Source organism: Carettochelys insculpta, chromosome 12 (assembly GCF_033958435.1).
Source record: "Carettochelys insculpta isolate YL-2023 chromosome 12, ASM3395843v1, whole genome shotgun sequence".
NCBI lineage: Eukaryota > Metazoa > Chordata > Testudines > Carettochelyidae > Carettochelys > Carettochelys insculpta.
Window position 1 is genome coordinate 37,370,049 of NC_134148.1, and position 65,958 is coordinate 37,436,006.

The 65,958-nt window shown below is 44.6% G+C and overlaps 1 protein-coding gene and 1 non-coding gene across 2 annotated transcripts; both read left to right on the plus strand.

The window, feature by feature from the left end:
• Positions 1-209: 209 nt before the first annotated feature.
• TRNAV-CAC (transfer RNA valine (anticodon CAC)) lies at positions 210-282 on the plus strand. Its single transcript has one exon. It is a non-coding gene; the product is annotated as a tRNA-Val (tRNA).
• A 4,365-nt stretch (positions 283-4,647) lies between these two features.
• On the plus strand, positions 4,648-33,467 carry SYNM (synemin). The gene is made up of 4 exons (XM_075007288.1): positions 4,648-5,968; positions 13,847-13,971; positions 22,256-22,329; positions 24,011-33,467. Exons 1-4 carry the CDS (start codon positions 5,183-5,185, stop codon positions 28,153-28,155), a joined length of 5,130 nt encoding a protein of 1,709 aa, XP_074863389.1. The 5' UTR covers positions 4,648-5,182; the 3' UTR covers positions 28,156-33,467.
• Positions 33,468-65,958: the final 32,491 nt, after the last annotated feature.

Here is a 65,958-nt window from a genome sequence, read left to right on the forward strand (position 1 = left end):
GTGCAAAGTTACTGCTTTCCTTCCCCTCCGCCTGGCTACCCGCTGCCTAGTCCGTCTCCACGCCCCCTTCCCCGTGCACGCTGCTCCCCCAGCTGCTGAGCTTTCCTCGGCCGCCTGTATCGCCTCGCTGCTGTCCCCGGTGGCCAAGAAAGGGATAAGTTAACTCACCCTTACTGCAAAGAGGCCGGGCGGGGTTTCAAAGTGAGCGGGTTTCCGTAGTGTAGTGGTTATCACGTTCGCCTCACACGCGAAAGGTCCCCGGTTCGATCCCGGGCGGAAACAAGTTCATGGGTTCTCTTTTCTCGCGTTTCTTTGTTAAAGTGAAAGGCTGAAGCAGTGAAGTGGATAGGGGCATTACTGCAGGAGGGAGACTTGCCAGTTGCCTATGCGCTTCACTGGCCTCCAGCTGCCCAGTTTTCTTTTTCCTTGCCTTTATATTCTGGCCCTTGCTCATTAAATAACCCTACACCAGATGATGACTGGCATTTGCAAAGTGAAATTGTGGTGCAAAACTTCCCCACTGACTTCAGTGGGCCCAAGATTTCATCCCTAGGGCCTGTTTCTGGTTGAGGAGGGCTGTTCAGATAGACTTGAAAAATCTGTAATAAAAATGTTAAAGAATCAGAAAGAAATGCACCCTTGGTCTGACTTTGCAGAGGGCAAACTGTTGTTGCATTTCCACCAGAGGAAGAAAAATGAGATGTCGATTACAGTATTTCATATGAGGGGCTGATTCTCAAGGACAGGTATTGGAGGGGTAGCCGTGTTAGTCTGGATCTGTAACAGCAATGAAGGGTCCTGTGGCACCTTATAGACTAACAGAAAAGTTTTGAGCATGAGCTTTCGTGAGCACAGACTCACTTCATCAGGGACAGTGACTGCATGGTGTGGGCTGAATTAAGCAGCTGATACTTATTGAAATAATTGTAATTGATATGTGCCTTATTTGAACTGGTATGTGAATAGCATAGGGCCACCCACTGCAGCCCCAGAGGAGAGAGCCAAAAAGGAATGTGCCAGTTCTGCCCTGGCCGACAGAAGGCCTCAATGTTTGGCTGCGATGTGACTGCACAGATCTCATTTTAGGACAGGGACCTTTGAAAAGGAATTACAGATGTCCAATCACCCTCCCCCACAATTAAAAGTGATGTGTAATATCTATATTATTTCAATAAAAGGTGCTCTTTCTATTTATGTTAAATATGTCAGGCTCCAAACTTTTCCCTAGCGTTACAGACATATCCATCTCATTGAAACTTAACAGATGAGGCATTATTAGAAGCATCTGCACTGAAACAGAACTAAGGTTTAGCAGTGATGTGAGGTTACAGTTTGGAAAACCACCTGCATGAAAACTACTATTGATACTGCAAAAAAGCACCTGGTCTTCCCTCTTGCAGTGGTGGCTGACAGGCACATACATAAGTTGTTTGTTATTGCAGTGGCAGACTGTAGATTGGGTTGTGAGTTGCCCTCCCTGGATATTGCTGTTGAAATCTGATGTCACTGATTTCATTTAACTTTACCACTGAATTCAGTGAAGACAGGACTGGGTCCCAGGAGTAGACTGAGCCTGGGTCTTTTAAGTGTGTCACACTGCGTTGGAAAGGGTGAGACTCCAAGCAGTGGCTTACTCACTTGGGCTTATGGTCAACCTCCTCATCTTTTCTGTTCTATTCCACATGTGCATCTGTAGCCATGTTAAATGTCAGGAGTGAATGCAAAGATATGGTTGCACCAAAGAATCTCTAGCATAGGGTTCTTATCCCATGAAAACTTGCTAAATGCTTTATCTCCACCCAAAAGGAAGAATAAGTGGGACATTATAAAGATATAGGTAGCCTTAATATTCAATTTATGGGTGTGTCCAATTACTGTTAAAGGGAGATGAGGCTACTTTTTCTGTGTTTAAATTACGTTAGTGAAGGCACTAGAGTACCATCCTGATTGTGTGTGGTGATTGTGCCATTGGGTTGTTGTTTTGCAATTCAGAAAATTAGGTATTGGCTCAGAGGGTACAGATCTTTTTGAGGTCACTATTTCTGCAGGGCTGCCACTACTGCATTTCAGCTATTGCTTTTGAATGAACCTCTGATCATTTTTGCTCTGATCTTATTTTACTTCTTGGTAGTTACAGACAATTATTTGTTTGCAAAAATTCCTAGAAGTCACCAGAAAAGTTTTGTGGCTACAGATCAAGGAGCACGTCATAATCTATTTAGCAAATGACCCTACAAAGTATAGAAAAAAATGAAAAGAGGAGAGGCGGAAAAAGTATGTTCATTAGGTATGGAAAGTTGCTTAACAATCAGAGCCAAGAACAAATAGTTCCTTGGTGTGGTAGCAAGAGAGACAGTGATCTTCTGTAGGCAATATTAATAGCAAAATATTAATATAGATACGGTAAATCATTAGAAATACTGTCAATACCGTGACACTGAGAAATTGCTGGGCATTGCATCTCACATCATAATTAAAGGAAAATCCAGAAAGCTCATCTCTTTAGCCCCCCTCCTCCAGCCAGTGCATGATTGCTCTCTGCAATATCTTTGCTATGTGTTATACTAAATGTTTCAGGTAATTGGCATAATAGAAATTAGAGGTGGGAAAATCCTATTAAACCACTGAAATCCATTCCCTTGTAAATGAAGGATGGTTTTTCTGATAGGTTTACTTAATCTTGTCTCAGCACTGAGTGCTGGGCTTGATGACTTCTAAAGATCACTGCCAGCCTTCCATTTCTCTCATTAGTACATTCCAACTTCGTTTTTGCTTCTGACAAAGCAAAGTGACAAAGCTGAATTGTTGACCTATTTTGGTCAGGGCTAAATCCCAGCGTCCTTACTCTCTGATTTTATTTAGTGCTTACTCAAGGAATAAAAAAAAAAAAAGGGTGAGAACTAAAGGGTGAATATGGACTGAGCAAAAGGGCAAGATTTGGCCCTGCTTGTTGGTGGGACACATGGGGGAGATGTGTTGGTGATTCACCATTTAGGGTTGCTAGAAGTGGGAAACAGAGAAGTAGCTCCATCATCCTAGAACTGGGTATCAGACCGTGTGCTTCCCACACCCGTGCTTCTAAGGAATTGTCTGAAAAGCAGTCACTTCTTCCTAGCTTGTCTTCTTCTGCTGGCTGTCTATGGTCTGCTGTAGTTCAGGGCAACTGCACCTCTATTCCCCCTTTCTGAAAGGGTACCTGCTCTATGCTCACAACTTCTCAGCCATCTCTACCTCCTGACCAGCATTTATCCAGGCTGCACAGTTTCCTGCCCACACTGTGATACTCCCAGCAAGCTAGACTTTCCGAACAGGTCAGTCTCTGCCCTGGGCTTTCCTCTCCAGAAGTTCTGAAGAGCATACCTGCCTGCACTTATAAGCCACTCCACAGGAAGCAGACCAACCCGGCCCCAGTCTGCTCTGCTTTGCTGGCTCCCGGCTGCATGTCTCTTTTCCACTGCAGTGGCAGGAAGCGGGGCCACCTCGCCCCAGCTCGCTGTGCTCCACCGTTTGCCACTGGGTTGCTCTGCTTCACCACAGTGGTGAGACGTGGAGTTGGGTGGCCCCAGCCTGCTCCCCTCTCCTGAGCTGGGGAAGGGGAGAGGGTTGGGGCCAGCTCACTCCACTTCCTGCTGTCATGGTGAATGCGAGGGTATGCTTCACCCTGGCTGCTGGTACCAGGCCCCACACTAAGCTCCCAGGTCATGTTGCTCAGGGGAAGGGGTGCAATGGGGGAGGGAGGAGCAGGGGCAGGAAAAGGCAGGGTGGGAGCTGTGGCAAAAATGGGGGGAGGGGGTGCTTTGGGACTGACACCCCTCTAGGAACAACCCTGCCAGAGGTAACCTCACCTCCAACCTCTTAGCTCCCCCAGTATCAATATTTTTTCCTATTTAGAATGAGAATCACCAGATCACATTTTGGGCCTTTGATGTTGGTCTCCTGTACCAGGTGAGCAGCTGACAATGATAGGGCAGAGTTGTAAAAGGTGGGGGCAGGGGGGCTTGTTTGCATACACCACCCCCAGATATTCCTCAGGAAAACCATTTAACAATGTCTGGCACATTGTACAGTGTAGTCTTGGCAGCCCCCCAAGTCTCACATCCCTAACTTTGCCCCCCATCCAGCAGTTAGGTACCATCATGGCCCACAGTATTACATAATACAATGCACCCCAACCATACTTAACCTGCCATACCATTACTGAATTAAGGTTATCTGTCACATGGTCCTAAAGATGCTTGAGTAGTTTACTGTATCAGTGCAAGGTCAATGTGTGTACAACTATGCTAGTGCTGCATGTAAAGGAAAATACCACCCTTCCATGATCACACTGCAGTTGTTTTCTCAAGCTTGTGTAGAGAAACAGTGGGCCTGAGTCTCCACTGCCTACACTTGGAGGGGTCAGTTTGGAGTCTGAGCCAACGCCCACTGAGATCAACGAGTCTACTTTTTCCAACCCTGGACCAAGCCCACAGGCTGTGCAAGGTGCTGTAGCTGGAAAAGGACAACCAGACCCAGCAGAAGCGGTGATTCAAGCTTAATTAAGGCTACCGGGACAGTCATTTGGGAGTGGTGGGCCACAAGCTCGATTTAAACTAACAAATGTTATTTCAAAAGGCTTTGAAAATGATTATTTATCTTTATTATTTAAATAAGCTAAGCCGAGTGCAGAGGCAGGGACAGTAACAGCTCATAAACTAAAGTATCCAAAGGCAGGAGAGAATTGGAGGTCTATGCAGAAGCGGAAAGGAGCTTCGCAGAAGAACCCGGGCTGGGGAACACTCGGGGTCCTACCGCGAGCCTGACCCTGGCATTCCAGTGTATCCATTTCTCAGCTGCTCGCTGGGTCCTGGGACCTTTCCCGAAGAGATCAGCTTTGGAAACCCAGTAGAAGCGGGGAGGGGAGAAAGCGTCTCTCCCAGAGCGGCTCCCGAAGGCGGCCAGGGCCGTGTGGACGGCTCCGGCAGGGGGCGTTGTTTTGCAGCATCTTAGAGGAGGCGGCTATTGGCTCCCCAGCCCCCGAGCCGCCTCCAGCCCATGCCCAGTGCGCGAGCCGGCGCAGTCCCGCCATGAGTCCGGCGGTGACCCAGGTAGGGGTAGCAGCGGCTGGTGGGAGCTGCTGCCTGCAGCCTGGGGACCCCGCCGCCAGGGCGAGCGCAGCGCTGTGAGCTCGCCGCCAGGCACCATGCTGCGCGCTTGGGAAGAGGAGTGGGATGAGAAGACCCAGCTGCGGGAGCTCAACTCCCGCCTGCGGCTCTACGTGGGGCGGGTGAGGCAGCTGGAGCAGGAGAACCGGCTGCTGGCCCGGGAGGTGGTCGAGCTGCAGAAGCAGGAGTCGGCCGGGCTGCGGGGCCCCCAGCAGGAGCTGGCCGAGCTGCGGCATTGCCTGGCCGAGCTGAGCCGGGCCAAGCTGGAAGCAGAGCTGGAGCGGGACGGTCTGCGTCAGGAGTTCGGGCAGCTGCAGCTGCTGGGCACCGAGGTGCTGGAGCTGCGGCGCCGCCTGGCGCCCGAGCTGGCCGGGCAGCGGGCGCTGCTGGAGCGGCTGTGGGGCGAGTGCGCCGCCCTGGAGGAGCTGCTGGAGGGGTTGCAGGCCGAGCACCGCCGGCTGCTGGAGCGGCAGCGACGGGAGGCGGGCGAGGTGCGGGCCCTGCGGCTGGATCTGGCCGCTCTGCCGCCGCCGCTGGCCGGGCTGAGCGTGGAGCAGCTGGAGGAGACCTACGAGGTGGTGCTGGGCCAGGCCTGTCGTGAGAGCCTGCTCCGCTACCAGAGCCAGCTCCGTGCGCTGCAGGAGCAGCAGGCGCGCCTGGGCCGGGAGAGCTTGGAGCAGCTGCGGGCCGAGGGGACTCGGTACCGCCAGCAGCTGGAGGAGCTGCACCGCCAGGGCGAGCAGCTGGGTGGCCTGGGCCAGCGGCTGGAGCAGGAGCTCCTGGCCCTGCAGGAGCAGCGCGCGGCTGAGCTGGACGAGTACCAGGTGAGTGGCGGCGGGGAAGGGAACGCGGGCTCTGCCCCTGCCCACCCGGGCGGCTCACTCTAGCCGCGGGGGCTGGTGGCGCGGTGCGCTGCAAACCCAAACTCGGCCTGACGCGAGCCTCCCGAGGGATCGCAGCCGCCCACGCTGGGGCGTGGCCCAGCGCGGAGTGGCTGCAGCTGCACTGGGGTCCCAGCTGCAGGGCCGGGCCGCGGGACGGTGATTGAGCGGTGTGTCTTCCTCTCCTTCCTTCTCCGGGATCGGGCATCTCTCCAGTTCTTTTCCTCCCGCCCTGGGGACACTGACCCCGCCCCTCGTCTCCTGTGCAGACCGCCCTCTTCCACCCCCATCAGTTCCCCTTCTATAGTCCTGTCCCCATCCCCTCTGCCCCCACTTATTCCCTCCTACTCTACTCTAATTATCCCCTTTCATCAGAGTCTCTCTCCCAGCTGCTTGAGGGGTCCCTCTCCCTCACTCCCCCTTCACTATCCCTTCTTCCAGAAGTCCCCTCCTCACTGGGTCACCCTTGTGCCTTTCTCTTGGATTCCTTCTGGTTGTGTGTCCTTAGCCCCTGCATCCCTCCTAATCCTTCATCCTCTCTGGGCTCCACTCTGTGGCTGTGTCTGCACTAGCCCAAATCTGTGAAATGGCCATGCAAATAGCCATTTTGAATATTACTAATGAGGCACTGAAATACATATTCAGTGACTCGTTAGTATGCTGCCAGCCATGGCACTTCAAAATTGCTGCAGCTCGTCCAGATGGGGTTCTTTCCAAAAGGACCCCACTAACACTGAAATCTCCTTATTCCTATCTGCTGATCTGTTAGTCTGTAAGGTGCCACAGAACTTCTTATTGTTTTTGACCATACGTACTTCCCTGCCTCTAGCTCGGCATCTGCTCCTGAAACCCTTCCCAACCTCTGCCTTTGCTTGCCCTTTCCCTGCGCCCTCCTGCTTGGCACCTTCTCGTAGGGTGCTTTTCTGCAGCATCACAGCGTTGGGGCTGGGGCTGTGCTCTGGTTGGGCGAGGCAGTAGCCTGCAAGCAGATGCCCAACAGGAGGGTGCAGAGAAAGGGCAAGCGAAGAGGAAGGGTTTTCAGGAGCAGGTGGGGAGTCAGAGGCAGGGAAGGATGTTTGGTCAGTGGCTGGGAGGGGAGGCAGCTGGAGTGAGGGTACGCTGTGAGCTAACAGGCCACAACATTAAAGGGTAGGCCTCAGAGTGGCTGCTTCTGGCAGATGGAGACAAACTCAAGCATTCCCTTTCAAGACCTTGGGCTGTGCTCAGAGCTCTGGTTGTGACGCGTGAAGGGTGAGAGGATCATCCTTAGCATAGAGCAGTGGTTCTCAACCTTTTCAAGACTGCAACCTGTTTTGACAATTCAGTAAAACTTAGTGACCAAAGGCAATTCAAAACCAGGAGCCGGGGTGGGGATTTTCCCCTGGGGATTTTTTTTTAATAAATCTTGATTTGCTTCCCACTGCCAGGCTTAAAATCCTTGCAGCCCCAAACCAGCCTCTTGCCCCCAGGCTTAAACCCCTCACAGCCCCAGACTACCCTCCACCTACTTAACATGAGCACCACTGTGGCCCCCACAGTTCCTTTGCTGGGCCATCACTGCCTCCTCCCCGCGGCTCCCCTCAGCCCTCCTATTCCCGTCCCCCACATACAGCTCAGGTGGTTCCCTGCTGCACTGAATGGGACTCAATTTAATTGGCTTAGTGGCCCAATCCTTCCTGTCAACCGTTAGACCAACTGAGTTCAATTTCAGCACCACAGGGCAATGACTGTGAACTGGATGAGTGAGCAGCGGCAGTGGTGGGAGCGCAAATGGCTCCTTAAAGAGCCACATGTGACTCGGAGCTGCCCAGCTGGTGACCCTTAGAAAAATCTAATGGTGACTCATGTCTGGGTCCAGGCCCATAGGTTGGGAATTCCTGGCATAGAGGGTGGGCTACCCTGAACAGGCACACTGAGCTGTAGAGTCAGCCCTGGGTGAGACTGCACCCGGCTAGCTAACATGAGACCCTTGGCCAACTCCCCACAGGCACTCTGTGACATGGAGGAAGCCCTGGGAATGGGAGAACTGAGCCATAGCATTCTGGGACATGGTTAGTGATACAGACAGCCACCACAGGGCCTGGAGCAAGGTGAGAAGTGGGCCTGGTTCTGTGTCTAGAAGGGGTGGGGCTTGGGGCATTTGGCCTTCAGTGCTGCCCAGACCATGGCGCTGGGTCACTTTCCTCCCTTGCAGCTGTGCGCAGCAGCACTGCTATGGTAATGAAAGGGGTGCAGAGCTCAAAAATGCCATGCTATTTTAAAATACAATGGCAGATTGCCCCAGAACTTCTGGCCCAGAGTTCTGACTGCCACTGTCACGAAGTCTGCCAGTAAAAACTGCATCATGTTCATGGATGGATCAGCATCTGCTGGGAGAGCAAAATAGCAAAGGTTAGGGGTTGGAAAGACACATTGGGTCATCCAGTCCATCAGTCCTCTATACGGATCAGAAAATAGTTTTGCCCTCAATTTCCTCAGGGCAGCATTTTTTTTGTTGTTCTTCATCAGACCTTTTATTAACGCTTGGCTAGATCTCTTTGTCTGTCTGCAGCTCTAGTATTAACGATCACATTGTGTGCAAGGGCATGTCTGCCAGGGGAGATTATGGAGATATTGCATATTGTGAGGCAACCAGTGTGTGGCTGCTTTCTATGTGGATTTTAAACTGCGAGCTCGTTGGCCAGTTGCCGTGAACAGAGACGGATCAGTTCCAAATAAACCAAAACACAGCTTTTACGCTTAGAAATAATCTGGTCTTTGAGGGTTGAGTCATCCCCTTTTAAACATACATGTAGGTATTTATCAAAGCAGTAGATTGAGATTTTTGTCTATGAATCTCGTGTTGATTTTAATAATAGCCTTGCAAGCAACACCAGACTTGACAGGTCTGAAGAAGTAGGTCTGTCCATAAAAGCTCATCACCTAATTATTTTTAGTCTTGAAAGTGCTACATGACTGCTTTTTTGTTTTGTGAACTAATGCCAGGTGAAAGTGTAGAGAATAACAGTGCTTTTACTTGGAGTTTCCTGTGGTTCAGGTGTTTTTATTTTGATTAGGGTGAAAATTATTCTATATATGCTTCTACTAGAATTTAAAAATGACTTAATTCCTAAGATACCTTTATAGCTGTGTTATAAAACAATGATGTTAGAAATTCATAGTGGAAAACTGATTGATTGATCTTGAACAATAATGGCTCAAATTGTTTTGCTGAAGGAGCACAATATCTAAAGAATCATTTTCCCTTTTCCCCCACCTTTTATCATGTACAGGTGTGTCCCAAAAGTTTTCTCCCTACTACAGGTACAGGAATGGCAACTTCTTTTCCCCTAACTCAACCAGAGGCCATTTTTCTCTATAAGTGTCCTCATCATATGGGTTTACATTTTGCTGAGGATTAGTGGGGAAGGGTGATTGCAGGTCTTTCGGAGAGTGAGTCAACTTTTAAAATGTTACAGGATTGACAGCACAGATGAGAAACAGGTTAAAAAAGCCAGTTAATAGAAAAATCAAAATTACTGTGTGTCTGCTAGTTGTTCTGTGGTTATGCTCAGAATGAAACTTTCCTAAATTTAAAATCAGCCTAGTTTGGGGTGTTTTAAGCACACGATCTTACTGGTACTTTAGAATGAGTTACGGTAAGCAACCCAAACTGCTGTAGCCCTCCCAAATGAAAACACCCCAGCTTCTGTTTTTGCACACATTTAGATTATATTATAGCCTTTGTAAAACGGGCACCTTGAGGGTGTGTGCATATTGCCTCTCCATGTGGTTAGGGTGGACTCACTGCTGGCGTGCCATCTTATGGCTAGGCATGGTGTAGCAGGCTTTCCTTTCCTGCTGATGTGACTCTGACTCTAGATCTACAGTGTTCTGCCTCGGCTCGTAGTTTGGTCCTCCATCTAAGCCATTTGCTGTGCCTAACCCTTTGGGTACCGGGGTTGGAGGGGAGGGAGGCGCTTTTTCCTACCTCAGTTCGTGGTCAGCAGATGTTTGCTACAGCCCCTTCCTGGGCCCACTGTGTTGTTCTTACCAGCCATCACAACATCTGTCTTCACGGGCTGCACAACGTAAATGTTCTCAGAGCAGGGGCGTGCAGTTCCCACCCCTGCTCTGTCTCTCCTGATAAGTCTCAAATGACAGTGTAAACAGACCATTTTTGTCTTTTTCACATCTGACCTTCCTTCCTTCTTAGCTTTCCCCTGTGTTCTGCTTGAACACCCCCTAGAGTTTCCTCCCTCAAGATCCAGATTCTCCCATGCATCAAGGAGCACCACTTGTGCCTATCCCACTGGCAGCTCCTGGCCAGTTGCTACAGTTCTTGGCTCAGACACATTTCAGGTCCAACTCTTTCCTTGGGCTTCTTCCTTCTATGCCCCTGGAGTCCTTTCCTTAACTCTGCTTTTTATAAACTACTGTACTGCTTGGGAGCATGGAGGGGTGGGAGTGGGGAAAGGACAGTGTAGAATTCTTCCTGTCTTTCTCTCCTGGCTTATCTTAGCTTCTTCCCAGCATCTTAAGCATCTTTAATGGGGATGCCATACCCTGTAGTTGCCACCACGTGCTCTAAATGAGTGCTCCAGCTTTCCTTACCCCTTACAGAGCCAGTGTGAGAGCTACACTCTGTCTGAATCATATTCAAACTCCTCCATTTACTCTTAGAGATTTTTCTAGTGACCAATTATTCAAACTCAACCTGGCTGTTCAGGCAATAAATGGGAAAGAGGTAAACTCTCGTAACTATATTTCAGGGGAGAATATAAGATGTCAGAACGCAAGTATTTTAGGCTTTCTATTCTTGCTCAGTACTTTTCTGATAATTTTTTACAGGAGAGAAGATATTTAGTTAGGCTTTTGAAGTCATGTCTAAAAACCAGTTTTAGATGTTTGTTTAAATATGATTTCACTTACCGATAGACATTTTTTGAAATGCATGGTTATGGTAGGATTTTCCTTTGCAGTTGCTGCAAGAGGATTTATTAATATTTTCCATATTTTATCCACCTTTTCTCTGACCATCCAGTTCTCCTTAGCCTCAGTAAAGCTTTGTCTGCTGATAGGTAATTCATTTTTCTGCAGTACAATCTAACTCATGGAGTCTCATCCTTTTTTTTTCTGAGCTCCCCAGCATGCTGTAAAACCCCCCAAGCCCACTTGTACTACAACAACTGTTTTTCTCCACATAAAAGCCAGGGCCTCTGTAAATGGGCTGGAACCAGAACAGTTGCCATGGGCCCCGCACCACAGAACTAAGTTGCTCAGCCCCAGGTGCTGGAGCTCAGGGACCCAGTCTGCACTCTTGTATGGAAGGGGCTTCAGCTTTCTGCCCTAGCGAGTCTGATGCCAGCCATGTTTGGCAGACTCCCTGAAACCTGCTTTTGGGTGCCCCAGGACCCTTGCTTGAGAACTGTTTATATAACTGGACTGGACAAGCATTAGCACAGAGCCTGTACTGGTGTGCCAATGGACTGGTCAGTAGGAGTCTCATATCTCAGGATTCTATGGCCCTGGTAGCATGCTGTGCTTATGTAGAAACTCCCATAGACTTCAATGCAGACTCACATACAGTGTGATAGCAGGAGAGGGCCCTATATTTTTAGGATTCAAAAAACACCCTGGCTCCCATCCTGCTCCACTGAAGCCAACTGGACATTTGCCACCAACTTCAATAGGCTTAGGATTGGCTCCTGTATCTGCTCCAGGGTGCTGCGGGCTCCAAAAGAGAGGAAAACAGCCTCTTGTTGAACTAACATTTAACATAAATCTGTCATGTTGCATTTCCGTGCCGATTCCAGCCAGCCAAGTGTTGAGTGCCCTCTTTCACCTTTTCTCCCATTAAGCTGCTGAGTGGCTGTGGAGTTGGTAAAAGATATGAGATGAAGGGTTCTGGGGAGACTGATGTCCTTTCTTTATTCACAGAACAAGTACGGTTTGGGCCGCACTGTTGCAGTCTCTCTCACTGCCCTGCTAATGTTCTGTGTCCCTGACTAGAAGAAACCACCTTTCAGGGGTGTGAGAATTAGTCCCTTTCAGTGCTTGAGTGGACCTCCTTGATTTTTCCTGTTTAAATAGTAATTTTTATTCTATCCATGAACAGAATATATTATATGCACCAAGGCATGTGCAAATAGAAACACATGATGCTCTCTGGGGGTGGCTGTAGGTGCTCTGCTAATCAGCTGGGCGACACCTGAATCTCTCCTGGGTGGCTGCCCACATGCTCAGCTTACAGAGAACACTGTACATAACTGAGCAGTGACCCTTTCCAAGTTAATCCCTTTGCTCAGACAGCTGAAGGGAGCCGATGTAGTGCAAGAACACAGGTCACCCACCTTCCAAGATAGGGAGGCTCTGTCTTTACCTGCAATATCCAGAAAGACTTGAGAGTGCTAGAGTATACCAAGTTACTGCAGCATATATAAAGGCCAAGAAAACACGAGACTGCTGTATTGGAACCAAGCCTTTGGATCACATGTGCATCCAAGTCTGCTGAGGGTACGTCTTCACTCCAGGGAAAATCGACTGTGCTGCAGTCGATCTTCTGGAGTTTGATTTAGTGCGGTAGTCGCGCCGCACTAAATCGAACTTACAGGGCACCTGCGTTGGCACTGATACTCCTGCTCCCTGTTGGGAGTAAGTGGACCTTCCTTAGCTGAGATAGCGTGGAAGCCTGAGTTAAGGTACATGGACTCTAGCTATGAAATTAACGTAGATAAACTTGCGTACCTTAATTCGACCTTCTGCTGTATTGTAGACCTGCCATCAGTTTGGGGAGAGTTCAGGAACTATCTCAAGTACAATCCCAGGGTATAGACCCCCTGCCTGGAGCCCCTTGGGACTGTATGGCCTAGCTGCCCTCAGCCCTACAACCAATGCTGGTCCTCAGTGAGTATTCAGAATGCTGCTCAGTTAAACTACTCGGGATGAAAGTGGGTGGCCATCCATATCCTGTTTCCTAATGAATGCTCAGGAGGACAGAACTTTGCCTGAACCATCTCCTATATGTCCAAACATCCCCAGACATTGGATCTCAAATCTCATGACTTGGGTCCATATATCTGGGGTCTCTAAATAGGTTAATAGACAGTTGCAGCCAAGTTGGGTTCTATTCAGGTTGTCATGTTGCATCATCCACCATTGTATGAGAGCATTTCATATGTTTTTAGATGGGAGGCATTTGTGTTTATTCGAGTTTTGAATCTGACTTGTAACGTGCAATATACATTTGTAAGAGGGTGCTTTTCACTTGCCTGCATAAAAGGTCGTTTTTGTGGCTATGTCTACACTAGAGTGTCTTGGGGTTTTGTAGACAAAATGTTGACAAAAAAGCCTTGTAGATGCTTGGGTGGGCCCTTTTGTTGACAGAGCGGATCGAAAGTTCTATCTGCTTTTATGTGTAGATGCAATCTGTCAACAGAAGTTTTGTTGGAACATCTCTTCTGACCATAACTTCTGTAGACAGATACTTCTAGTGTAGACGTAGCCTGTGTGAGGGGGGAGTGCTAAGCAGGGCAGTTGAATGGGGTTTTGTTTAGATTGATATTTGAAGACAGTTGAGCCAGGTGCAACACGCACACCCTAGCATGAATAATCTATTCCAGTAGTAGTATCTCATGAACCTTATGCCAGTAAAGTCCAAACTAGGTTTATGGCTTTTCTTTTCCCCCTCTTTGTTCCCTGTAAAGCTGAACTGCTGGTGCATGTTGCTTTAACATCTTTAAAGATTTTTGTCTTGGTGTTTTATAGTGAAATTATCATAAGTGCAAGTATAAAAGAGTAAAGTCAAATGGTTCAAAACTAACCAACAGTGTTTCTGTTTAGAGAATAGTTGATGCACTAGAAGAAGAAAAGCAATTCCTGACTCTGTCGATCATGGATTACCTGAAGGACTACAATGAACTAATGCAAGTGAAAGCAGGACTCAGCCTTGAAGTTGAAACTTACAGGTAAGATTATAACTGCAATGGGTAGCACCATCACGAGATGTTTTAAATAACTCCTTAGAAGTCAAATGTGAACTACATTGGCCTACTCCATCTTTAGGATGTCACGTGGTATCAGCTTTTTAAAGGAAGACTGTTATCCTTAAACTTTTTTTTTTTGTGTTTGCAGAGTATATATATAATTCCCATTAGAGCTGAGTCTTTGGACTTCTGGGGTCTCAGCTTGCTATTGGCTGGTTGTGTGACCTTGAGTCAAGTCTCTTAGGCTACGTGTACACTAGAAGCATCTGTTTACAAAGTTACTGTTGAAAGAGATGTTAACAACAAAACTTTTGTTGACAGATCGCATCTACACATGAAAGCAGATCAATCTTTTGATCTGCTTTGTTGACAAAAGGGCCCCCAGGAGAGTCTACAGAGCATATTTGTCAACATTTTCTGTTGACAATACACATTTTATGTGTAGAGGCTCCACAAGTTTCGCTGACAAAACCATGGTTTTGTCTACAAAACTCTCTGGTGTAGACATAGTCTTAACCTCCTTATGCCTGAGTTCTCTCATCTGCCAAGGAGAGAAAATACCTATGCCTCACAAATATTGGGGCTTAATGTTGTAAAGTCATTTAATATATTCAGATAGAAGATCATGTAGAATTGTAGAGATATTATGACTATTGCTACTCTTAATACTGTTAATAAGTATTACCCATTTGTAAAGAGAGATTGGAACCTTTGATGTAGTGCTTCAGTACAGCCATTTTACCATACAGTAATTATGTCTGTAATCTATAGAACAGGATCTTACTGAAGGCAGACAATCCTAGAATTCAAAGAGCTTTGCACTTATTTTTTAGTAAAGTTCTTTGTTCAAAAGCAGCGTGCTTGATTACTATGATGCTGAAAGTCAAGTGAACTGTTAATTGTTCTTACCATCTACTACTGTGTACTTGAGAGTGTCTGTCTGTTTGTCTGTCCGTTCAAGAACTCCCAAACACTACGAGTTAGGACACCACATTCAGTCGGCAGCTTCCGCTCATAACTTAAAGTGAGGTCAGGGTTTGGTTGTGCCAGTAAAATGGGATGTACTTGAAATGGGATTGCTTCTCTGAAAACCATACAGAAAAGAGACAGAGTTAACAGGCAGGTGAAAGGGACTCCTGCCTGCCCCCCCCGCGGCCCAGGACTGCCCCAACCCCGAGCTTCCTATCTCATAGGCAGCATTTAGGGAGGTTGGTGGGGGCTGAAGCTCTCCTCCTCCAGATTTTTCTGGAACATTGCTGCCTGTTCCTCTTCATCAGGGAGCAAGGGGCAAGTGCAGTCTACTGCATTCCTCGCTCTGGCTGGGGAGCAGACGAACCTGGACCTGCGTCAGCTGGGGGACATGCAGATGAAACTTACTCTTTACAAGTCGTATTGATTTTTAAATTGACGAGACATTCTTATGGAGTGGACCGAATAACTTGAAGTGTGTTATGTGTGGCTGCTGTTTTACCCTTGTGAATCCATAATTTGTTTATATTGTGTATTGATGTTTGACAAACAGTACATAGTTACACATACTTACAACATTGCTTGATTCTCAATACTGCTACTACTGTCTTCCCATATTGTGCAATGTTGCTATAAGCCAGGAAGCAGCTGAGTTGTCCAGAAAGTGGCGGGTGAAGTGATCCACATGTTGATTTAATTCAGAGCAGTTACTAAGCAGACAGTGCACAGAAGTCACTCTTTCTAAAAACAATTCGAACTCCTGAGTTCTAATCCCATCACTGGCACCAACTTCATCTGTTGCCTTGGGCTTGTGATATGATCTTTTTGCCTTGGTTTATGAATCTGGTAATTGGGGCAATAAAGCCTTGATCTCATTGTTGCTGCTCAGATATCTGGGTACTTACATGCTTAGTAAGTGAACAGACAATGTGGTGCAGCTCTGTAAAAGTCAGCTGTGAGCCCATTAAATCTTGGAGCCTCTCCAGGAGGCATATCACCACTATCTCCAGGGCTACTGGTTTTCATGCAAATTGGCAGCCCTCCTCAATGAGTGGGAAACGAGTTGGCATTGTCAGGAATGCATGTTTGTTGTCCATTGAGGTTTCTGCCTTAGCCTGTGGAAGAAACTTGTGAAATGTTCTTTATTAACTTGTCATTCTGTGTGCCTCCTGTCCAAATCTATCTCTGTCTTGCCAGGACAGACTTCAGCAGATAAACTTACAGCTTCCTGTTGAAAGAAACTTTGTTTGGTTGCAGTCAGAGATAGGGGGCTTATAGTTTATCAAACAGCAATTTTGTCATAGCCCTGTGGGTACTTATTATTTTGGCTACTCCAGATTTCACCCAAAAAAGCCCATTACCCTTCACTGGGAATTTAATTCTCTGCCCTAGTTGATTACCTTTATTCAGTTCATTGAGTAAGACAGAACCAACTGTTTGAATTAAGCTGCTCTAAACAAGTTCCTGTAGTGATCCTTTGTACTAGGATATGTGGTATCTGCTTCTTCTCATTCTCATATTGGAAATCAGCTCCTGTCCTTCATTAGGCATATCAAGCTCCAAAGGCTGTAAATAGCTATGCTTGTAATTCTGAGGCTTCTGTTCTGAAGTTTCAGTACTTGCCATGAGACATACTGTCCTCTGACCCTCATGGACAAAGTACGTGATGTTTGGTTTACTTCTCTCTCCTTCATGCTGCACTGCCCAGGGTTTCTCTGTGTCTCCTGCCTGGTATGTTCTTTGCTTTGTTTTATAACTCTTCAAGGTAGTGTCTCCAAGTAAGGATGAGGGGACTATTGTCTCTGGAGTTAGCCACTGCCACTCCTGAATTGTTTGGCTAAAATGGGTATGTTGCAAGGAACACCCTTCCCCAAGGACCAGTTATGCTTCCTTCACCATGCTGCCAGCCCTTCCTGTGCCAATGAATGGGATCGGTTCTGGAAATGGAACTTTCCTTAGGCTACGTTTACACTGCAGAGCTATTTTGGGATATTGAGGTATCCTGAAATAGTAAGTTCGCTTCTAGGAAACACCCAGAGTTTTGAAATATTTTTTGAAATACCGGCCATGCTATTTCGGCATTCCTTTATCTCTCTTTGTGAGAGGAGTTGGGGTGCCTTGAAACAGCACTGCATTTCGAAATTGACTTTATATCAGATATGCAATTTGCATATCTCATTTCGAGTTAGGGACACAGTGTAGACATAGCCTTACATGGCAGCATGAAGGTCTACGCTTGGCCATATCCATTCCCATGCTTTATTTCTGAAGATAGACATAAATATCTTCCTAGTGTTCCACAGCATGGTCTCTTGGTTCTGAGTTCCTAAAAAAGCCAAAATAAATTGCATAAATAGTCTCAAAAAAATTGTGGAATATCCATCACTTGAGACATGTAGAACTACATTGAACAAAATCCTGAAAGCTCTACTATAGGGAATAGTCTTGCAATGGACAGCAACGTCATCTTGCCTGGATCCTCATCAGATGCACCATGTCTCAGTTTTACTTCATCGTCTCCTTCGGGTTGGGCTGCTTCGGGCCTGCATCCAAGGACAAGTCCTCCACTTCCATGGCATATGGAAGGACAACTAAATCCTAAGCAAGCCTTTTGTTGCCAGTTATTTTTGGGTTTCTTCTGCTTGCTGCCATCTTTCCTCAGGTCTACACTAAAGAGAGAGCAGCTGGCAAGCCTCAGTTTTTTTCTGTTTACTACCAAATGCATTCCTCTTGCCAGCCCTCATTTACTGAGGGTGTTCTGCCTCAGATAGAGTGTGTATACCCCAGCAGTCCTGGTGAGCCATCAGTTATCTGCACTTCTTCACATGATTCATGTCCTCCAATACCATGATTTACAAGGAGAACCAGGCTCAGTAGAACTGGGCCTAAACACTCATTAAACAGTCTGATCAACCTGTTAGAGGCCTGGAGTATGTCAATGGTTCTCAGCCATTGCCAGATCATTGCCCCTTGTTACAACAGAAAAATGTCCCTCCTGCCCTTCCCCGGCAGCCGGGGAGTTTCAGGACCCTATCCTATGTAGCAATGAATAAAGGGAGACTGGCCAAGCCCTGCTGGACCTGATTGTAACCCACCTCTCGATGGGGTGCTTGATCCCCAAGTTAAGAACCCAGGGAATGACCTGAGAGGGTTTTTTTGGGTAACTAGACTATGCTGTTCCTGACTAGTTTACCATCTTAAAAGTGTAAAAGCGATTTTAATATTTGCCCTGTACTGAAGTCAGTGGAAATGTATCCTGAGCCAGCTCCCATAGAAATACTGAGTCACAGTCCAGTTTTGCTGGGGTTTTCTCTTTATTTTCGTGTGCAGCATGTTTTCAGTAATAACGTTTTTAGATCCTGCTTGTCTCTGAGTCGTTGCCATTTGCTATACACAGCATACTTCTCGGAACTTATTTTTAGTGACTTCATATGTTGCTCCAGCAACTGATCAACTGTTTGTTTTAACAGTAGCCAAAACCCCCTAGTCATACTATCCACATTCCTAGTTTCCATCGTCACTATTAATGCTGGCAGTGCCTGCGCTGTCAGAAGTTTGACTTTTCTGTAGCATTGGCAACGCTAGCCCTAGTGCCTGATGGGAGCAGTGTTTTTCTTTGCAGTTCCTGCCTACAGGAGATTGGCTATTTGGTCTTTGGAGGTTTCTGGAGATTAGGAGAAGCTAACTGTGACTTTCCCCTAGTGCAGATGCAGAGTAACACCTTTAATTTAATTGGTTTGAACTTGAGTGGGGGCTTATTCTTAGGGCTGAATTTTACTAAATAGATGAATCTGTGTGTACGCTGGGGAAACATTTGTGGTTAGTAACCACCTGTTAAACCCTAACCCAGGGCTGGGCAAAGTGGGGGTGAGCCCTCTTGTGGGGGGTGTGAAATTTCAAAGGGGGTGGCCACAGCATGATTGGCAGCTAGGTCTCAGGCTCATCCATCTCATTAAAGTGTTGAAATATGTTACTGTTTTTGTGCATGTGTAGTCACATTTATATGCAGATTGTAAAAACTTGATTATTCTACAGACTTATTTCTTACAGGTGCTGAAAGGTGTTGTGTTTTTTTTTTTTTCTTTTTTTTCCCCTCCCACCGAATATGAACGTAACTGAAATATCTGTCTGTTTGGATTACGTTAGGCAGGTTGGGGAGCCCCTGCTAATGGGAGAGATGAAAAGTGGAGCCCGACGTAAAAAGTTTGCTCACCCCTGCTCTAACTCAGCCTATACAAATACATGAAGGCAAAGAAAACTTTACACAAGTGAAGTGTCAACTGATGGAGTGCGGTCCTTCTGAACTTGTAGAGGAAGAGGTTTAAAACCTCCCATTTATCTCAGTTGGTTAAGTCTGAAACCTAAAGATGACATTTTAGATGTAAATGCTATCTATTCCACCACTGATCATTTTAGCAGAAACTGCCAGCTAATGTGTGTGTGACACTTTCTTGCACTCCTTACAGGAGTCCAAAGCCGCAGTTATCAAAAACCTCCAGTGTCACCCTGCCACCTTTTACCATGCAGTTACAGCTTATCAGTGCAAAACAGTTGACATTTCCATAATGCAATGAAGAGGCAGCATAGCGCAAAAAAAAAAAAAGAGAGAGAGAGAGAGAGAGATCGAAAAAATACAGTAAACCTTCAGAATGTGAAATCTCACTCTCCCCTAGCCCTGGCTCCACTCCCTCGGCCTCATGTGGCCCCGGTTCAACCCCTGCCAGCCCTGCTCACCACCTGGCTCAGGCTCCAGCTCCGGCTCAGCACCCCTCATGCACAGCTCTGGTTCAAACCACCTGTGGCCTGGCTCACCACCCGAGCACGGCTCCAGCTTACCACCCCCACATGCGGCTCAAGCTCAAACCTCAACCTCCCCCTCCCCTGCTCAACACCTCCACCCTCAATTCGCGGCCCTGGCTTAACCCCCCGCCCCTTCGGCGTGGCTCTAGCTCAACATCCCCCCCACACCCCGTGCAGCTCCAGTTTAACCTCCCTGCCCCGGTCTAAACTCCCACGCGGGGCTCCAGCTTGCAACCCCCTGCACATGGCTCTGGCTCAACTCCCCCATCCACCCACCTCCCCAGTGCAACAGCTCCCCTGCCCCCCTGCAGCCCTAACCCACTGCCAGGCTTAACCCTCTCCCGCTGCCCCCCTTACCCCGGGACTTACCTTTCAAGAGGAGCCTGCTTCCTCAGCTGCAGAACGTGTGTTCCGCTAGGGAAAATAGCTGCCCATGACTTACATGAAATTTCAGTTACGGGAGGCAGTGTGGGAACGCAACCCTTGCATAAGCTGAGGCACTGCTCTATGAGAAACATAAGAGTTACTTATTGTACCGTGTTTACATTATTCAATTTGATAAAGCTGTCTCAGAATTTTCAGTCTGCTGCAGCAACGTGCTGTAGAACGTGGGTCTAACTTTTGGGGTGACACATAATTGGGGGGGAAAGGCATTAGTTAATAAAGAACAGAAGGAGGATCTTACTTCATAGCAGGCGACATAGGTGCATTGGTGGGACAGAGGAAGAAACAGAAGTTGTGGAATGACATAGGAAATACCTGCATATGTTCGTAGGATTTACCAGAAATTCTCCTGACCGTACTTATTTGGCCACCATTTCCAAAAATTCTAGCAGCACTCCAGATGCAGCCTTCTTGCATGCATTTTATAGATGATATAGAGAAGGCAACGGTCTTGCATTGGCGGATAGAAATTGCAGATAATAGAGACTTTTTTTTGGGTATGAGGCAAGAGAGCACTTTTATTGTTCTGTGCACATCCTTCCTCAGCAAAAATCTGTGCGAGATGTGTAACTTATCATAGAATCATAGAACACTAGGACTGGAAGGGACCTCGAGAGGCCGTCGAGTCCAGCCCCCCGCCCCAATGGCAGGACCAAGTACTGTCTAGACCACCCCCGATAGATATCTATCTAACCTGTTTTTAAATATCTCCAGCGATGGAGATTCCACAACCACAATTGTTCTCAGTAATGCACAAATAATGACATGTAATCACCCTGGTTGAAATCAGCACAATATATTTTGCAAAAATGGTTTGTGTGAGTACTTTATGGTGATAATTACCATGCTAGACTTTGAGGCCAATACATCTTTCTCTTCTGTTTTTTCAGCATTCTATTCCTGCTCTTTTTGGCAGTCCTTCCCCACTGTCTAAAATAACATGCATGGTTTTAAGAAACCAGAGCTGCTGCAAACTTCATCTCTGAGGCTTCTCTGCCCAGCCATGGGTGTTAGCTCAACAGCCGTTTACCACAAATGAACGGAACACAAATTTTGTTTGGCTTCTCAAAAAGGAGATTATACTGGAAGCAAAAAAAACAGGGGAAAAAGTCACAACCACCCATTGTTGAACAATTGCTTCTATCACTTTCACTGGTTGCCTGTGCTCAAGAAACTCGTACGCTGCAGAGTCTGTCAAAGTTCGTTCCCTATATTGGTGACAAACACAGGTATCCTTAGGGACTAGACCATCAGCTGGCTTCACTGAGAATATTAGACAGAATGTGAAACGTTGCCTTGTACAATAACAGCATTCTTTTTGCCTGGCCACGCCACCGAGGTACATACTAGAGAGGAGTGCTCCACAACCAGCATGCCATGAAGCAGAGCTTAATGTACCTCAGAGCCACGTGCCGGGGATGCTGTCTGCTGCTCACGTGCCCCAGCGCTTTGGTGGGAGAAGTGTGTGGTGGCAATGGCGGTGGCTCTGGAGAGTCACTGGCATCGAGTTAGAGTGGGGGGCAGGGGGGATGGGGGTGAGGTTAGAGTGGGGAGCTGGAGGTGCTTGGCTCTGGGGGAAGGTGAGGGGATTGGATTATCTATATTAGGTGTGCCGTGAAATTATAATGAACCCTGAAGTGTGACGTGAGGTGGTAAAGGTTGCTGAGCACTGCTGTAGAGTACACCTAGTGGACACTGTATAAAGACCCACACGCCACTCACTGTTCATCCCATGATTTTGATCATTCTGACTGGTAGTCTGACAGTCTGGCACAAACGCGACCTGTCCCAGCATGCTGTGCTACCTTGAGCTTTTTCCCTTTATGCACTTGTGGCAAACAAGTCTTGTTGAAATTACCGTAGCTGAGATTCAGTTTGGAGCTCTGTTTTCCCTCATATTGGGGAGTATGTTTAAAAATGGAAGTAATACATATACTTTTCTCTGCTGCTGCTTTGTAAGTGACAGTATTTGTCCCCAAAACTTGTGAAGTATATTATAACTATTCTACCACTTTCTTTTAATCCCGTGTATTTGCACCTGTGTGTGTTACAGAGCTTTACTAGAAGGGGAGAGCAGCCAATGGATTATTACATGGATGGAGCAGCATGGGAGAAAAATACCACAAGGTAAAAAAAACAAAAAAATGAACATTACGCTTAAACCTCTAAAAGTAGGTCTTAGTCACTGTGATTGTTTTTTCCCCTTTAAATCATTGTCCGTTTTTTGCAGTATATATTTAGCTGTCAAGCCAAAAAATGAACTGAGGGAGCTGTTTGAGAATCGGTATTTTTAAATGAATTAAGTGCTGTGCTAATAGTTGGGCCTGGTGTCCTTCGCAGTTCAGGCAGCAGCAATCCAAGCTTGCCCATACTGCTTATTAGCATACTTCAGCTAGGGCAGGTCTACACTAGACCTGAAAGATGGTTGTAGATACACAGTTCCAGCTACAGCAATTGCACTGCTGTCAGCGTATCTATGATTGACTTACGTGGCTGTCCTCATTGAGGGACGTCTACAGGAGAAACTCTTTCATCAACCTCCCATGCTCCTCACGAGAATAAGGCGTACAGGGCTCAACTGTTGACCCTGGATAGTTTGATTTTGCACATCTCCACTAAGTGTCTGACTGAACCCTGGAAGGTCAACCCTGACGGGTCACTCTCCCAGCTGCTGTAGTTATACCTTCCGTCATGTAAGGCCTATCTCCCGTTGGTTTGTTTTCTACGCTCATTCAGTCTGAGGTGCGTGTGCTGAGATGTGAGTTGTGTTGGTGTTTTTTATAATGCAGCATCTGTCTGCTTACACCTGTATGGAAAGCATCAGACTCCTTTCATTTGAACTACTGAAGAGTCATACGGCAGTAACACCTTTTGGGCCATTACTGGACACTTTAAAAAGTTAATCCCTGATTACATCAGTTTTTAACATGGTGCATGATTTTTCTGACGTGGAGGGGGGGGTTTGTTTATATTTTAAATTTTTGGCACATCCGTGCTAGACATACTCACGGCAGGTTGCACTCTTACCCTGAAGGAGCTAAGAATTCAGACTGGGTAACTCTCCCTGGCCACCCTGCTTGAAGAAGCATGAAATCCAGTCTGATTATTAGCATTCTAGCATGTCAAGGCAGTGCATGCTTTGGAGTACACAAACATCAATAAATACAGGTTGAACCTCTCTAGTCCCACACCCTTGTGATCTGAATGGTGCCAAATGAAAGAAGTTGCTGGACTACAGGAGGTCAATATTGTCTAGCAGCATTACTAGCACTCCCACTGTTTACAGCTTAAATAATAGCACAGAATATTGAGTGCCAGGACTGGTGGTGGTAAACTAACTTTATGGGACCGTGGGAAACTTGGCACAGCCATGCTAAGTGGTCTCCCAGCTAATTAAATTCATGCTAGATTATAGATGTTATTGGACGAGAAAGTGCTGGACTAGAGACGGTCAACCTGTACTAACATAATTACTCAGAAATGACACATCACATGCACACTAATATTCAATAGCTCTAGCTCATCATGATTAAGATAATAAATAAAGGGAATTAGCAACTTGCACACACTGAAACACATGAGCCATAATTTTAATTAATTCTGCTATAATGCTATCATTTAAATCCTATAAGAATACTTTTGTGTAGATGTCCACTAGTGGTGTGCTTGAAAGTGAATAGATACTATTTCTAAGTATTTTAGCAGTTTATTAAGAAAATACCTAGATTATTGCACATCATTGTTATACATAGATCTGTAGATGAAAGACAGTATTTTAATTTTGGCTTGCCTAAATTCTTTTTTTCAGGTATCAGAAACACATCGTATGACTACACTAATAGTTACTCAGCATACAGAGAACAAAATAAAAGTAAAAGCTTTCCAATTATCCAGAGTGCTGACACTAGATGTAAAACACCAGTAACAAATATTCGAAGCTCTACACTTCATTCAACTCAGAAAACACATGGTGAACCATGGACAATAGATAGTGGAAGAGTTTTAAGAAAGGATATTTTTAGTTCACAATATCTTCCTTCAGCCAGTATCAAAAAGGATACCACTTATGAAAGAGCTATGAAGGACCACAGAGAACTGAAAACCTTTACCCCAACATATGGTCTTTGGGGAGACACTAAAATTCAGGGAAAAACATTTCCTGAGCGAAAGAGAACAGAAGATACAACTACTTCAGCAGTTTCTTTTTCAAAAGATACGACAAATGTTCAAAGTTCAAACAAGGACCACGGCATACACACAAGATCAGGTGTTATTGAAAGTACAGGAACAAAACCAGGTAATTTTGCTAAGTATCCATCTTATGAGTGGAATTCTAATTTTAAACAAACCAAATATGAACAGATCCTTGGTGACACTCATGCTGTGTTGAAAACAAAAAACAAAGGAGACAAACCTGCTGAAGAGGGAAGAAATGGCTTGTTAGAAGAAAAGCATAAGGAACCAGTCAGTGAGGCAAGACATATTATACTGGAGGAAAAGGAAATAAATGATAAACCCACTACAGCAGAGAGAAGTGATAATTTTAGAAGGAAGACTGAAGTTAAACCAGAGGAAAAAACATACACAGTGGAAGAGGTGATTATTAATGATAACAAAAAGATATTTTCAGGAGTCAGGAGTAAGGAAGATAGCACTGTCAAAGAGGAAAAAAATGTTACATGGGAAGAACAAACTAGCGTACATAAGTCAGCCAGAGAGGGAGAATTTTTTCTTTCTGATGCGAAGATTGAAGAAGACGAAGTAACTAAAAGGACTACAAATGTGTTCTTGGAATCAAGAAGCAAAGAGCCTGTTGAGATACCAATCAAAGTTGAAATGTATACTCCGGACAAAATATTGCAGAACAGTAACACAGAAGTAACATTTCAAGGCGTTAAAACGTCTGCGGGAAGAGAGACAGATGAACATACCATTAAACCCGTTGAAATTCTCAGTGCAAAAGTTTCAGAAAAAGAACCTAATTTGGAAGGTGAACATGGAATTAGTGACAAAAGTAGCCCTAGAATGGGTACTTCGTCAACTGAAAACATAGCAGAAACCATTGTTGCTGACATTCTTAAAAGTTTTGTTCAGTCTTCTGGTTCAGAAACAACTCCGCATGTAAAAATAAATTACCTTGAAAAGAAAAAGCATGATGATGAGAGAGAGACAACTGAGATGACAGTACAGACTCAAGTTCAAGAAGACATAGAGATTTCAGATGAAGTCGATCTAGGAAGCCTACTTAACAAGGAAGACAAAGTAGTGCTGGAAGGTGCTAAGGGAATTCCATCCAAAGATATGGTAGAAGATATAATAAATGTTGGCTTGAAAGGCAGGGACAGAAAAAGCCAAGTGTCTGTTAATGTTGAGATTGTTGAGGAGCCACTGGAATCAGCAACTAATGAAAGAAGTGAAATTTCAACACCATTTGAAGTAGAGGAAGTAGAAGAGCCACCACCTGGTATGGAGTGGCAGTATGGTGATAAGGAGAAGCAGAACATCACAGGTACGGCTGAAGACGTTAAAAAGAAAAAACAGTCCAGTGAGATCTTCCCCCATGTGGAAGAAGTAACTGAGGCAGATGGCTCAGTTGATGAACAAAGATATTTTGTATCTATTCCAGATGAATACCCTTTGGCTCGTGGAAAAGAGGATAACTCAGTGTATGGGCAAATTCATATAGAAGAAGAATCGACTATTAAATATTCTTGGCAAGATGAATTTTTGCAGGGTATGCAAAGAAGAAAAGATGTTGGCATGATCTCACCAGAACAAACCTATCAGGTGGTGGGAGAGGAAGCAAGTGCCTATGTTTTGGAAGAGGAATATCCAAAAGGTGAAGCATCACATGCAGAATCCATTGTTATTGAAAAAGAGATTAAAATTCCACATGAATTCCAAACCTCAATAAAGGGGCTTTTATTAAAGGAAACCAAGGATCCTAAACAACAGTTGAAAGAGGCATTGGAACAACTGGAGGGGAGTCTTCCAGAAAGTGTGAAGGAAGAACTAGCTGCATTAACAAAAGAAAATCATGCTGACTCCAGCAGCGTGGCAGTTGACATCAAAAAAGTTGATCAAACTAATGAAGATGGTTTGGTGACAATTGTGGCTGAGGTCAATCTCTCCCAGACCCTTGATGCTGATCAGATTGATATTGCACAGCTCGGTGGAGTCATTACAAGTGAGACTGAGAAGGTGTCTTGGAAGTCCCCAAATCAAGAGGGCTTTGAACATAATGACCCAGAGTTGGAAAGACAGACTGATGGCAAAAGCAGCATAGAAATAGACATTTCCCCAGTCAGTAATAAATCCACTCCTTGGGTTAGCCAAGAGGTTTACAGCTCATCCAAGGTCCGAAGTAAAGATGGCATGGAATATCATTCCACCGAACAAGTTATTTGTGAACGGCCAGTTTCAGAAGCCGCAGAGTTTAGTAGGGGAGTAGAAGCCTCCCAGTCACAACAATCAACTGATACTAATCAGTCTATAAGGCATATTAAAATAGGACCAACAGAAATACGGAAAATTGAACAGGTTATATATGAAGGGCCCATTTCTGAAACTCTAGAACTTAGTGGTAGGGAAGACCTTGCTGAGACAGAAAGATCATCAGATATTGAAAGGTCTGTGAAGCATTTCAAACTGAGTCCTAAGGGAGTTCAAACAACTGAAGACATCTTTTATAAAGGGCCTGTTACTGAAACTATAGAGGTGGAAGAATCTGAAAACTTTGCTAAGCCACAGTTTGTAACTGATATTAATAGGTCTATGAAGCATGTCACAATAGGTTCACAACAAATTACTGAAGATATCGTTTTCAAAGGGCCCATTTCAGACTCTGTAGGGCTCAGTAGCTATGGGGATCTCTCTCACACAGAAGATTCAGTGGATACTAACAGATCAGTAAGGCACATCAGAATAAGTCCAAAAGAAATTCACACAGAACAAGTAATATTTGAAGGGCCCATTTATGGAAGTGTGGAACTCAGTGGCACAGGAGATCTTTCTCAGACAGGAAGTTCAATAAGACACATTAAATTAGGTCAAAAAGAGATTGATTCAGCTGAGAAAATGGCACATGAAGGGCCTCTCTCTGAAACAGCAGAGCTTGGCGGTACGGGAGACAGTTCTCACACAGAGCATATGTTAGATACTAACGCATCTATCATGCATATTAAATTAGGTCCCAAAGAATTTGTGACAAATGAACAAATCATCTACCAGCTGCCCATGTCTGAACATCTGGAGTTCAGTGAATCTGGAGACAGTTTTCATTCAGAAGGGTCAATACAACACATTACGTTGGGTCAAAAGGAAATTAGAACAACTGAACAAGTCATATATCAAAGCTCCATTTCTGAGTCTCCAGAGATCAGTAGTGCAGGAGGAAGCCTTTTGGAGAGTGAAGGAAACTCCGATGTCAATAGATCCATCAGGCTCGTTAAATTGAGTCCCACAGAAACTCATACAGAGCAAATCATCTTCAGAGGGCCCATTTCTGAAACAATCAGTGATCATCTTCAAACAGAAGAGTCATCAGAGGGTGGCCAATCTATAAGGCATATTAAATTAGGACCCACAGAAACATCTTTTACTTTTCAAATGGATGTAACTAATGTGGCAGGTGTGCCTGTTGTGGAAGGGAGAACACAAGAAGCTAGAATCACTATATCAAATAGGAAGGAATCTGAGGTCAGACAGTCACAAGTTGTAGTTGAAAGTGACCAGGATGCTTATAGTGAAAGTACCAAAGAAGCAAGTGTTTTTCCTGATTCTTCCCAGGCCCATGGTGAACCATTAACAGAGAAATCAGTATTTGAAAAAAGTGTACAACTTCAGAGAATGGTAGACCAAAGGCCAGTGATTTCAGATGAAAAGAAAATTGCTCTTGTGTATCTAGATAAAGAAGAAGATGGGGAAGAAGATAATGATGGACAATGGTTCTAAAAGGACATTTTAATGTAACTTATCAGCTTGTTCATCACAGACACAGATTTTCTGTCATCTATCATAGATTATCATCTTTTTAAAATTGTCCCACTAATAAATCAATATTGGACTGACACATTTTAAATTCAAACCTCACTATGTCAGCAACCTTCACAAGTTAGGGAAAACTTCTTTAAGGGAGGGCTCCTTCTACAGCAAATTGTTTTCTCACTGGCCAGTTTCTAGTTGCTCGAAATTTCTTCAGTCTCCAGGATAGGACACTTCTGCTGCGGATTTTCCCAGTTCACTTGTTGTTGTTGTTGACCTAATCCACAAGGGAGAGTCTGAACTGGCTTTCAGCAGCATTTGAACACTGTGTTGTACTAGGATACTTAACAAATTGAGTGCTTCTGCTTAGACTTCAAAGTATTAACAGGCAAATGAGTCTGTTAGAGTATTACAGTATGTCACACAGGCAGTTGATTTTCATTTCCTTTTCCATGTGCTCTTGTGCAATACATAATAGCAAAATGTGAGGGGAAAATGAAATCATTACAACTACAAAGTAAAACCATGGACGCCCTCCAAAAAAGGTAAAAACTTTGTCACATTTTTAGTTAGATTCAAAAAAGACAAGGAAGATGATCTATCAGTCATATTGTTTTCAGGAAGATGATTTATTTGCCTTTTTTAAAGCACAACATGTTTTTTAAAAGCAAATCAGCAGGAAAAAATCCTGGCCTATTTTTTAGCCATTTTCCTACTTATTTGCTTTAAAAATATTAAATATAAAAACATTGTGCTTTATAGTTAATGGTAAAATCCCTCTGACTTAGTGACTGCATAGCGATATATAAAATGATTGTTTTCAATATGAGTACAAATCTGATGTTAGGTACTGCAAGTGCATAAGGAGAGTGGAGATGACGTGTACCATGTGGTTGAATGCCTTGGAACAGTAGGATTATCTCAAGTGTGCTTCTTTGAGTATTGACTGGAAAAAATGGCATTGATGGGTTCCATGGTCTTTGTATCTCAATTTCCAGATTAACCTTTTTCCGATTAAAAGGAAAAAAGATGTTCTTTTTCCTAATTATATATTCAACCTAGGATCTGAAATTTGCTACCTGTATCCTTTCTGGCTTCTTATCACCAGTAATGTATTTTCTCTGGCCACACTGTACCTTTAGTTACACACTTGAGATGTAATTGTTTTTATTGGGTTTGCTCAGGTGTATAACCAAGGAGCATAATTCAGTTTTGTAATTACAGGTTGAACTTATCTGGTCTGGCAACATCTGTTGCCCAGCATGATTTTAGCTAGCTGGTGTCTACACACCTATCATGGATGTGGCCAAGTTGCCTTTTAAGTCCCATAAAATGTGGCCAAGTGCCTTTAAGTCGCATAAAAATGATCTTGGTTCTCAGTGTTCTGTGTTCTTTTTTTAGCTCCATTGTACCCCCAATGTCTTCTAAGAGCTCAGTGAGCAGTGGAAGAGTTGATATGCTGTTAGACAGTATTTACCTCTGGTACAGCACCAGTCTGGTCCAAAGGTTGCTGGACTAGAAGGGTTCAACCTGTACATCTAGAGTTAATTCTGTTAGTGCCCACTCAACAGTAGAATCCATCTCATTGTCTGGCAGCTGTACCAGCTCTGCAATGCCAACAGGTGGAAAAAGACTCAGAGAAGTAACCATGTTAGTCTGTATCTTCACAAAAAATAAATAAATAAAGGCAGTCCTGTAGCACCTTAAAGTCTAACACTATTATTTATTAGGTAATGAGCTGAAGCAGTGGGTCTGTCCCACGAAAGCTCATTACCTAATAAATAATATGGTTAGTCTTTAAGGTGCTGCAGGTGGAAAAAGAGTAATACCAACATTTTTGACACTAAAATGAGATATAACTCTGGGTGTGCCTACTAAGCAAACCTGTGTAAGGGCTAGTCTGCTTGAATTATCTTCAATCCAGCTAGCATATTAACATAACAATACCAGTGAAGACTGGGCAGCATGGTTTTTTTGGGGTGGACTAGCAGGACAAGTACCTAGGGTCATTCTGACTTGCTGTGCCTGTGCTGGACTAGCTGGGGTTAAGCCAGCTTGATCGGCGAGCCCCTGCACACACAACTGTTGTTGTAGATGCTCTTCTGAGTATACTGCGGGTTAGCTCTGTAAAGTAAGAAGCTGCTATTTTTATAGTCACATCCTCTGAAAATAAGTCAGACGGCCTCATTGTTCCAGGCTATTAGCCTCTAACTTTGAAGTCCTTTCTTGTGGTTTCCTTTTGGTCACAAGCACAATGTTATTTAAACATAGGTTGTGTGTGTTTAACTCAAATTACAGTCCAACTAAATTGAAACAGGGAGGTACACACATCTCATAGAGCTGGAAGGGAACTTGAGAGGTCAAGTCAGGTCTTAGCTGTGAGTGCAGGGACCTGATAACCATCTCTGGCGCACACATTTAAATCTAACCTTCCCCAGACCATTGGAAGGCCCCTCTGAGGCTTGAACTCACAATTATGGGATTATAAGACCAACGCTTTAACCATGGAACTGTTTCTCCCCCCGATTCCGATTTTCCTCAAAATTTTGGGGAAGAAGGGGTTTCTGGAAGGAGGGTTTCCTTCCAAAAGATCCCCATGGGTCATGTGTCTTCACGTGTATTCTGGAGTCCAGAAGAGCTTCTTCCAGACTCCGAACCATGTGCCCATGTGCTAATGAGGTGCAGGAAATTTACATCCATGCCTCATTAACATCATCTGGACGGCTCATTATGATGCTGCTTCTAGAAGAAGTGGCACATGTAGACACAGCCACTGTGTGACTTGTGGACGTCTTAGTTTCATTGGTATCAGTAGAATCTAGGTTTAATAAAACTGATTACTACTTTGCAGTATTGACTTAAATGTGGAGTGGAGATAGGTGATTGTCATTTAACATCTTAACCTACTTTTTTATATGAGACAAACCAGAGTATTAGGGTCTGCCTTCAATGACAAGATTGAGAAGATATGAGTATCCTCAAGTAATTATCAGCATTTTAAGTAGAGGGCCTTGCCTGCACTGCAAATTCTGTATCAGTTTTCCAGCACCGGTGCAGTTGGATTGATGTAAATGCAGTGTCTTTGGCACTGCATCTTGAAATTGTACTCTGAGTTGGGGGAAAAAAAGAGAGCAGTGGCTCTAATGCAGGGAAACAAATACCAAGTTGAGTAGTGCAGATGTGTCCCAGATGTGCATGCTACACTTATTTTTATGTTCTTAATCACTTAACAGGTACATTTATCAGAATTATTCATATATATGCCTGTAAAACATACTTTTGCTAGTATTTATGGATACGGGGCTCATGAATGATAACAGTTCAAAGAACAGCTTAAAATTCCGTTGCCTTAGTTGACCCTCTCTGGAACTGGGTTTAAAAAAAGATCTAACAAAATAGTGCAGTTTTAGATTTTTTTAAAATTCCTTTATGGAAGTCAGGCAAACCATTTTTCAAAGGTAACTTGCTTAGTTAGATGTATAATTTCATACTTTGATAGAATTTTATTAAAACATTTCAACATAACTCAAGTATCTAATTTTAGGCATACAGGTTTGAAAAGTATCAGCTTTAGTTTTCTGCAAATTTCGTGTGAAGCTGAAACTTTAAAAAGCTCCCTTTAAAATAGCCATAAGAATAGCTGCAGAATATATATTCTCCTGTCACATATAAGAGGGCCAGTATCATCAACCCCGTTTATTGGTGCCGCATGGAAATCTTTGAGACCTATTCTGTTTAGAAACAATTCTGCTGATGCTAGATAGTATTTATTTTCCTTTGTTCAGAGAATTAGGACATCAGGTGAAGGGAAAAACATCAAGGAATAAATGAATCATAATTTCCCACTTTACACAACTGTCCATAATACTGAAGGAGAAGAAAAAAGACCATATTGGTATTGTTTCTAAATAATATGTTTTCAGGGAGGCACCACCTGCTCTTTAAAATGTCCTTTAATAGCATTAAGATACCAGATGTAATAGGTCATATTGAAATGTATTTACATTGTTTATTGTTGCTTTAGTTGCTTGGACAGGAAAAGGTTTGTTCCTTGAATTTAAGTGCTTTAATTCTAAATTGAATCAGAAGTTTAATCTGATGCTTGAAGAGTTTTTTGTTTGTAACAAATTGGAAAAGAGCAATAACGTGATGTCAAAAATTTATTCCAAATGATGAGTTCCCTGAAGCTTTGAAAATCAGGAGGTTTAATGAAGAAAGAATGATATAAGCCTTGAAGAAGATTGTGTAAGCAGAATGTTTGCCATTTAAATCCCATTAGGAAAAGCCTTACGTCATTACCTTCAGTGTTACTGAAAACTGGTGACGAGCCCCACATCTAGTTTTTGCATGACCGCCATTCTTAGGTAATAACTTCCAGACAACAAAGCGGTAGTGACTTGGGCCTTGCCATTGTAGTTTGATTTGCACAGATGTCAGTCCTATCTGGCTGTGGTTTTCAACCTGTGCACTTTGGACTCCCGGAGGACCACAACCTATGTCTAAGGGGTCCATGAAAGAGTGTCCCTGTCATAGAAAAGTAGTTTTTAAACTGAAGCCTGCAGATTGTCACAGATTTCCAAAGAGGCCTGTGCTTCCATTCAGAATTTTTCAGTTATTAATCCCTTTAAAAAAGGTTGAAAACATGGCAGTAGCAGAACCCAGGTCTTAGTTCACATTCCTTGACAGAGCAAACACATCCTGCCATACTGAAGGTTGTCTTTAAAAAAAATAATCTGTCCAGTTTAACAGTGTTGTGTTTAATTATTTTCAAAGTTTGGAGCTGGAAGGATTGATAGCTTGGCCTCAATCAGCACACGTTGTTGAAGTTTACTCATAGAAATCTTGCTCTTTTTGTTTTCTTTAAATACCAGTAAGATAATTGCTGAGTTTGAATTTATTAAATAGAAATGTGTTAAAATTTAACTACTAGTTTTATTGAGTAGATCTTTGTATTGTATGCTTGAGGTAGTTTACCTCAGAAGGCAGTGGGTGGACTATAATTATCTTTTACCATGTATACTTTTGGATTAGGAAGTAAATAAAATGGAATATCCAAGTGTAAGAAGTGAGATATGAGAGCTAGAGCTCTGTACAAACTGATGTTTGCTATAGCAGGTGTTTAAGAGACTTGTAGACATGTTGAAACAGGGTTTGTTGATGTCAGCTGAGAGATTCACGGTCAGCTTGTGGAATGGTTATTTATGATGCAGTCTGTGTTTCTGTTGCAGTTTCATGATTTTTTGCACTTTTTTCACATTCGGTATTAAACAATGGAAAAAGAATTGTGTATATGCTTCTTTCTCCTCTTTCTTCCTGAAGGGGGAAAAATCAGAAGTTTTTGTGCCTTGTCCCCTGAGCTCTCTGTGCATATTCAGATGCATGAGTCCCTATAACACAAAGCCTGTAACACTGTGGTGGCAGAGATGCAGTCAAAACACAGCAACCTTCCTTTACTCATTGAACCAGTCTGGCTGAGGTGTCCTCTTAGTAGCAGATTGCAGAAGGGGAGATGCAAGGCATTTATAATCCTGAAGTTGTTGGTGTGAACAGGGGTACCCATAGTTTTCCAACTGTTCTAACCCCGGCACTTCTGTATAATACAGAGATGACCAATTTTTTTGGGTCGCTTCTTCCATACATTAAGATTTAATTACTATATTGCCCATGGTTGTCAGTTGCTCTACCCTCAAAATATTCCATGGAAACTCCTCTTTATGCTAAGTCCCGAACTCTTGAAAGTAACAGGGCGTCAGCAATACACACATTTTTGTATTCAAAATTCTTTTTAAAGTGTCATAAAGGAATGCGTATCCTTCCTTTGGCATAAAAATCCCTATAGCCAAATATGTGAACAAATGCTAAGTCTGAACCCCGGAAACCATCAGGCAACATGTACACTACATTCCTCTTTAAAAGAGGAATGCAAATAAGGGAAATTGAAAATGCAAATGAAGCAGTGATTTACAAATCTCTCACTCTATTTGCATAATCTCTTCTGATCAAGTTTTCAGAAGAGATTTTTTCAGGGAAAAAAAAGTGTAGACTTTTGAAAAGAGTCCATTTTTGAAAGAGCCCTGCTTCCTATTTTGGTTCAGGAAGAAGGGTTGTTTTGAAAACTTTTTTATTTTAAATCTCTTTTGAAAACTTGATTGGAAGAGGTTATGCAAATGAAGCGTGAAATTGGTAAATCAGTGCTTCATTTGCATTTCTGACTTCTCTCATTTGCAGTCCTCTTTCGAAAGAGGAATGTAGTGTAGACTCAGCCTTAGATTAAAAGTGAAATAGTCTAATCTTAAAATGCTATGAGCTGCAGCGATTCATACATGATCCTTTGGTTGCTTACCCCATAACACCTATTTTTCCCTTCTGAATTGTGCTCAGGGTAGCAGCAGCTGGTACTTTGCAGCCTGAAATTAAGCACATCAGCTATGACATACCTTTTGCCAACAGGGGAGGAAAAAGTCTAAATCAAATGAACCTGTAATGTTTTTCACCTGGCAGAATGTGCTTAAAGTTATCTGATACATTCGAAAGACTGACTTAAAAACATATAGTACCACCATCCTGTTAATCTCCCTTTTTTATGTGGTGGGGAAGGTATTTTTCTAACTCATACCCAATTGTGTTTAACAAACAAAACAAAAAAGACTTCAGTAGTTTTTGTGTAATTTGGTTAATGGTGCTTTGCTCTCAAAGGAACAGCATGCCTTTATGAATATGTTAAATCGAAAAATTAAAATCCAGATTTGTACAAGAAGCTAGTAAGTGTGCAGTGCCAAAACAATGCCTTCCTCAATCTTATTTTTATTTAATTTTATTATGTTACTGAGGCATTTTTGCACTTCTGAGAAGGAATGCAATTATTTTTCTTTCATGAAAGAGAATACGGAAGAGGCTGTTGTTACAGGATCGTAAACCACTATGATGTAAGAGCATACAAATTTAAAATGGCATTCACGTGTATTTTTTTTCTTTACCCATTAAGGTAAATCCTCTGTCCTCGGTTTGGTTTTCATTCAATATTTAATCCAATGACCATTTTCAGTTCTGCATGATGGATACTTGCTGATACAGGTTCAATCTCCATCAGTAAACATGATAAACCTGTCATCTATAGATTTGACTTTGGGCTTGTCCACTATGAAGTACTGTTGCCCAGTAGGACAGAATGGTGGTGTCTTTTTTTTTTTTTTAATCTGATGTCCTGAAAAAATGGAAGGTCATTCAAAATCATGACTTACTGTGAAGTTCCACTATTCCCCCCTTAATTTGCAAAATACAAATAATTAGCATCCCCTTCCCCCGTAAGGAATGCATATGTAAAAACACTCCACTCATCCATAAATAGGGTCCTACCAAATTCATGGTCTCTTTTGGTCAATTTCACAGTAGTAGGATTTTTTAAATGGCAAATTTCATGATTTCAGATATGTAAATCTTAAATTTCATGGTATTGTAATTGTAGGGTCCTGACCCCAAAAGGAACTGTGTGTCTATGCAGTGGGAAGGGGGGGGGGTCACAATGTTATTGTATTGGGGAAGCAATGCCGAGAGGCACTGTGGGTCCCACTTTGGCAGGAAAGGGGTTAAAGCAGGCTGGAGGGAGCCTGTGCAGAGCACCAGCCAATTAGGAAAAGACTATGAGGGGAGCCAATCAGAGAGCAGCTTGCTGTTGCATACCTGTGTATAAGGAGCTGCTCTGCAGAGCTGATGTGGTTGGGTCCTGACCAAGGAAGGTGCAGGACTTGCTCCCAGTAGAGGGAGAAGTATCTGACGAGAGCCCAGCTTGGCAGGCTTGGGGGAGAGGGGGAGGGAGAGAGAGTCTGAAACCTGCTTTCCTTGATGTAAGGGTGAGGAGGGTGCAAGGGTCACAGGGAAAGTGGCCCAGGGAGTGAGAAGCAGTTAAGGGGGAGAGGAGGGCAGAACAAGGTTGCTGCCAGAGGGTCCCTGGGCCAGGACCCAGTGGAGCGAGTGGGTCTGAGGTCTCCCTTCTCCCACACTTTGGCCATAAGGACAGTGGCTGGTACAGACTGTGACTTGCTCCTGAAGAAGAGGGGCTGAGGTTTGGAGGCAGTTGGCCATAGTGGGAAGTGTAGGACTCCAAATACACCTTCCCCCCATCCGCTGTGCGGAAAGGGGATACGAGAGACTGCCAGGGGGCATCGCCAGAGGGCAGTGTCCTGAAGAAGATGCTGTGAAGTGCGAAGTGACAGTCTGGAGCAGAGTGCAGGGAGAGTGGAGTGATGGCGGGTGCCACATCGGTCAGGAAAGGGCACTCTGCTGAGAATTGAGCTGATTCCCAATGTGACCAGCAGGAGGCGCAGTGGTGGCAAGTCACACCCCTTTACAATGGGGTCATCTTTCTTTTCCATCAGGTGTTTCTGTGAGCTCTGTGGCCCAAATACTACTCAAGTGCAGGGGAACACAGAATGTAGTGGAACCCACACAGCTAGGGGTGTGGACTGCTGTCCCATGTAGACCACTTACACAAGAGAAACAATGAGTCTCCTCTACAGCCTTAGCTGAGCGCCAGCTGGTTTCTACCTCAAACTGAAGAGGCTCCTGAACTAAGCTGCAGTGGTCCGTGGTTGGAGTCCACCTGTCAGCGGTCAGAGTGATGGCGCATAAAAGGAAAACCAGTGAAGACTGAGAACTCACTTGGGCAAGTCAATAGCCTTCTGGGTTGCTACAGTACACTTTTTGTGGTGCCATAGCAGAGGGTCTGTAAGTAGAGGCACTGCAATGCATAATTTCATAAGGTTCATATCACTCTCTAGCATTGGTGTATGCAGAATTTGATCCAAAGTATTTTAATAGCAAAAGCCAAGCTAGCAAAAAACACCTCTTTATAGAAATAAAGACATTTCGTAAAACAATCATGCTACAAAATAGTTAGCCATCAAATTTAAGAACAACAAGACTAATCTGTCATATTCCTAGGTGTCATACAAGTTCTCCCACTGGAGCTGTGACGTGAGAAGAGAGTGTGTTGAACTATTTACATTGCTATTTGTGTTACTAGACACCAAATTATTTTTACGATGGGTAGCTGTGATTGTGTAGTGGTAGGTATGTATTATGGGGTATCTATGTAGCTAACAATAAAAATACAGTCTGCATTCACCTTAAGGAAAACAACTTGCAGATGGTTGAGTGGAAAATTTAGGTAAAGATTTATGTTGCATTCTTCTTCCTGGGACAGTGAATTGCTTTTATGTCAGTCTCGCACAGTTTAACGGGTGGGGCTAACTGGGATCTACAGAAATTACTCTAAAATGCCAAAGAGTTCCCAGCACAAACCAGCAACAGTGGACTAAAATTTAAAAATAATCTTAAACTATTTTGTATCTAAAAATTAAATTGGAGTTTGGTTTGCACTGTGGATGGAAGATTCGGGCTGGTTTTTATTTATTTTGGCCATGATGCATTTCTAATCTGTATACAGTCATCTGAACTGATGAAGTCATGGGTTATGCCATTGAAAGTATTCAAGTGAACTTTAAAATGTGCATTGGCAATTGAGACTGGCAGAACAGTGAGAAACAATTGTCTCGCAAAAATATGATTTAAAAAAATATTTTCTGGTTGTATGCACCACCTAGTAGATGATGTAAAAACACAAAAATAGCATGAACCCTGTGCCAAAGAGCTTAGCATTTTTGCTTTGTCCTTTTAGGCAGCATATAGAGGATCACACAAACTGGTAATTCCTTGTAATGGCAAGCTGTAATAACATGATGGTTTGTGTTTTAATAAGACATGATCCAAAATGACTCTTAAACTTTGTCAGCTAGGTAGCTACAAACTGAAGTGGGTCTTCAGATACCCATGTTTTAAAGACTAATGACACTTCATATAAAAATAGATTATGTTTCCTCAGTGGGAGGAAACCAGAATTCTTTTTGGCAGCTCTAAAGGTCAGGGTTTAATTTTAAATGCACTTCATTTTTTAAAAACTTATTTACAAAATCCTAAACTTCAACTGGAGATCCTAGAGGGACCACTGCAAACATGATCTTATGTTAACTGAAGAACACACACAGTAGTGCTGTAATTTTAATCGTCTCTTTATGTAACTAATGTTTGAGAAACAAAAGTAAGGAAAAAATCAGTTCTATAAAAATGATCACAGAAAGGGGCAGCTGTTCATAGGGGAAGAACGCTTCTTCCTTCACTCATAAAACTAGCTGAAACACAGATCAAGTGAGATGGTTTTAGAAGTTGAAGACCTGAAAATGTCAGATAGGAAAGACTGAAACACGCACTTAGATCCTTCCCTCCCCACCCACAGCATTGCCATTAGCTACTGGCATGTGTACAAACACAGAGCAAATAATGAGTAAGGCTTTAAAAATAGGGGTGACTTGTCATAACTTGTAAAGATGTGGAAGACTTTTGGCTCTCACAAGTGTTACAGTAAAAGACACATGAGCTACATCTGCACTAGAGAGTTTTGTCGACAAAACTCACAGAACATCCATGCTAACAACGCGTTCTGTCGACAGTAAATTGACAGAATTTAGCACTTTGGTTGACAGCCTTCTGCTTCTCCCACACGAGGCAGAATGCCTCTGATGACAGATTCTGTCAACAAAACAAGTGTGGATGCTCTGGGGGAGGGTCTTCTGTCCTGAGATAAATCCTCCATGGAGCCCACCAGCTGCCCTGAGGGTATGCCCTGTCCAATGCACATCCTGTCCAGCTCTGTGTTCCCTGTCTCTGGCCATTCTTAAAGGTGCAGGGAGCCTCAGAAAGAACGTGGCAGGAAGCCGAGAGCATGGAAGCAGTTCAGCAGCAGGCTCTCTCCCAGTGCTCTCATGGCCACTCCCCACACATGATCCCATACCGATGACTGCAAGCCAGCTGCCCTGTGACCCCCTGGGGCCCTCCTGGGAGCCACAGGAGGGATCATAGGAGCCCCCCGGGGCACCAAATGGTGGGCTCCGTCATGCACCAGGCCCAGGGTAAAGGGTCTTCTTGGCCAAGGAGGAGATCCTGCTGGACCCCACTGCCAAGGGGCGAAATGCCTTGGTGTGTGTCTGGCTGGCCACTATCCTAGCAGACCAGGGCCGCCCTACCCTGATGATGGAGCTCTTTCAGCCTTCACCCAGTCTTGCTCCAATGGGTACATCTGGCCTGGGAAACATGCTGGAGGTCAGGGGCAGGACCAGCCACTTGACTCTACTTTGATGAGCTGCATCAGCTCTTGGGCAGCAAGAACAGCTCCCCCACCACTTCAGTTGTTGGAAGCAGCCCAGGACCCTTCCAGAGGTGGACTCAGACACTGACTTGAGCGAGGGCATGCTGGTGATCACTCTGGACTTGGGTCTCTCCAGCCAGGCCACGTCCAGGGCATCGCTGGACCTGTTTGAAGGACCCTCTAGTAAGTACCCCACATGTCACATGCCCTAGTGTGGGGCAAGGCAGGCACAGATGGGGTGTGCAGCAAGGCTTGTCAGACCAGCTTGGGCGGGATCTTATGCTGAGTTCGCAGCTCATGCAACCATGTGCAAGGCAGTGTCCCCCACCCGGACGCAGCAGACAGCCCCTGGGCACAGCTGCCAGCCTGCTGCTAGCCCCATGGGACTCTGCAAGAGCCCCAGGGCCTGGGGGGGTGCCTCCCCCTACCATTGCTGAAAGTGGGCCAGCCACCTGGGAGATGGCTGACCCTAGACGCACCACTGGGGACTGCAGCTCCTGGCTCACGGGCATGCCCGCAGGCAATAGTCAGCACCCACTCCTGTGGACAGTGCAGCAAGCCATGTGGGCGGGTGGCCTGAGGAGGGCCAGGTTGTGCCTGGTTCACCCGCCACCCGTGTGGAGACCCCTCTGTGGCTGCACACATCCCCCTTGGCTGCTAGCCCATCGAGTGCGGGGGCAGAGTGGTCAGCCCTGGTCCCCAAGGCACCGCGGGATTCCTCAGTGCAGGGTCTGCCATGCAGGCCACGCCTGCCTCTGCTCCTGGGACGTTCCCCTCCCTTGGCCTGGGGGTGGTGGCCGCTGCTCATGGTGGGCTGGGGGCAGGGCCTGAGGGGATGTGTTGCTGGAATGATTTACCATCTCTCTTCCTTACAGCTGCACTATGTGAGGGCTGGGCCAGCCCCACCACTCCACCAGGGCCATTCTGCCCCATCCAGGGATGGGAGCCAGGCAGACCACGACTGGTGCCTGAGAAAGTCAGCACCCCACCACCATGGGGGCGGGCCTGTGGCTAGAGTGGCTGTCATGACGATGCCAATGACGATGCCCTGTGGGCCTACACAGCTGCCCTCAGAGGCAGACCGACCTCCTGGAGTGGTGGCTCCAGGCTGTCCTGGAGTGGAGGGCATGGGAACGGGAGTGGGTCTCGGACCAACCTGCAGTTCGATTTGATGCTGCCACCATCATCTGGGAGGCCTTGTTGGCCCAGGCAGCCCCCGCTGCGCCTGCTCCCCCTACCACCATCCCCACCCCCAAGTGGCTTGTCCCAAGGCATGATGCAGCTCATGCACTGGGCGGTGACCATGGCTGGCACCCCTGCTCCCCAGGCCCCCCTGCCATGCCCACCCTCCACGGGCCTGCCATGGCTCTGCATGATTCCCAGAAGCAGCGCCATGTCCCCTCGTGGCTCCTCTGCATGGGTGCAGCCAGGGGGCTTCACACACCACTCCTGCTCCAAGGGCTGGCTCTGCAGCTCTCATGGGCCAGGAACTGTGGCCAATGGGATCTGCAGGGGTGTCGCCCATGAATGGGGCATCATATGGAGCCTCCTGGTGGTACCTCTGCCTAGCAGACAGGGAGGGGGGCCATGCCACTGGTTCTGAGAGCTGCTTGAGCTGTGTGTTGCCTGGAGTGTGAACCCTCTCATGTCCCTACCCAGCCCATGTTCCCAGCCCAGAGCACCCTCCTGCACCCCAAATCTCTCACCCACAGCCCCATCTTAGAGTCTGTACCTCCATCCAGAGCCTCACCCCACCCTGCAGTGCCCCAATTCTCTGACCCAGCTCTGATTTGCACCCCCCAAAACCTCTCAACTCCATTCTGGAACACGCTGTGGCATCCCAAACCCTCATCCCCACCCCAATGTCTGCACCCCCATCTAGAGCCCTTGTCTTGCACCCAACGCCCCTCTTCCAGCTCAGAGCCTCATCCCTGCACACCAGACCCCTCAGCCCTAGACTGGAGACCACCGCCCACGTCCCATACCTCTCGTCTCTGGCCCCACATTAGAGCCTGCATCTTCAAGCCAGAGCCCTCACCAATCTTCGTGCTCCCCTATTCCCTACCTCAGCCTGGTGAAGATGAGTGAGTGACAGAGGGAGGGGGATGGAATGAGAAGGGGTGAAGACTCAGAGAAGGGGCGAAGCCTCAGAGAAGGGGCAGGGCAGGCGTGGAGGCAAGGGTCTTCAGCGTTGTCTGGGTAGAAGGTTGGCAGCCCCGTGTATGCAATAAATAAGTCGATGCATTTAATTGTAAATGGCAATTTATTAATTGGGTTGGTTAAGACTTAAAGCCTGGTGCCTTGAAACAAATTGTTAGACTAAATCTGACTTAAAGAATCCATAGATTATTAGCAAGTTTTACATTATGTACAAAAATTGTTAGTGCTGTATGTGCCTTAAAGTGAAAATGGGGTTTTATAATACGAAAATGTCTGACTTTCCCTTTTCAGCTAAAGTCCTGCAGAGCCTTTCCATATTTCTCAGTTCAATTCCTTAAATAGATTATGGAACAATGTTACATTGTACTGCATAACAGGATCTCACCTTCTGAGTTGTTGAGCTTCTGTTTACAATGGATTCCATGTGCTTAAGCTGGGAACTCTGCTTTTGCAGCTACTGTCATGGTGCAAACAGCAAAATTCAGAATGCACAAAGTAGTCAGTAAAAACAGGCCCTGCTAAGAGGCTGCTGTGAGTTACCTCTATACCAGAAAGGAATCGTAACTATACCCTATGGCTATGTCTACACTGGGAGATTTGTCGACAGAAGTTACTGGCTCTGTCAACAGATTGTTATGCCTCAAATTTTTGAGGGATAGCACTGTCGAGGCAAGTGCAGAGTTCTGTCGAGATCTGTCAGCAGAATGCTTTAAGTGTGTTGACATTCCCTGAGTTATGTCAACGGCATGCCCCATCTGTCAACAAAGCTCTCTAGTGTAGACACAGCCTACATGTTGTCTGCCAGCTCACCTGTATTCTACCTTTTTTGATTAAAGATTAAAAAAAGGATTACACAAGTTTTTTTTTAAATTTTCCCCCCAGTCAGGCAAATATTATCCAAGACAGGGCAAGAAAATATCCTGTTGCTTAGTACAGTAGTATGAAAGAATTGTTGTGTTGTAACCTTGTATGTTATTCTTTAAAATTAGTCAGTCTTAACCACACAATATTACAATTCCAGTTTTTCTAAGCTGCCAGTGGTTTCTATAAATTGATAAAATGGAATGTGCTTTCACAAAGTCATAAGGTATTTCTAAGAGAGGCATGTTAAGGTTATTTTAGCTCTAGAATTTATCGTTAAAGTAGAATAAGAACACTAATTCCTCCCACTGCTCCCTAAAATCACAACCGATGGTATAGAAATCAATGTACTTCTTAAAATTACATGCAGTAAAACACATAGTGCCTCCTTATAATGACCCTTCACTCGGGCTGCTTAAAACAGCTACAAATGCAACTGGTGTCACGAAACTGGCTCAATTTAGGGCATATTCCTCAAGGGACACCAACTGCATGTGCACTTGTCCCTGGAAACAGCAATATCAAAATTGCATTTGTGAAATAAGAGGGCACCTATGAAAGGTATGCAGCTAGGGAAGGAAAAAAGAAAGAGAAAATTGGTAACTTGGGAGGTTCAGTTTGATGTTTGGATGTTCGCCAAGCTTGGCAATTCGGTTGCAAACGTTTCATTACCAGTCGAGGTATTTCTCAAAGTATTTGTTGGTTTGTGCGCAACTTTAATTCCAAATGGCTTTAATAGTCTTGAGAAATACCCTATCCAGGCCAAAAGATCCTATTGAACGTACATGTACAACAAATGTGATCTATAAAATTCAGTGTTCAAATTGTTCCAAACATTATGTTGGCCAAACTGGAAGGAGACTAGATACATGTGTACATGAACATCAAATGGCTGTGGAACGACACGATCCTCTGTCATTGATTTCATTACATGAGGATAATACTGGTCATAAATTTGACTTGAACAACGTGACAGTTATAGGATGAACAGGATTTAGGCAAAGAAGGGAGTTTCAAGAGGCGTGGTTTTCCGGAAATGACTCGATTAACTGTCATGTCGACTTAGACCCAGTGTTCAAACCCATGAGGTTGAGGGATAATAGAAAAAAGAACAACTAATGAGAACGTGGTCAACGATGATTGGTCGGTTGAAATTCAAGGCCATAAGTAACTGATCAAAATCAGTTACTGGTTAGGGTCACCTATAAAGGACCATATAAACACCTGTCTTGGAGGACTTTTCATCAAAAATCTGTTGTACACTGATGATGTTACATCAATATGTACTGAAACATTTGCAACCAAATTGCCAAGCTTGGCAAACATCTGAACATCAAACAGAAGGGAAAACATTAAAGAACCCACTTTGCTAGAAAGCTCATTACCTAGTAAATAAAATTGTTAGTCTTTAAGGTGCTACAGGACTGCTTTTTTTTTGTGAAACCACTTTGCTAGCATACATCACAAAGCATGTTAATTGTATATTTGCTTTTCATCATGTTTGAAATGAATGTTCTGTACTGCAACACTACAGTTAGTTTTTCTATCTGTGGAATTTAGAAATGCGTGACATGTTAAAATCATCCCATTAATTTTCTAACCCCAAACATAATCATTTCATAGAAACCTGTTTTGAGTGGGAGGGGGACATCTGTCTAAATGTTGAGGTAATAATGTCAGATATCAATGCCTTTTTCTTAACATTAATTTTAATGTGTCATGGGTGCAACTTTAAACATTTATGAAGTTTAATGCTTTTCAGCTCGGATCCTGCAGTGTTAAACTCAATTGAATCTTTGACAGTGACTTCAACAAGTATATGATCAAGGCCTTAAAATGCAACCTGTGTGTTCCTTTTTATGATATGCTGCTAGCAGAATAAAAGTAGAATAATGATTTTGCAAGGCAAATACTGATATACACAGGTACACACGCATACTTTGGTTTAGTTTACTGCAATTAAAAATTTTTTGTATTAGTGGTGATTTGAGATTAAAAATATAAACCCAGATAGCCATCTACTTGCTGCGGCAGAGGAGAAGAATTTCTTTCATCACCAGCATCTGAGAAGAAATAATAGATTTTAAAGATTGTCTAATAGAGAGCTTGTAGTGTCAGCACTGAATCAAAGACCGGGTGAAAAAGCAGGGAATGTGTCAAGGTTTGTGAGGATGCAAAGAGCCCTCTCAGAAGAATATAAACTTCTTACTACAGCAAAGTTTAATAAGTGCTGACAAAGGCATGAATTAAATATTGCATGTTACCAGATTGCAGAGCTAAAAGCCTAATTTGGTCCTTGAATTATAAAGTGTAGGAATGGGGGCCAGATCCTTTAGTGGGACCAAACTGCACAGAGTAGCTTAAAACTTATCTTTACACTCCCTAGGAATGTTTTGCCACAACATACCTATTTTTTAAAAAAACAAAAATCATTTATCCTGGCCGATTCATGAGCTTATGGTATTACCTTGTTTCTTGTATGCCAAATGTGTGTCACCTTGGGCCCTCCCAAAAGCCTGTATGTCTCTGCTGCTTCAGGGCTGAGATCCCGAAATATGGCTTTTTTAGCTTCTAATGATCATTCCAGCACTCTTGTTGCTCTATGTGAAAAGGAAAAATGGCCACAACAGTTAAAAATTGGGACAGGGAGAGGGATGTAAAATCCTATTTAATTAGTTAACGGGTTAAATACTAGGTGAGGGCGTGGCTGAGGAGGCTTCTCCACCTGGGCCGGAGAGGCTCCCTCCCGTGATTCTGTGAACAGGGGCTGTTCCGGCCAGGCTGGAGCACCTCCACTCACAATGCGCCCTAGGCACGGGCACTGCAGCCCAACCAGAGCAGGCCTTGTCCGTAGCAGGCAGCCCACTCCAGCTCAGCCAGGCTGGAGCACCTCCCCAGGCATCCTTCCCTGCTTCCCAATTCCCTGCCACCCCAAGGCTACTGCAGACGGGCGCTACTCCAGTGCAGATGGAGTGCCCCTGCCTGTGACTGCCCCTACTGATTAACTGTAATCTGTAAGCTTCAGCCCATTACAGCAAGACTTACTGGTTAACCGAAATGCCAACAACCCTAGTCAGGGAAGAAGAACATCAGCTGCTCAAGGATATACACTAGCGTCTGTTGTTATATACATAACATTTACAGTCTACAAGCACTCAGAGGGTGATCTGTTATCTGAACCAAGTTTTCTGTAGTTACATATGAAGCAACAAATAACAGGCACCAAAAAACTGTTTGCGCAAAATGACAACTTCAGACAGCAAAATTCTGGGTTCATTTGCTCAACCCTTTCTGGCCATACTTGGCGTAAGATTTGTTCTGTTACAGTTCTGTAACAGTGGTAGCCACAATGGTTTTTATGATCTAATGATAATCAAATACCATCACATCCCCAGTGCAAAACTGAGGCACGGAGAGGTGTCCCAGACAGTGCAGACTGCATCTTTAGAGCTCTCCATTCTTCATAAGATATTTGCTACTAATATTTTCCTCCCGTTACATGAATTCCATCCATTTCAGATTCTTATAGGCCCACACTCCGACACAGCAACCTTCAGTTGGTTCCCTTGGATTTGCACAGGCAAACCAGAGAGGCATGATCATGTAATACAGTGAATTTCCTGTTGTACAAATGGGGCTTATGCTAACTTGACAGCCCATGCAATAGCACAGTATTCCCTCAATGGTAGCCTAATTCTGTTCAATGGGGGGCAGTACTTTGCTTAGGTATGCACTAGGATGTCTTCTACCGCCACCCCCTTCTTGCATTACTACTGCCTTTGGCCCAATATTAGAAGCATCTGCACATAGCAAAAATGTTTTTTTTAAATGTGGGCTGGTAAAACAGGTTCTTTGGCTTTGGAAGCCCTGTTTGCAGGCCTCAGTCCCCACCACTCGGTCTGTTTTCCTCTTTTTTGTGATGTCTGTGTTGGGAGCAACAGTGTCTCTTTACAAGCCTCCTATAATATCTATCCAGGAATAACCACCAGATCTGGGGAGTGACTGCCCCATTCTTTGCAGTTCACCCTAACTGAATGACCTCAGCTGGCTTCCTTGGGACCCAGTTACTATGGCAGAAGGCAGGAGGTTTAACCCTTTTTGGCCATGTGTTATGCTTGGCATAAGGTCTGTTGCAGCTATATAGCAGAGGGAGTGAGAATGACTATTATGGTTATATGATGATCCGATAACATCATAGCATTATAACAGGTAAGGAACTTTTCATTTTAAGTAAATGGTTTGTAAGTATCTCTTTCCTTTCCTAACCTTTGTTTGTGTCATAACCTCTGTGACAATTCAAAACCAATTACTTGTACAAAGACAAATATTCTTAGATACTCATGACGTTTCCTTTTGGATTTCCATTAGAAAAATACTTGGCTGCTCACTTGTTATTTCTGCCTAAAAACATTACTTTAAAAGGGCCTATCAGTAAGGAAGAAGAGAAGTAATGATTTATTTGTAGCAGGGAAAGCCAGAGAAATGCTCCATCCCTAAACTGTCTGTTCCTTGGCTCTAAGAGCAACTGTCAGAATACATTTGTATTTTTTCACTTCTGATTTCTGTGAGCCTGGTCACTTGTGCCACTTGCAATTTTGCCAATATCAGGATTTTAGGATTGGGTCCTCTGTTTTTATATGCTGTTACAACAGGAACTTTAACAAGCACGTGCGGCTTTTCCCTCTTGTGGGCTAGGAAGTTCGTAAAAGTAATTAGACATACAAGGGCACTATTTGGAGGGATGGATAAAGGAAGGGGAGCAAGTGTTTCTCTCCTTTGCACATAAATTACCATAAGCACTGACAAATCAGAAATTTGTTCATATCTGGCAGCTTGCACCTATTCTCTTACTAAGAATAAGGACAATAAATAGGGAATTTGGCGTAAATTCATCAGTGGACAATAGAGTTGTGGTGAATGCCAGATGTCCTTCTACAAACATGAAAATCTGTTCTTGATTTATCAGATAACTGATACCTATTTTTTTCACAGATCACTGTCTCATTTTTTTAACCTCTGGGATGTCAGCTGGTTTGTAACTTGCATCCTGGCAAGCAGCTCTTTAATATCACTCCCATAGTCATTAGTTATTGCAAGGTTCATTATGGAGTACAGGCTGGATTACACTTATGAGGGGTCTAAGGTTAATGTATGCATTACGTATTGCAGAAAATTATGACATCATCATTTTTGTAAAATATATTCTGCTAACTCCTTCAAACAAACAATTTTATTTTCCTATCTACAACTGTTGCAAAGTCATGAATTATATCATCTTTATTCAAAGACCTGACAATTTCATTCTCAATACAGTAGACCCCCAACTTATACAGATGGGGGTTGTGTTCTTGCAACCCTCTCCCCCTGAAAGTCAAATTTCCCACACAACTGGGGGGAGCCAAGAAACTGACAAGGTCACCAGCTGTGGTCAGTTTCCTGGCTCAAAGTGGAGGGGAGCCAAGGAGCAGTTCAGTTCCCTGCTTCCCTCTGCTAGGGGGAGCTGGGAAACTGACCTACACATCACTGGTCAGTTTCCTGGTGCCCTGCCACTCTGGGAGCCAGGTGCAGCTTCTCCTGGGCTTCCCCCAGCTGGGGAAAGCCAGGGAGAAGCTGCAGTGGCATGGTTGTCTGTCCGCCTGGCTTCCCCCAAGTGGGAGAAGCTGTGCTGGGCAGACAGCTGTAGCGGCAAGGCTTCTTCCAGCTGAAGGAAGCCAGGGAGAAGCCACAGCAGCGCAGCTGTCTGTCCGTCCAGCTTCCCCCAGCTGGGATAGCTGGGTGGGCAGACCAAGTTGCGCTTAACTCCTGTTAATGCAAGGTTAAGTGCAACTCGAAATTGTGCATTTTGGGGGCTTATGGACTCAAGAGGGACAAAGCACTGAGGTGTTCTTGAGTCATGGTGGATCAGAGAACATTTTTGACTCCTGTTAGTATAGGGAAGGAACGTGCTCTGCTATCATTAGTGACCATTAGTGACACATACAGCTATAACATTTGGGAAACATCCTATCATGCTGGATGCAGTGATGACTCAGTACATCCTGATAAGGTTTTGTCATCTTTTCTCTTTATAATTTAGAATGATGTGAATTCAGGAAATTGAAGAAATTGTTTTGTAAAACCTACTTGACAGTGGGGGGCGTCATCTGGGTACTTCTGACACTGATGCATGATACTTTCACTGACTCTGGAATTTGACATATGAGGCAAAAAATGTGTCAATGCACTAAAGGTTTTGTCAATATTTTCATAAGCCTTCATCTGGTATTCTAACGCCTCGGTGTCCAATAGGAATTCAAAGATTGCCACACTTGTGGCTGTCATCTTTTCATATATGCTACATTTCCCTGCCCCTGCTCTAAATAAATGCTATCCCCCTCCCCGAAAGCGCGGTACCCCTGCTCTAAGTGAATGCCCTCCCTCAGCCTCCCACTATTCTAATTCAATACTAGTGACTCACAAGAGCTGTGTCTACACGTGCACGCTACTTCGAAGTAGCGGCACCAACTTCGAAATAGCGCCCGTCACGGCTACACGTGTCGGGCGCTATTTCGAAGTTAACTTCGACGTTAGGCAGCTAGACGTCGAAGTCGCTAACCTCATGAGGGGATCGGAATAGCGCCCTACTTCGACGTTCAACGTCGAAGTAGGGACCGTGTAGACGATCCGCGTCCCGCAACGTCGAAATTGCTGGGTCCTCCATGGCGGCCATCAGCTGGGGGGTTGAGAGATGCTCTCTCTCCAGCCCCTGCGGGGCTCTATGGTCACCGTGTGCAGCAGCCCTTAGCCCAGGGCTTCTGGCTGCTTCTGCGGCAGCTGGGGATCCATGCTGCAGCCACAGGGTCTGCAACCAGTTGTCAGCTCTGTGTATCTTGTGTTGTTTAGTGCAACTGTGTCTGGGAGGGGCCCTTTAAGGGAGCGGCTTGCTGTTGAGTCCGCCCTGTGACCCTGTCTGCAGCTGTGCCTGGCACCCTTATTTCGATGTGTGCTACTTTGGCGTGTAGACGTACCCTCGCAGCGCCTATTTCGATGTGGTGCCGCGCAACGTCGAAGTTGAACATCGACGTTGCCAGCCCTGGAGGACGTGTAGACGTTATTCATCGAAATAGCCTATTTCAATGTTGGCTTCACGTGTAGACATAGCCAAGAGCTGCTAGGGCTGCTAGTGCTGCCACCACGTGCGTCTCCCACCAAGTGGAGGGGCGCATGTGTGGAGTGGGCAGAGATCACTCCCTGCATGCAGCTCTCAGAAGGAGCCACATATAAAGGCTCCAAGGAGCCACATTTAAAAGCTCCAAGAGCCACATGAGGCTCAAGAGCTGTGTTCGCCACACTGCAGTGTCCTATTCACCATGGGTGACTGGTGGCGAACTTATTGACATCCGTGTTCTGATGAGCTTTTCAGTTTGTTGATATGATTATGATGAAAGTATTAACTTTGAAGGCCTCTTTGTCACTGGAAGAGTGGCCATTGCATCATCACATCTTCCGTCTTTCACGCGTTTGGCTGACTTGCAGTCCGCTGAATTTGACACTCATCAAAACTACCCCACATTTGTTGAAAAACAGTTCCAAGATTCCTTCTTAGGTTTATCGCTATGGAAAGGCCAATTCAAGCACTTTGCAAGCTTATATTGCACCCGCTGAATGGCTGAAGTACATCATTCCAGATCTCACATAAAAGACAAGTTTCCAAAGTGTGCATTGCATCACTCACAATCTTTGCCTCTTTTCTTGTTACTGGCTTTTGAGCTTCATCATCGTGGATGTCCTCCACTGTTTCTAGGCTGTTGGGTTATCTCAGACAAGTGCATGCACAGCGTCAGCATTGGCAGTCCACTGTGTCCCTGACAGTGATTTGTGCACTGGGCATCCATCCCATCAGCTGTGAATCTCAAAGATTCATCCAATGAGTGGCTGCAGAGGGAAAGAAAATAAAATAAAAAGAAAAGAAAGAAAGAAAGAAAGAAAGAAAGAACTACTTTGAAACAACAATCCACAACACACTGGCCAACAAGGTTGACCAAGTGTGCAGCGCATGTTGTGTAATCATTCAGTGCATTGCATTCTTATCTTTGCCTGTATCCCTGAATATTTGCCATTCATATTACTTGGATTGTCATAGCTTTGGCTACAACAAAGTCTGATGTCAATCTCATGTTACTGAGGAAATTGAGTAGGTACCAGGCAAATTTCTCCCATGTGTGGCTGGTGGTGTTTATGAAGGTCCTGAAATGCTCACTTGGTCCACTGTGTAGCACATAATGCAAGATGACAGTCACCGGATCTATATGACACACATCCAGTGTTGAGTCAAAGGATACTGAAAAATATCGCACCTTTTTGATCTCATCTGCAATGGCTAATAGTGTCATCTTTGCCAGCAGTGCAATGAATTCATTACACACAGTCTTTGATAGATATGTCTGACCTTTTCCATGATCTGCATGTTCACTGATGTGCTGAGATAAGAACGGGTCAACCTTTGCAATTAGCTCTAGAATGCAAAGGTAACTGCCATTGTGTTTCGATCCTGCAGTCTCATCTGGGCCAAGAAATAGCAGACCACACGTGTCAAGAAAAACTAGTTTCAACGACGTGTCTGAGTATTTTCTTCGAATAGGAACAAGGTTCCAAAGACTGGTTCTCAATTTGGGTATCAATTCTTTCTTTCTTCAACTTTCTTTCAGGGACCATAGCTGCTAACTGACAATGTATGCTGCTCTCTCATTGCCTGATTGGTCATATATATTGGTATATAACATATTGGTAATATCTCCCATCACTGAAGCCTTTGCAGAACATTCTCCACTTTTGATATCAGAAAACAGGCAGCAATAAAAATAGTACACTATCTTTTTTGAAGGTGAATAGATGAGCCATTCTCTCATGGCAATCTGTTTGTTAGGCTTAGGGTGACCATATCTCCCTGTCCCAAGTATGGGACAGGGAGATATGGGGGAGAGGGGCGGATCTTCCAAGCCTAGGGGAACAGGGAAGGAGGTGGCAGCTGCTGTTGCTCCCTGGGAACCTGGGAAAGTGGCAGCTACTGGCAATTCCCCGAAGCCCTGGGAAAGTGGCAGCTGCTGGTGCTCTCTGGGAGCCCAGGGAAGCAGCAGCTGCCCACACTCCCCCAGTTTCTCTGAGGCTGGGGAAATTGGGGAGCAAATACAGGACTATTCATCCCTTTTTGGTGTCCCAAATATGGGACCGTCCCCCCCAATACAGGACAGCAGGTCACCCTAGTTAGGCTTTGCCTATTCAAACATTGATTTTGTCAGATAGTGATTCTGACTGGTGTACTCTTGCTTTGTCAATGAAAACCAGCCTCTATTTTCTGGCATTTCTATGGGCCCTTCTCAGTCCAATATGCAATAACATCTCGAGAAGACACATCCCACTTGGCTGGATGGTTGGAGAAGGATATTTTTATATCATCATCACTGGGAAAGTCTTCAAAGGGCTGAAGTGAGACTGCAGCCACAGATGTCGCCATGACAGGAGAGTGCTTCTTTTCATCAGGTCAGCAAGTTCACTTGAGCTGGTGTTTGCCTGACCTTTCTCACCACTAGACTTAATAGGAGGAAAAAATGTGAGGAAAGAAGGAGCAGCTTTTAGCATTACATCTTGTCTTTGCTGTCTTTCTCTGACCTCCTTCACTTTCTGTCACCTATCCTCCTCTCTTTGACATGGGGATTTCTGTTGTCCAGTGTAGGCTTATGTTGTACCAAGTTAAATATTGCTGGGATTGACAAACGTAGGCCACACAAAGACAAAAATCAAAACCACCATCAATTGAATTCACAACCCCCTTCTTCTACACACACTCTGCTGCATGCCCCATTCACTCATTCCTGTCTCTTTCCCTTTCTCTTTCTTTTAGTCCAGGCCATGATTTAGACACCTTGGCATTGTACGGGGTCTTAGCTACCACCAGGTGGTTTTTGGTTAACGTAGGACCATGGTGTCCAACCAGTTTTGAAGCAGTATCCACTATAGTGGTGACTGCTATAGTGAACTAGCCACTCTATTATCAAAATGTAAATAATTTGACTCCTCCGGCAGCTGGATCAAACGAATGGAAAGTGGCTTTAGAATGCAGAAACACCTTTTTTTTCCTTTTTTGATCTCTGAAAATTTTTGGTTTTTGATTTAGAAAAATTTGGAGGGTGAGGATTTTGAAGTTTTTATTGTTCGAGCCAACTAGCCACACTCCACCAGCCAAATAGCCAAATGTGGCTAGTGGCCAGCATGTTGGACACAACAGATGAAGGTGCTAGAGAGCCAGGGGAGATCTACTAGAGCAGGGGTGAGCAAACTTTTTACCTCAGGCCCCCTTTTTAGTCCCTGCAATTAGCAGGCCCCGCCCACCAGTCTCATGTAATCCAAATCAACAGAAATTTCAGTTATGTTCATATGGGAAAAAAAAAACCAACCCTTTCTGCACGTGTAAGTAAAACTTTATTCATTGGTATACACCTGTGAATACACACACAAAAACAGTAACATATGTCACCATTTTTAATGAGACAGATGAGCCTGAGGCCCAGCAGCCAATTGTGCTGGGCCCCCCCATGCAAAATTTCACACCTGCCACCCCACGTGGTGAACCCCTGCGTTATAATGTCCTGCCTGTAGCCAGCAGCCTCCAAAATAGCTAAATTCCCTCTGTGGTCCTTAGCTCTTCCACAATTAAAGTCATAGAATAAGACGACCATAGGACTGGAAGGAAAGTACCTCAAGAAGTCATTCAGTCTGGTCCAGTGCATTCATGGCAAGTGGATTATGTCTTCCAGACTATGAGCTTAGCAGCTCTGACGTGACGTGAGGTCAAAGCATGAGTCCTGTATGGAGGGCACCAGCTCTGGTCAGCTCGTGTTCTTTGAAGCTTTGTGCAAGAAAAAGCTGGTAAGAGGCAGCAGGACGTGACACGGCTCAGATGGCTGCCCAGCATTTTTGTACTACGTTGGCACTTCAGAATCAGTGTACAAACATTAAACGTGCTCGGTCTAAAGTCTCTGGGCTTTGGCGTGACTAGGAAAATGGGGGTAGTGAGGGAGCAGTGCTGGCAGGCAGAGCTTTCCTGCAGCACGCAGAACTACACCAAGCGATATGTGCCCTGCCCAGAGCTGCACCAGGTAGGAGCCCATGCCCCCTCCTGCCCAGACCCTGCACCCCCACCCCAGTCTTGTACCCTACTTTCAGACCTCGCACCCCCATCCTGCCCCCACACCCACATCCAGCCAACAACCCATATCCCCCACCCTTAGACCACCCTCCTCCTTCCCAGCCCTCTCACTGCCCCTGCTCTGGCACCCCCACCCCCAGACCTCCTGCCCTACCCCTCTGTCCTGCACCCAAACTCCCTCCCAGAGCCTGTGCCCTGCCCACCTCCTAGGCCCAAACCTGCATGACTTCACATTGCTCTGCCTAGGATCGGCAGGGACATATCACTGCTTCTGGGAGCCAGGCAGAGAGGCTGCTGGCCCTGTGCCAACCAGACTATAAACAGGACTTTTTAATGAAGATTAGAAATGCCAGTTTATAACCCTTTCCCACTGGCACAGGGCTGATAACAGAGCTCTTACTGTATGAAATTTGGGGAAGGAATGTGACCTAGCAGCACTGGACTCAAGAGTCTAGAATTCTGTTCCCAATTCTCTGCTTATTTGCTGTGATGTGGTGGGCAGATCACTTAGGCTTGGTCTGCACTAGGCAAGTAAGTTGATTTCAGATAAGCAATTCTAGCTATGGCCATTGCATAGCTACAGTGCTTTTTATATGCCGGTACTTGCTGGTACTGAGTACTGGCACCTCAGCAGCGCGAGCCTTGTGATTGGCTGGGGATGGGCAGAGCCATCTGAGTACCAGCTCCTCTCTCTCCTTTTTTTTTTTTAACAAAAAAGGCACTGCATAGCTAGACGCAACTTATCTGAAATCACTTTGCTCCCTGTCCTCACCAAGGAGTACAGGAGTTGACTGCCGACCCTGAGAAGTCAATTTTGCACATCCCTACTAGGTGCACAAAATCAAACCCTGGAAGATCAACCCAGAGTGGGTTGATCTTCCAGGTAATGTAGATATGGCCTAAGTTGATCTGAATCTCACTTTATTCATCTCTAAGATGGGTAAAATAAATAACAAGGCTCAAGCATAAATAATTAGTGTTTATCAAGTGCTCTGAGATTCCTGGAGCAAATGTGCTACACAAGTGAAATGTGTCAGCATTAGCTTAATTATCAATGTGTGTAAATTCATATCCTATTTTGTTAAAGCCGTAATTTATACCAAAACCTATGCGGAAAGTACTGCCATATTTAAGCGGATCTCCTCTGATATATTATAGGCATGCAAACGCTTAAAATTTGGAGATGTACAATAAACTGAAGCCATCCTGAAGTAATATTTAGGCTACGCCCACACTAACCTGGAAGATCGGTCTGCTCAGGGTCAATCTTCTGGGGTTCAATTTCATGCATCTTGTGGGCATGCTTGAAATTGACCTCTCAGGAGTCACAGTCAACCCCTGTACTCCTCACAAGACATGAGGAGTGAGGGAGGTCGATGGGAGAAACTCTCCCATCGACCTTGCTCAGTATGGACAGGCAGTAAGCTGAATGCAGATAGGTTGATTCTAGCTACGCAATTGTCATAACTAGAACTGTGTATCTGCAGTCGACTTGCCTTGCCTAATGTAGACATAGCCTCAGTATGACTCAGATCTGCAGCTAACTCTTTGTAATGTTAGCCTTTAACCAAACTGTGGAAATTGCATGCTTGGAAGGAATGGCATAGTTAAAGAAAGGTCTCTCTGCCTCATGCCTGCAGTGATGCACAGACACTATATTCAAATAGTCATTAAAGAGCACAGCCTGGAAGGGACTCAAACATTGCAAAGCAAAGAGGGAAACAATTCCAAACAAGGCTGCCTGTGTGCAGCTCTGTTTTTGCTGTCAGCTTGTGGAGGTTTACATTGCAGTACACTTTGTCCCAAAAGCTATTTTATTTGAATATCATTTATGGAAAAAGCTATAAACAAAAGGCAAATATCTTGAATGCTTTTCAGTGCTGGGGAGAAGTGTTAGTATAAAGTTTGACACGGGCTGCACTGGCAGGCTAGACAGGTTAGTATCACTGTGCAGGCCAATGGAGTGGAAATGAATTGAAGTGGGCATTAAGTCATTTTTTCCTACATAGACTCTGTGCATAGATGGGATTTTCTGAGGAAATGGGCTCAAAGCTCCTATTATGTAGCTGTTCCTGTGATAGGTTCTTTTTGTGTGAACCAGCTGCCTCCAAAAATACATATCTAGTTGAGAGTGTATAATTTGAAACAATATTGTATCTGCCAGAGAATTGTAAAAAGAGACTACAGGCTCTGGCAAGGTTTCTAGTGCCGAGTTTTATTTTCTGGTGTAGTTTAGAACAAAACTGTAAAGCATCATAGTGATGTAGGTGGGGGCTAAGATAGGTGACCTCACAACAGGCAGCTGTGTCTTTGTCACACCTAGGCTAGACAGCTACCATATACAAAAATTAGGGCTGTTCTAGAAAAACAGCTGGAAGCGTCAACTAAGAGAGATGCCACCTTCCGAGTGAAAGGAGTTACTCCACTTACGACCAAGTACTCACTGGCAACTAGATGACTCTTAGGTGCAGATTCATTACTGTCTTGAATGGTCTAGGACCTAGGACCTGCTTACCTGTGAGATCACATCTCTTATATTCCACACTATTCATTAAGATGAGCCAGCACATTCAAAACTGTCTCAGCAGAGGTCTCTCATCTTTAGAAGTCATTGTTCCCAAAACTCAGGACCTGTGAGCTTCAGGGCATGATCTAAAACATGTTTATCTGTTCAATATTTTGTTTTCTCCTCCATTCCTCACCTTGCATAACAACCAAAGGATAGTCTGGCTGGAGCAAGAGCAGTAGTGTTTATAATTGTTTTTAAGGCAGTTCTCTGTATGTCCATTAATATTTGTAAACAGTTCTGAGAAGTTAAGGCACTTAAGAAAGCTTTGCATGGATAATTTCATAATTGCATTTTGCTTGGAATAGGCCTGGCTAGTAATCTGTAGCTAGAATCAACAAGGCATTTTTGTCATAAAATGTGGATCGTTTAACCAACTTTTGGATTAAATGCCCACAGGCAAAGCAGCAACTTGGGCATGCCTGACACTGTCCCCACCTCCAGAGACTAAAAGGCCATAACTAAAAGTACACCTGAAAAATAAACCCCAACATAGGAAACCACATCAGAGCCGGGGCCATGGTGGAGCAAAATGAAGGTACGTGGGGGAATGCCCCAAATATTGAAGATGTGGCACAAATTAGGCCAGCCTTGGGTATATTCAAACTTGGGTTGGGGAGAGAAATAGCCCGGGCAGTCTCAGAGGAGCACTACTGCCCTCTCCTTTCTAGAACCAGGCTCACCCCTGGTGCAGGGGAGAATCAAGGCCACAGAGCTGAAAGAGATCAAAGCTCTTTTCTTTGCTCTGTATAATGAAAAGTACTGAAACATTGACTGTCAACATTGTCATAGTGTCTAACTCAGTTTTGCAAGCAAGAAAGTAAAATTCATTATAATCCAAAAGGTGAATTAAAACTTGAAAGAAAAATGTGCAGAAAAAAACTTAAAAGGAAAGGAAATATCTCACAAATTGCAAGAAGTGATGGGGTAATGCAAGTATTCTAATTGAGTTAGTGTGTAATTTGCTTTCTCCAAAAAGAATATACATTCCTACCTCTTTAATTTTTTTGTAACTTAAAATAATAGCTGACCCTATAAGGCTTAGTCAGCATCTTCAGTTATGGCTTAAAGTAGGTCATTCCAAGGGAATTGCAAACAGATTAAATCCTGTTAATTCAGACTCGTGAGGGAAGCACGGCATGTATTCCTAGGCTACATCTACACGAGCCCCAAACTTCGAAATGGCCACGCAAATGGCCATTTTGAAGTTTACTAATGAAGCGCTGAAATACATATTCCGTGCTTCATTAGCATGCGGGTGACCGTGGCACTTCGAAATTGACGCGGCTTGCCGCCGCGCGTCTCGTCCAGACGAGGCTCCTTTTCGAAAGGACCCCGCCTACTTTGAAGTCCCCTTATTCTCATGAGCTCATGGGAATAAGGAGACTTCGAAGTAGGCGGGGACCTTTCGAAAAGGAGCCCCGTCAGGACGAGCCGCGCGGCGGCGAGGCACGTCAATTTCGAAGCACGGCTGCCGCCCGCATGCTAATGAAGCGCTGAATATGCATTTCAGTGCTTCATTAGTAAACTTCTAAGTGGCCATTTGCGTGGCCATTTCGACGTTTGGGGCTCGTGTAGACACGGCCCTAATGTCCATTATATGTGCTGGGACAGCTGATGACAGCTGGAAAGAGTTTTTTGTTCTCCCCATTTGTTTTGCTTTTATAAACCTTCCATTCCAAAATCTTGCATAGCTTTTCCTCACTCTAGTCACCTGAAATAGCTGTGTAAAATATGCATGAGTCCACTTAACAGCAGCATTGTATAAACGTTGAAATATTGAGCGTAATAAGAATGCTGAGTAATTCTACATGAAAGTTCTTCTCCCCACACACTGTACATAGCTGATCTGCTTGAAATGGATAGTCACTGTGTGACTTAGAGAGGGCCATCTGCTTCGTTACTCTGAGGCACTTTAGGGCCAGGTCTACACTTCAACTTAAAGTCAATTGTAGATATGCAGTTCCAGCTATGCATTTGTTTAGCTGGAATTGACCTATCTGCAATTGCCTTACCTGGCCAACCACAATGAGTGTGGTCGATAGGAGAAACTCTCCCATTGACCTCCCTTAGTTTCTGTGAGATTGAGGCATACAGGGGTCGACTGTTGCCGGATAGTTTGATTTCACGTGTTCCTAGTAAGCATGTGAAATCGAACCCTGGAAGATTGACTGAGTCCGGGTTAATCTTCTAGGTAGTGAAGACATACCCTAAGTCATCAAGCTCCATCAGAAATTTTATAAAGACATTTTCTATAAATTGCAAGATCTTGGTTCTCTCTGGTCATTTCTAAACCTTCAATTCATCTCCTTGCTTTCACATCACAGTGATTGAACAATTACTTTCTCTTCTCATGTTCTAAAGTCTCACATTTAAAATTCCCTGTGGGTGAAATTCCCTGCTCTGAAGTGGATCTGGACTCCTTGTGTTGCACTTATGGCTATAACATGAGGCTTAAGTGGCACATAGGATCCTGTGCAGAGCTCTTTGCACTAGGGTGAATTTCAGATTCACTGAGTAACGTCCCTCTTGGGAGTCAAATTCACTTGCTTCCAGCTCTGTATCAATGCTTCTGGCTTTGAGGCTACATCAATGTACCCTTAATGACCACTCTGAAATTTAGCCAATCAGAGTTGAGGTTAGGTGCCCCGATATGTCAATCTGATTCGTGTGCATCCAGTGTTTAGAGAAGATCAAGCAGAAAATGTTTCGAGTGCAAGGAACATGCAAGATGCTTTACAATCACAGCTCTCAACCTTTCCATAAGACCATACCCCTTTCAGGAGTCTGATTTGTGTGCACCAAGTTTCACCTCACTTAAAAATTATTTGTGTACAAAAGCAGATGCAAAAATAAAAATTGCTGCAGCGCACCTTTTTCTGGAAAACTGCCTCCTTTCTCATTTTTATAAAAATAAATTATAAAATAAATCAACTGGAGTACAAATATTGAGCAGCATGAACAAATCACTGCGCTGACAGTGAAGGTGCTTTGTATGTAGCCTGTGGTAAAACTAGACAACTATGTAGCTGAGTTCATGTGGCCCAGGGAAGACCTCTGTGTAGTCCCTGATTGGGAACCATTGCTCTAGGAACACTATGGTATTATTGACTGATAGAACTGAAAGAGTCCAGGATAGCCAAACGCCAAATCAGGACAAAAATTTCAGTGGCATGGCCCCAAAAGAATATATGGTAAGGGTTTAAAATTTGATGCTGGCAATCCAGAGACCAGGCTTTTGGATGCAGTAAATTTGCATATCTAGAGCTGCACACACAGGCCTCGTACCACACTAGACCTTTAAGTCTACTGTAGATATGCAATTCCAGCTATGCAATTGTATAGCAGGAATTGACTTATCTACAATCGACTTACCTGGCCATCCTTGCTGAGGGAGGTTGACTGGAGAAACTCTCCTGTTGACCTCTCTTACTCTTCATGAGACGGAGGAGTACAGGGGTCGACTGTCAACTCCCGATTGTTTGATTTAGTGCTTCCCCACTAAGCTTGTGAAACCAAACCTCAGAAGATCAACTCTGAGTGGGTCGATCTTCTGGATAGTGAAGACACACCCACAGATTGGAAGCTTGAGGCCACTTCAAACTTTAGCTTAAGAATTCCAGCAAAGGAATGCAAAGAGATTGCATTCAGCACACTTACTGGTTCTGTCCCAGCGGTGGCTACAGCTCACAAATGGTTTCCAAACATGACTAAATAAGCATGTTAGAAAGAAATGATGAATGTCTGCCATCGGTTTGTAACTCATCTTCTATAGCTTCAAAGCTGCCTCAGTAACTCCCTCTGGTGCTTTAACCATTGCTCATAAAAGGCAAAGGATTAAGGGGAGAGAGAACACAGAGTGATACATATCAAAAGCATCCTGTATTGCCTTGAGAAACAACTGTCGCAGTCTTACAAAGTATGCAAAACTAAACAAACAACACAAGAGGGACTAAATCTACTGTAATGCAGCAGTGACTGAACTCTATATTTCTACAAGCAGGACAGCACAGTAACCATTCATAACCTTTGCAAAAACCCTCTTCCTAGTATTTTGATCTTTTAGACACAACTCCAACCAGTGCCACCAAGTGAGCAGTTTCTGCTGCCTCCCTTGAAGAAAGGCTTTTTTCTTCAGGGAATTAAACTAACTTGTTACAAACAAACAAACAGTTAATTTACACGATGCTGATGTGGCATCACAGCTTCGTCTGTCCCAGTGGGACAAGAAGAAAATGAATGGGTTTATTTGCAGGAATTTTCTTTTTCAAGGAAACCAAACAGACTTTACAAATGAGATGTGTATATATTAAGATCAGTTTTCCCAATGCCTTTCACAGGCATTGCATCAAGTCCTAGGTCCAAGGTCAGCAACCAAAAGAGCAAGAAGAGCCTTTTTTTCTTTTTTTTTTTTTATTCTGCAAAAAATTCAGTGATTCAAAAGCCACAATGCATGTGAATACAAGACAGTCCTTCAAAAATAACATCAGACCTTACTTTTTGTAACCCTTATTTTAAAAACAGTGCACAAATATCCCACAATGCACTGCACATATTAAAGGGGGAATTATCCAACCTTTCAAGTTCACATTAAGATAGGAGTTGTTCCTTGCTGGGACTTTTAGATGTTCACCAAAATATCAAAAATAATCAGAAGGGGTATTTTTCACTTTGCAAGTATGGCACCAGCCGCCACAAAGAAGGCTGTAAAGAGCCACACGTGGCTCAGGAGCAGCAGGTTGGAGACCCCTGTCCTAGATGAAATGTTTAGCTACCATATGCACAATATCGCTTGTATTCTGGTTTGCCTGAGAAAGTGAGCCACACCCCCCTCACAAGCTAATTTTCCAAATCAATTTGAAATGGCAGCAATGTTTTTGTTCACTTTCTGCCTTGAACCACTGTGTGTTTTTTCCCCAATGCACTGTTATTAGCTGCATAATTCTAGTTCAGAGATGTCTGTAGTTGAGAGGCAGGCAAAATAATTTTTTATGTACATCCCTACCAAGAGGTGTATAATGACTGGGTGACCATCCATCCTGTATTCAGTGGGACAGTCCTGTTTTTGGGACACCAAAAAGGTATCCCTATTTATTTTTTGAAAGGACTAATTATCCAGTATTTGGGCCCTCCCCTGCTGACCTTTTCCGCCAGCAGCTGCACAGGTGCAGCTGCTGATGGGAGTCACTTCCCAGAGCCTCATGGAATCAGGGAGAGAGTGGGAAACTGACTCATCCCTGCCACTCCCCTGGGCTCTTGGGGCAGGCTGGCAGCTGCTGCCTCTTTCCCGGCTCCCCAGGGCTTGGTGGAGCTGGGAGGCGTTGCCCCTCCCTCCCATATCTCTCTGTCCTGTATTTGGGACAGGGAGATATGGTCACCCTATTATGCCACTTGAAACTAATGGGGTATACAAGCATGTGTGAGAGAAGAACAAACCTCATATTCACTATCGAATCTTTTCACATAAAAAAGGAAGAAACCTGGTCCTACTAAAGATGATTTTTACCCTTTTCCCTATTTCTGTGCTTTGTCTTTGTGGGCATAATGAGGCCAACGGTGAGAGTTGCTAGCAAAACCCTGCCGTTGCTGCTTTTTGTCATAATCAGCAGTAAGCCAGCTCCACTGTGTAAGGTCATGCAGACATACAAGGGTATTTGCTCCTCTGCCCTCCTCCCATACATTCTTCACTGCAGAGAACCTTCCATAAGGTAACGAACTCAAAGACAACTGCAATTCCTCGCCTAACTGGGTGAAATCAGGAGTCAAAAACCAGTGACCTTGAAAAGGTAAGGATTTAAAAGAAATCAAATAAAGAAGTTACTATGCTCAGTGGACACTCATGAGAGAATGAAGGAAGAATTAAAATAAAGATGATTTATACGCCGAAGGACAAACTTGGTTGGCAGCTCTCCACCTAAGCAATGGGGAAGGAGGCAGGGGATGTCTTGTGGAAAATTAACACCCGTCTTGCAACATGGGAAGAGTAAGGACCAAAGATGGATGTTTGCAAAAATTCCATCAGGTTCCAATTTCAAGTGGATTTTTAAAATTGTATTTTTTGAGTTTTGAGGACAGTATAGAGAATCGAAACAGAGAGAAAAGCAACAATGGCTATATAACATAATCTTTACCTTCCAAGCCTGGATACACTGAACTACATATGATATTCCATAAATGTATATTCATATGATATTCAGCATATGTGTATATACAGATATTAAGGTGAAAGTACTGACTTCAAAAGGCAGCCATACATGTAACATCAGAGGGTAGTGATCTTAGCAAAGAGTTATTAAACGATCAGTGTAGCTATGAATCAGGAAAAGGAAGTCAAGAGAGAAAAAAGTAGGAGGGAGGGGGCAGAAGAAAAGGCAAATCTGCATGACTTTAAATTTCTAGAGATTCCATGAAGCAACAGTGCCCATAATCAGGCATGAACAGTTCCTATTGGCTAGCTTGAGCAAAACAATTTTGGTATACTCTCTAGAATCATCAGTTTATTCATTAAAAAAAAGTTGTGTCATCTCTCCCCACATAACCCTGTACTCGCGCTCTAGTAAGACATTACGATATCTAGAACCTACACTTAAATCCACTCTATTGGGACTTCATCTTCTGACTAATTGTGCTGGGGCAGGGGTTGGTAACCAGAGGCTCTGGAGCCGCAGGCAGCTCTTTAAGGAGCCACCTGTGGCTCCGAGCGCTGCTGCTGCTGACTCCTCTTGCAACACTGGAGGCTGCCACTGCTTAAACAAAAATCTAAATTCAGTTGCCTGTTGTTGAGCCAACTGAATTTAGTTTTTTGTTTAAGTGGCGGCAGCCAGAGCCGCTGAGCAGTTGGCTGCTGCAGGGAGCCTGGAAGAGATAGCCAGCTGGGCAGGGAGCTTCCCCACACGCGTGGAAGTCTACGGTGGCAGGAGAGCTGGGGGGGGTGGGGGGGCAGCCGAGCCTGCCCCAGCCAGAGCCACACAACTGCGCTGAGAAGGATGATGACATGGCAGGGAGCAGCGGAGGGGGAGTCACAGCAGCCACTGCAGAACTGCGCACGCTGAGTTGAGTTAAGCCTGCAGGCTGGGGAGCGAGGCAGGGTTGAGGCTCAGGGGGGCTAAACCTGTGGGCGGGGGTGTGGAGGTTGGAGCTCAGAGAGGTTAAGCCTGGCAGTGGGGGGAGGCAGGTTGGGGTTCAGGAGGGTTAATCCTGGGGATCGGGGGGGACAGGTTTGCTGGATGGGGTTTGTAAAGCCTGAGGATAGGGGGCAGATTTGGGGACTGAGGCAGGTAAAGCCTAGAGATGGGGGTAACAACTTTCGAAATGGTACAAATCAGGGAGGAGCCTATGCTTTGACATGAACACTTTAGCAAGTATTAAAGTCTCAAAGGCTTTGTCTATACTAGACCATATAGATGTTAGCTGACATGGTCCAAAAACACATCTTTAATTCCCAAAGTAGACCAAGCAATTGCTTTCATTTCTTCCCTTCTTCTTGATATAGTCCATCCCAAGACAATACCAGTAAATGGGGGAGTGGGAGAGGAGAAATGCACACAGCGTCGGAGAAAGTCAGCTGTGAAGTGATCTGAAAAATTGCAGTCTGCTCCGACACAGAGGATGTTTGCCAAGTTTCATGGGCAATGCACCAGGAATTTTTCTCACGTGATAGTAATCCTGTGTGTTCCTGAATTTGGGCAGAATGGTTACTATTTTCTATTCAGCCTCATTAATGGACAAGTGCTGTTCCGGGATCAGAGAGCCCTGCCAGGCGGGATTTCGGTGGCAGGAGGGCCTGTGCTGGGAGTGCTGCTGGGACTGGTCAGGTGGCCCAAGCGGATCTGGTTTAGGGGGCCAGCAGCCAGAGCTGGAAGAGGAGCTGGGGTGGGGCCAGCAACTGGGGCCAGCCAGGATCACAGCTGAGAAGCAGGGCCAGAAAATACCTCCCCATGCCCAGTAAACTCCCTTGCCCAGGATCACTCAGGTCTGAGGGTGCTGGAGCAGGGTGGTCCAATCTGTAGTGAAAATTATACTGAGTGCAAGTGACTGAAGGAAAGATAACTTTAAGCCCCTTTCAGTTCATCTGATTCTGGAGCTGAATAGGCCCCTGCCACAAAGTCCAGCAACCTAAGACTTATGTTAAATTATGATGGCTGGAATGGACCCTAGGGATAGCTTTGATGGCCAAGGGATTGCCAGAGTTCATCGCACTCTGGCTGAGTCCCCTTCTATTTCCAGTCATGTCCCCTGTGCATGCAGGACTGCCCCGAACTCCGGGGGGAAGGGAGTTTGGGGAATTTCCAGTTGCCCTGCTAGCCATGCACTTTACACTACCACAGAGGGAAAAGCAGGAAGGAGCCAGGAACTTAGGAGAAAGAGATGCATTTAGCAGACATTTGTGCAAGATACTGTCTCATATCAGCAACTTGAGCATCTCCTTAGAAACTGCTCAGCCCAATAGCATCATCACTTCTTTCATCAATTTTTGTTCAAATGTTGGCTGCTTAACTTTCTACAGACCCACTGCTCAGGAATTCATTTTAAATATTTAATGAGAAGACTATGCAACGGAAACAAATATAAATGCCCATTCAGTTCCATTTTGCTCTTTAACCTTCTTATTCTTGCTGGAAAATCTGTATTTTAACAGCAATGTAAGCTTCCCACAGTGAGTCCAGTCAAAGAGACAGACTGTCTAGTCATGTTTCAGGCTGCACCTGATTTATCTTTCAGCAATGAAGCAGATAGGTAAAGCAATCACTTGGAACAACTGCTGGAATCCAGTTATAACCACCAGATGATTTCACCATGAAGGGCTAAATCCTGCAAGCCCTCTACAGAAAAATGTCTCATTGGACTCTGAGGCAGACAGTTACTATAACTTAAATTCACTACAAGCAGGTTTCACTATTTGCCTCTATAACTCAAAGAACTGTGTACACTCCACACTTGATTCCTTCACTATTTATATGCACAAGGTATGAAAAACAGCTCGCCACCTGTCTTACTTCTGTCATAATGTAATCAGGCTCTGACATTAACACTGTCCTGATATGAATAGCAGAATTAAAAAAATAGTTCTGTCTCATACAACCAAGATCTTAGGAAACTGAGTTGGAGCAATTTTCACTGGAAATACACACTTATAGCTAGGTAGGTGAAAATATGCTGATTTTGGTATGTGTCATTTAAAAATAATAGAAACATTTACACTCACACTTCAGTGTCTAGAGTATTATAGTCAACTCTGGGGTGAAATCTGGCAGCCGGACAGAATGCTGAACATTATAGCCAAGGTTGCTGGTCAAAAACTTAAAAAAAGTACATGGGATCTTCAATGTCCACATAAAGAAGGTAGAGCTTGAGCTTTTAAAGTCTCACACAAATTGTACACAAAAGTACATGGGCTCAATTTATCTTCTTCAGAAGAAGACTGAAGGCTAAGATGCAAGAAAAAGAAAAATCAAGAGAAATTGTCAAGCAGTGACTGTGATTTCAAAATAATGCAGAAATGGAACAGTGATGCATAACAGTGAATAAAAACCTAGGTAAGTTGGAAGATCTGAAACAGAAACTGCATGATATCAATGTAAGTGAAATGTTGAGACCTCTGCTATCATTATGGCCAGCTCTACACTAGGAAAGAAAATCGATGTAAGATACGCAACTCCAGCTACGTGAATTGGAGATGAGGCACCTTATGTTGATTTTCTGCATTGTTGCCACAGTGGGAGGTCAACAGGATAAATGGTCCCATTGACTTCCCTTACTCCTTGCAACTGCCCTCAGCACTTGACTTATTGTGTCCCTACT

Coding starts and splice junctions, on each gene's coding strand:
- SYNM (XM_075007288.1), top strand. CDS start 5,183: ATGCTGCGCGCTTGGGAAGAGGAGTGGGATGAGAAGACCCAGCTGCGG. Junction 5,969..13,846: donor CTGAGCTGGACGAGTACCAG/GTGAGTGGCGGC, acceptor GTTTCTGTTTAG/AGAATAGTTGATGCACTAGA. Junction 13,972..22,255: donor CTTGAAGTTGAAACTTACAG/GTAAGATTATAA, acceptor TGTGTGTTACAG/AGCTTTACTAGAAGGGGAGA.